This window comes from Sceloporus occidentalis, unplaced genomic scaffold (genome assembly GCF_023333645.1).
Source record: "Sceloporus occidentalis isolate IW3139 unplaced genomic scaffold, rSceOcc1.0.p SCAF_1, whole genome shotgun sequence".
NCBI classification, from domain to species: Eukaryota; Metazoa; Chordata; class Lepidosauria; order Squamata; family Phrynosomatidae; genus Sceloporus; species Sceloporus occidentalis.
Window position 1 is genome coordinate 197,455,747 of NW_028316981.1, and position 72,089 is coordinate 197,527,835.

General features: G+C 45.0%; 1 protein-coding gene across 1 annotated transcript; it reads right to left on the minus strand.

Moving 5' to 3' along the window:
* Positions 1 to 24,670: 24,670 nt before the first annotated feature.
* Positions 24,671 to 52,025, minus strand: LOC149323194 (prostaglandin reductase 1-like). Its single transcript, XM_089510347.1, has 10 exons — positions 51,965 to 52,025; positions 48,473 to 48,588; positions 45,134 to 45,179; positions 43,020 to 43,079; positions 42,360 to 42,527; positions 35,822 to 35,939; positions 33,244 to 33,399; positions 30,267 to 30,372; positions 28,351 to 28,469; positions 24,671 to 25,032 (listed from the first exon to the last, which is right to left on the minus strand). Exons 2-10 carry the CDS (start codon positions 48,576 to 48,578, stop codon positions 24,922 to 24,924), a joined length of 990 nt encoding a protein of 329 aa, XP_089366473.1. The 5' UTR covers positions 48,579 to 48,588; positions 51,965 to 52,025; the 3' UTR covers positions 24,671 to 24,921.
* Positions 52,026 to 72,089: the final 20,064 nt, after the last annotated feature.

Below are 72,089 nucleotides of genomic sequence, written 5' to 3' on the forward strand. Positions count from 1 at the left end.
CTGTTCTAGAGCTGTTCTCATACTTGCCTCCTTCTCACCTGCAGATTGTTGTAGTCATTGCAGTGCATCAATTTAGCTCTCATTTCCAATAGTTTGACTTTTCCAGTCAATAGTTTCTTAATCAATTCCTCTCCTGGATAAACTGGGCTTTAAAGAGGCCTGAAGAGATTCAACAAAAGCAGCATTTATTTTGTATTTTATACGCAGGTTTGTAAACCCTTTCCTGCTTCGGAGTTTATTAAATGGAGAGCAGCCACGTCAGGAGATACTGATAACATCTTTACGGAAGGAAAAGACTATGGATGTTTTTTTAAAAAACAGAGAAAATTACCTTTCAGAGGGAGAGGACACAGAAATTATCCAAATAATGTCAGCAGACAGACAGAAGGAGTGATTATGTATCTCTTTTCCTTAGCAATGGACACATCACAAAGATCTTCTTCTAGCCTTCTGAAGTTCATCTGTGATGCTTTCCATTCTTCACATTTTGGAACAGTATCTTCTGTTAGGTTCCTTGTCTTGCACTGAGCTTTTTTGATATAAATACATTTCTTAATCTCATTTTATTAATTTAGGTCCCTGTTAAATTTTCAATGTCACAAACATTATCTTCAAAATGTTGAACCACTGTAGATATTTTCAGGCCTTGAGATATTGAACAGTTCAGAATTCCACTTCCTTTCTCTCTATAGAACTATTTCTAAGTACTCACTTCCACCTCATATTAACTTATGATATTTCAAACACTCTTGTGGGAAAAAAGTCTTATATATCTTAGATTGCACTGGACTATTTGTTCTGAGATTATCGCTCAAATAAATTGAAGTTGTGAAAAGCCATGGCATTTCCTGTAAAGAAACATTGTCATGCTATCGCCATCTCATTCTTCTATATCAATGACAATTAAAAACATACCTCAATTTGGAAGGTGGTACTGCTCCATCTTATAAAACAGAGGTGTTTGCAGTTCTTTTTAAATCTGAAAATTGCCTTTGAAATCTGAAGAGAGGTCATTTAGAAAACGGTGAAATAAAACGTTCCACTTTCTTTCTTTCTATAGAACCGACTTCTAAGGACTCACCTCCACCTCATATTAACCTAAGATGCTTTTAAACACTCTTCTTGAAAAAATACTTCTCACGTTGCACTGGCTATTTTGTTCTAAGAGTAATGCTTAAACTTGAAGCTGTGAATCTGAAAAGAAACATTGCTATGCTGTCACCATCTCAGTCTTTTATTACCATCACATTTGAAAACATACCTTAAGTTACCTGGAAGGTGTTACCAGTCCTCCTTATAAAACAGATCTATTGCAGTTCTTGTTAAATTCCTTTGAAATTTGAAAATTTCCTTTTAAATCTGCAGAGAGGTCATTTAGAAAATGCTGAAATAAAATGTTAACCATGAAAAATATTTCCTATAATTAGGTTGAAGAAGCTATTTTTAAAAAAGGCGTTAACAAGCACCAATAACCTGCTTTTTTCCCCAGAACCTGCTCTGTAGAGACTTACCAGAAACTTGATATTCACTGGCAATGCTCTTTCCTTCTAGAATATTTTTTTCTTTACTGTGCTTTATATCATATCTTTTAAGACCATGGGAAATCTCATCATTTTTCTAGACAGAGGTTATTTGGAGAGCCAGGTGATCTAAAAGATAGAGTTTGGCAACTCACCTCAGCTGCTGGATCCCTTTGCTCCCATCTCCTTGGGAATCTACAACTGTTCATTCTAGAACTGAACTGCCAGCCTTGCCTTTTGTTCTGCGTATCTGAGAAGGATTATTCCACATTGATTGCATCATTTTGCCTCCATCTCCTGAGTAGTGGAGGCCCATTAAATAACATCACTTTCTAAGCTTAGGCTATTCTTACATCTCAATATCCTTCATTTGAGACAAATAAAAGAAATATATAGAAAGTTCACTTGGCTACATGAAGTTTGGGAGTTTTGATGGGGAAATGGTGGGTTGGTGTGGGTTGTATGTCTCCTCCTCCCATTTTTTTGGTATCTAACACAAATGCACATAATATTTTCTCTTCCCTTATTTTGTGCTGAATCTCCTCCTCCTTTAACAGAAATGTGGCCCCCAAGAAAGGTCAAGTGTCTCCCATGAAAGCTCCCTTCCTCCTTCCCCTTGCTTTCTACTAAGCTTGAAGCATCACTGAAAGCTTTATGAATGCGCCTCAGCAGAAACATCACCAATTTCATCACAATCACAATGGCAAATGGCAAAGTGTGGGAGCAGGGGAGACTAAGGGGAAGTTATTTATTTATTTTATTTTATTTTATATCCCACCTTTTCCTAATATGGGACTCAAATGGTTTGCAATATATTAAACCAAAACAGCTAAAACAATATACAGGTTGAGTCTTCCGTATCTGGAATTCTTAAATATTCCAAAAACCAAAACCTTTTCATGTATGGCTAAGATAGTGGCATTTTTGCTTTCTAGTGGTTCAGTGTAAACAAACTTTGTTTCATACACAAATTTATTTGAAATACGGGATCAGAGGACCTCTAGGCTATGTCTATAGGATGTATATGAAACATAAATCAATTTTATGTGTAGACTTGGATCACATCTCCAAGATATCTCATTATTTACATATATGCAAATACAGGTATTCCAGAATCCAACAATATCTGAAATCCAAAACACCCCTGGTCCAAAGCATTAGGATAAGGGAGACTCAACCTGTAAAGTACAAAAAATTTTAAACTGTTAAACAATAAATCAAATTAAAATATTAAATGATTTTTAAAAAAATCAACATATTTAAAAATATATAGCACACCCATTGAATATGCCTCTGTCCCAACCAGTTAAAAGCTGAAGGCCTGTTTAAATAAAAAGGGTTGCTCTGGCAGCAGAAAGAGAGCAGAGAGGAGCCAAAGGAGGAGCTCTTGAGCATAACTTAGGAGCAGCCATCAAGAAAGCTCTTTGTTGACCAACCATGGAATAATGAGATCAGACACAACATTTGTGGTTAAACAAGGGCCATCTTTATTGATCTAAAACCTTTCAATGTTTGAGACCTGGGGTCTGATAAATGAAGGGAGGAAGAACCTGGCACAGGTTTAGCTGGGGCCACAGCTGTCAACCTGTGAGACCTCCCCAGCCACCCGTGGTTGAAACACCAGACCCCAAGGGCAATCCAAAGAGACCGGTTGCCATCTTGAACAATAATTTTTGGAAGGCCAACCCTCCCAAGCCCCACAACTTTATAAGAGAGAGTAAGGCGCGTTACAGGCCGCCCGGAAGGGGCAGTCTCGTGCTGCTGCTGGTTGCTGTGTCCGGGAACCGCAGCATCCAATGGCGCTTCTTCTTCCACCCTGGATGAGATGCCGCGAGGCGCTACTCGCGCATTAGCGGCGTCACATCTGGTGCGCGACGTGCGGATGCTATGCATCCAGCACGTAAAGATGGCGCCGCCCATGTGTATAGGGCGCCGCCATCTTTACGCCCACATCACGTGCTAGGGGTGAGGCCGGTGTGGACGCTAGCACCACTGAGGCTGAGAGAGAGTGACCTGTCAGTTCCAACTGACCCATGGAATCAACTGGGAATAAAAGGGAAATGCAGCGCAGGCATTCTGACTGTAGCATCCGCATATAACACTAATAATAATAATAATAATAATAATAATAATAATAATAATAATGGCTCTTAAGTTCCAGGAGCAAGAGGAAAGCAAGCACCCAAAAATCATGCGCATAAATTGTCAAAAGAGGCTGCTTCTGCTGCATCCATTTCCCTGCATCCCCCAACTTGGCCCCATAGCCCTATTTGCCTGGGCAATCCTCGTCCTCCTCCTCGTCGTCCTCCTTCTCCTCCTCCTCCTCCTTCCTTCCTACCCTCACCTCCCTCTGCCCTGGCTCCTTCATCCTCCTCCTCTTGCTCCATTATATGATGCCCTCCATGGCTCCCTTCTTCCCACAGCTCCCTCCTCCTCCTCCTCCTCCTCCACTTTCTCCATCTCCCCCCCCCGCCAGCCCTTTGCAGCCCAGTCACCCTGATTTCCCCTTTGCCCTCCTGTCACCCTTTGCATCCAGATTCCCCTTTTTCCTTGGGCTCTTTCCTCCTCTCCCTCCTCTCCGATGAGGGGAGGGACTGCTCTAATCCATGGAATCAATTGGGAATAAAAGGGAAATGCAGCGCAGGCATTCTGACTGTAACATCCTCATATAACACTAATAATAATAATAATAATAATAATAATAATAATAATCCAGGAGCAAGAGGAAATAAAGCACAAGCAAGTACACAGACATGTCACCCAAACAAACATGCGCATAAATTGTCAAATATAAAAGCCTGATTTTACAGCCTGATTTCCCTACATCCCTCCTCCGGCTTGGCCCCAGAGCCTAATTTCCTGTTAGAGAATGCCCTCCATGGCTCCCTTCTTCCCACGGCTCCTTTCTCCTCCTCCTCCTCCTTCAGCACTTTCTTCCCCCCCCCCCGCCCTCCCTCTTACAGCCCTTTGCAGCCCCCGTCAGTCACCCTGATTTCCTCCTTTGCCTCCTCTCAGCCTCCAGTCCTTCAGCTCTTTCCTCCTCCTCCTCCTCCTCTTCCTCCCCTCAGATGAGGGGAGGGAATGCTCTGCCCGCCCTCTGAACCTAATCCCTCCCTGAATTTGCCCCGATCGTGATCGAGGGCAAGTTCATATTTTGCAGAACCCAGGTCCTTTGGGAAAAGACGGATTTTAGCCCGATTCTGGATACCCCGGGGTAAGAGGCATTTCCTTGTGCAAGCCTCGACATGGATTGTGACAGAATCGGGCCCAATATGAACTTCACGTGCAAATTTCAAATCCGGGACCGTGTTAAACGGTAGTCTGAATGGCCCCTTAGAAATGCTAACCAAAACAGTTCAGCAGTCTGACTCTACATAAGGCAATGTTGTGTGTGTTTTGTGCAATTCCCCAGTCAACATATGGTGACCCCATGAAGTTCAGAGGGTTTTCTTTGGAAAGGAATATTCAGACATGGTTTACCCTGTTTAGTTTTCAAGATCAGATGAGATCTAGTGGCTTTAGAGTCTTTAGGCCTCTTATATATCTGTGGAGTAATCCTGTTTGTACACTACTCTAGCATAGCTATGCTAGCATTTAAATGATGACAGCAAAAGGAGAAAGGCTGTAAAGGAAGGAAGAGGCTGGAGAAACAGACCACTCAGAGCTGGCAAATTTTGTCTGTCTTCTCTGTCCAACTCTGTGCAAACATGGAGGAAGTGTGACCACAGTCACAAGGCACCAGGATTCTGCCCTGCATATTTTTAAACGAAATAAACCAGAAGGCCTTCACTGGATAACACACAATTGCCACATTGCAGAAGTAGGCCTCAACAGTGGGAATAATCCACTGCTCTGTGTTATAAGGGGGAAACAGGCAATAGAGTCCACACACAGAGATACACAAATGGGCTGGTGGCTGCTTGCGTAGAGTGCTCTGTTGGTCCAGCAGAATATGATCCCAGGGTCAAATTCTTGAGGGCCTAGATCTACTGGTTAGAGGAACAGGCAATGCTGGTTCTCATGTCAGTGGCTGGGATAAAGCTGCTCTGGCTCTTACTGTGATCTTTAAAGGAACTGTCCAGGTAGTGTTCAGAGGGAACACTACTTCTGAAGATTAAAACCAAGAGGGGAATTCACTACACTGACTTTGGTTCCCATGCATCTGAGGAAGTAGCTCAAGTCTGCAAAAGCTCATGCTACCAGCCTCTCTCTTTTAGTTAGTCTCAAAGGTGCGAAGATACCTTTACATAACGATTTTCCAGACTAACAAGGTTATGTCTTTGAATTCTTGGATTCAACCAGGAACAGGCCATACCAGAATCTACAAGAAACTAGGACAGCATGCCTGTGCCATACATGAGCACACCATATGTGGCTTTCAGCTTACTCTGAAGCCATGAGATGGAAGTAAGAATGGCGTGTGTGCCATGTTTTCAACGGGGATCAAGCATTCACAGTATTTCCATGACACACGAGGTATGTGTGTCCAGAATGGATCCCCGCATAAGGGAAGGGCTGACTGTATAGAAGTGCTTGTAAGAAATGAAAATAATTGCATTCTCCACATTATGTAGTAGACCCAAATTGATTTATGGTCATGGCATACCAATGTGCAAGCAAAACGAGGCACAGCCTGGCAAAAGACCACTTAACTGAGAGGCTGTTGGGCTGCCTTTTAAAACTAAATCCACATGACAAGGGCACCTCCTTCCAGCAGCAGGCATCACTATCCACAGAAGATTTCTCTCATCCCCAGGAACAGAGTCACAGCTCATCATGAGAAACATGTGCTTGCTGTTCTTTTATGATTACTGATAAATTTGGATAACACTGATATAATGAAATATGTTTGGGATGAATAAAAATGACTTTAGCCAGAGTTGTTGCTCTTGGGTTTTTGTGCATTTGGAGGTCACACCTGCTAATTCAGCATTTATTATTGATAGATGCTTTACATGAACCACGTCCCCAAATATAGCACTGATACCACTGCATGTTCCACTGTGTGTACCCATGTGGTTTGTAACACTCCCCATTCCTAAATGTAGTTTTGATACCACTAAGTGGTCTCTGTTCTTAACACTGGTTCATCTCAACACTCTCCCCTCATCTTGTTGCGACAGCAAGTTCACATTTCCATTTGCACACTTCCAGGCATTCTCAGACACTGCTAAGAACACAAAATGGACCCCCTGTGCCAAATGTGTGATATATTTTTCTAGATGTTCTAGATTTGCCAGTGCTTCTTCTCTCACTACCAGCTCTCCGCTTAGAATTTGAAATGTTTGGAGGTGAAGAGGATCCACCCTTTAACCATTTGGACTAAGATAATGCAGCAAAGAATTGTTGTTGTTAACTGCCTTTGAGTTGACCTCGACTCATTGGGATCCCATGAATGAAATACCTCCAGGGCCCCTTGTCCTCCACTGCTCTGCTCAGGCCTGTGGCCTCTCTGATTGAATCTAGCCATCTGGCATGTGGTCTTCCCCTTTTTCTGCTGCCTTCTACCTTTTCTATCATCATTGCCTTTTCTAATGATTTATGCCTTCTCACGATGTGGCCAAACTATGATAGCCTCAGTTTACAACTTAATCAGCACAAGACGTGCTCAGTCAGTACTCATACTTTGTCTTTCTTCTCAATTCTTTACCTCCAACTCATTAAAGACATAGGAAGCTTCAAGATTCATTTCATGGAAAGTTGCTGGAGAAGTCTCTGGAGAAAAGTATATAGTTTAGGTAGGTTCAGCCTAAAGAGCCATTGATGCCACTGATCTGTATTTTGGAACACTGATATTCATGCAAGCACTCCATTATTTTCACAAGAAGTATATCAGTCGCTAGTGCCCAAATACATCACAAAAGAACATATACTGTTCTTGTTGTCTGCCTTCAAGTCATTTCCAACTTCTGGCAGCCATATAGTGTGGTTTTCTTGGCAAAATTTGTTCAGAGGGGGTTTGCCATTGGATTCCTGAGGCTGAGAGAGTGTGACGTCATGAACACTACTTGAAAAAAATGCTTAGGTTGACTATTCATTCCTATAACCTGAATTCCTTTCAGCCTTCTCTATATCTTTCTCCATTCTACATAAGCTGATGCTTATAGTGAGACAGGGAGGGGACAGAGGGAGTGGAGGGGACACTGAACCCACATGGCTGCCAGTATCACAACTGCCTTGGCAATGAGGGCATCTCATTTTGTACCCAGAGACTAGTGTGATTGGAAGATCATTGACAGATATCCCTGTCAATTAAAAGAGATGCCCTCACTGTGTATCAGGAAAACAGCAGCTATGGGTCAGAGGCATCATTGTGTGATAAGTATCATGAAAACCACTTTTTTTTCCTGGCTGTACTCATGATTTCAAAGCCCCATGTAACAACCAAACCAGATGTGTGTGTGTGTGTGTGTGTGTATTGCACTCAGATTACTACATGGGGGAGTATACTACAATTTTCTCCTCTCCCACCTCAACTCATGACTCATCCTGTTTTAAGCTGGTTTCTGTCAAGCAAGCCTGATAGCCAATGTTCACAGCCTTCTCCCAATCAGAACTTCACTTCTAGAACTGGTATAGTATTCCCCTCTGCCACCCACAAGTCACTATCCACTACCACCTTTTGTATCTTACTTGTTGTTGTGTGTGCATGTCTTGCATCAGTGTTGAATTCCTCTAAATTAAAAAACTGAATTGATTTGGAATCATAGAATCATAGTTGGAAGAGACTGCATGGGCCATCCAGTCCAACCCCCTGCCATGCAGGAAATCCAATCAAAGCATCCCCAATAGATGGCCATCCAGCCTCTGCTTAAAGACCTCCAAGGAAGGAGACTTCACTACACTCCGAGGAAGGAGTGTGTTCCACTGTCGAACAGCCCTTACTGTCAGGAAGGTCCTCCTAATGTTGAGGTGGAATCTCTTTTCCTGCAGTTTGCATCCATTGTTCCGGGTCCTGTTCTCTGGAGCAGCAGAAAACAAGCTTGCTCCCTCCTCAATATGACATCCTTTCAAATATTTAAACAGGGCTATCATATCACCTCTTAACCTTCTCTTCTCCAGGCTAAACATCTCCAGCTCCCTGAGTCGTTCCTCATAGGGCAAAGTTTCCAGACCTTTCACCATTTTAGTCGCCCTCCTTTGGACACACTCCAGTTTCTCAATGTCCTTTTTGAATTGTGGTGCCCAGAACTGAACACAATATTCCAGGTGGGACCTGACCAGAGCAGAATACAGTGGCACTATTACTTCTCTTGATCTAGAAACTATACTTTTATTGATGCAGCCTAAAATTGCATTGGCCTTTTTAGCTGCCGCATCGCACTGTTGACTCATGTTCAACTTGTGGTCTACTTGGACTCCCAGATCCCTTCAGCCAGGGGTCCCCCATAATCCTATATCTGTGCATTTTATTTTTCCGCCCTAAGTGAAATACCTTACATTTCTCTGTGTTGAATTTCATTTTGTTAGCTTTGGCCCAGCTTTCTAGTCTATTCAGGTCATTTTGAATCTTGATCCTGTCCTCTGGAGTATTAGCTATTCCTCCTAATTTGGTGTCATCTGCAAATTTGATAAGTATGCTCCCAATTCTGTCATCCAGGTCATTGATAAAGATGTTGAATAACACTGGGCCCAGGACAGAGCCCTGTGGGACCCCACTGGTCACTTCTCTCCAGGCTGAAAAAGAGCCATTGTTGAGCACTCTTTGGCTTCGGCCAGTCAACCAGTTACAAATCCATGTAACAGTTACCTTGTCTAGCCCACATTTCACAAGCTTGTTTTCAAGAATGTCATGGGAAACCTTGTCAAAGGCCTTACTGAAATCAAGATATACTATATCCAGAGCATTCCCTTCATCTACCAAGCTGGTAATTTTATCAAAGAAAGAGATTAGATTTGTCTGGCATGACTTGTTTCTCTGAAACCCATGTTGACTTTTTGTGATTATGGCATTGCCTTCTAGATGTTCACAGACTCTCTGTTTAATGATCTGCTCCAGAATCTTTCCTAGAACTGATGTCAGACTAACTGGACGATAATTGTTGGGATCCTCTTTTTTCCCCTTTTTGAAGATGGGGACAACGTTTGCCCTCCTCCAGTCTGCTGGCACTTCTCCTGTTCTCCAGGAGTTTTCAATGATTATTGCCAATGGCTCCGATATTACATTTGCCAGTTCTTTTAGTACCCTTGGATGTAGTTCATCTGGTCCTGGAGACTTAAATTCATTTAGATTAACAAGGTATTCCTCTACTATCTCTTTACTTATTCTGTGCTGAAATTCCCCTATTATGTCCTCTGCTCCATTATCCTCAGGTTGAGCACCCTTTGCCTTTTCTGAGAAGACTGAGGCAAAGAAGGTGTTGAGTAATTCTGCCTTTTCTCTGTCCCCTGTTAACATTTTGCCATCTTCTCCATGCAGTGGCCCTACCGTTTCCTTCTTCTTCCTTTTGCTGCGGACATATCCAAAAAAGCCCTTTTTATTCTTTTTAACCTCTTTAGCAAGCCTGAGCTCATGCTGCGCTTTAGCTTTTCTGACTTTACCCCTACAAATGCCTGCTATTTCTTTGAATTCCTTTTTTGTGATTTCCCCCCTTTTCCATTTCTTGTACATGTTCTGTTTCAAACTTAGCTCGGTTGAAAGTTCCTTAGTCATCCATCCTGGTTTCTTGAGACACCTCCCATTTTTCTTTCTCACTGGAAATGTTTGAGATTGTGCCTTCAGTATCTCTCTTTAGAGAAACTCCCATCCGGCCTGAACTCCCTTCCCTTTTAGTATTTCTGACCACCACGGGATCACCCTCAATACTTCTCTAAGTTTACTGAAATCCGCTCTCCTAAAGTCTAGGATGCGTGTCTGACTCTGCCTGGCTTCTCCTTTCCACTGTATTACAAACTCCAGGAGAACATGGTCACTTCCACCTAATGATCCCACCACTTGCACCCCATTAACCAAGTCATCCTTGTTGGTTAGGATCAGATCCAAAATAGCTGACCCCCTTGTTGCGTCTTCCACCTTTTGGACCATGAAATAGTCTTCCAGGCAAGTGAGGAATTTGCTAGACCTTGAGGATTTTGCTGAGTTTGACTTCCAGCAAATATCAGGATAGTTGAAGTCACCCATCACTACTACATCTCTCCTTTCTGACTGTGTGGTCATCTGTTCTAGAAAGATATCATCCAATTCCTCAGTCTGACTTGGGGGTCTGTAGTAGACTCCCACCGTAACATCCTTGTTGTTTCCCTCCCCTTTAATTTTTATCCGGATGCTCTCCACCTGGCTTCCATGATTGATGTCCAGGATCTCTTCACTGGTGTAAATATCTCTGACATATAGTGCTATTCCTCCTCCTTTCCTGTTTGGCCTATTTCTCTTTAAAAGGTTATACCCCTCTATTTCCACATTCCAATCATGAGACTCATCCCACTAGGTTTCAGTGAGGCCTATTATATCATATTTGCTTTGTTGTACTAGGAGTTCGAGTTCATCTTGCTTATTTCCCATGCTCTGTGCATTAGTGTAGAGACATCGCAGACCACGGGTCCCATTTACTTGCTGCTTGTGCAAGTTTTTTTGCCTCCCACTGTTGGGTCCTTGCACTTTTTTTCTTGTTTCCTCTATGTCTGTTTGACTATTTTCTCCAGCCCTTTCGCCTTCCTTAATATTGTCTCCCTTCCCCACGGAACTCAGTTTAAAGCCCTCCTGATCAAGTTCTTGAGACTGTTGGCAAAAACATTTCTTCCAACTGGCGTGAGATGCAACCCATCCGTTGCAAGAAGTCCCTCCTCATGGAACCACAGCCCATGATCAAAGAATCCAAATCGTTCTCAGTGGCACCATCTGCGGAGCTAGTTGTTCACATCCACTATTTTCCTCTCCCTTCCTGGACCGTACCCTTCAACTGGCAGAAGAGACGAGATGACAACCTGTACATCCATTCCTTTCAGCTTCCTACCAAGTGCCTCGTAATCCCTTTTGATGTGCTGCAGGCTGTGTCTTGCAGTATCATTGGTTCCCACATGGACCAAAAGGAAGGGGTATTGGTCAGTAGGCTTGACCAGTCTTGTCAGCCTCTCTGTCACATCATGGATCTTTGCCCCTGGAGACAACACACCTCTCAAGACATCTTGTCAGGCCTACAAATCACTGCTTCTGTACCCCTCAGCAAGGAGTCCCCCACTACAACCACACGCCTCCTACAAGGCTTAGCAGCAGCTGTTCCCTTGTGTGGGACTCTTAGGCCTGCCTGCTCTGTCCCTGAAGTCTGTCCATGCTGCTCTTCTTCATCCTCCTTGATAAGGGAAAGAGCTTCAAATTGACTCTCTAGCTGCAAGCTCCCCGAACAATCCCTTCTTGGCCTACTTCTCTGTGTGACATTCCTCCAGCTGTCTGCCTCCTGTGTATGTGAAGTGACCTCTTCGGCTCCAGCATCTTCCTCTGCGTGGCATTCGTCCAGGATTGTTAGTTCTGTTGTGTCCAGGAAATCCTCCTGCTCCCTAATATACTGAAGTGTAGCTACTCTGGACTCCAACTGCTGCACTTTCTCTGCTGTCTAGAGTTCTCTGTTTGGAACCGTTATACTAAACCTTGGCTTAAACATTACCCAGAGGCCTCTCACAGCTTCCTATTGCGCTAAATGTATTCCTCCTTTGAATACAATTGTGGGTGCCCTTCCAGGACTAGAAAGAGCCTAGAAAGACCCTGACATTAAGAGCTGTTCAACAGTGAAATGTGCTGCCTCTGAAAGTGGTAGAGTTTCATTTTTTGGAGGTTTTTTAACAGAGTCAGGATGCCAGTCTATCAGGAATGCTTTGACTGCATCTTCTTCCACTTCAGGGAGTTGGGTTAGATGACCCTTGTGATCTTTTCCAACTCTACAATTCTATGACTTTGTGATCTTGTAGATGTGATCCAAGGCTAAAAACACTTATGTTTCAGATATACATTTATACATATAGCTTGAGAGAAATTTTATACAATATTTTAAAATAATTTTGTGCATGAAAGAAAGTTGTGTACATTGAACCATCAGAAAGCAAAGGAGTCACTATATCAGCCACTCATGAAAAAAAGTTTTGGTTTTTAGAATATTTGGGGTTTTGAAATATTTTCAGAATGAGAGAGACTCAGCCAGTATTTCAATTGTACTGCAACTCACTTGTCCTGAAGAAAACCCTGACTCCTCTGGACATATCTCTGGAGTGAATTCACTGATTTACTGTTCTTGTAAGATAACCCTCAACTTGGATGCTTACTGACTGGAGGATAGGAAAAAGGGAAAGCACTGCTGCTCTCTGGCAGATAATTCTAGCTTTCATAGTACAGATCCCAGGAGGATATAGGATGAAGTCTTCTGGAGTCCAGTTTTGATGTAAACACAATGTGACATAGTGCTAGGTCTGAACCTGTCCCAAAGCAGAGATAATTGGCACTGGCACACTTGCTTAAGCTGGGCAAGGAACCTTGGATATGGTCTGCTATATGGTCCTTCAGAAGCCAAGCAAGGTCTAGCTTGTGATCTTTGGCCAGGTACATACCTCTTCATCAGGGCGGGCTGGAGGCATCTGGTTTCCCCTGCAGGGATACCGCAGCAGCCAAACTGTGTGATGTCCCTCCGCCCCATAAAGAACCCAGAAAAACAGGTTCTTTTTCTGATGCTTTATGGATGTCATGAGTGCGTGACGTAAGCGACGCACAGAAACATCTGTACAGTGTGCATTGCTTACATTATCATGGCAGCACCCGTGTGGACGGGATGCCGCCATGATGCTGCCACCATCACGTACTAGGTTTCCGGAGCACGCGGATGCTTTGCACTCTGGAACCCTAGTATCAGCAGAGGTACACCGCTTTTGACCCGTCCTGGGCCTTTATCTTTAAAGAAAATGCCCACCTTGTCCCATCTTGGGCAGACAGAAATGCTTTATCTAGAAAAGTTACAGATGACAGCCAAGACCACCTGTATATTCAATTTGTTTGGTTAATCTTGATATTTAAACTCCAGTTTTTGTAAAGCTACTGCAGCTGCAGCTAATACAACAGCTAATGCTATTTTTGAATATGCAGCACATTCTGGTGGTAGGTTTGTGTTGCCATGCCTTGAGCTCTACAAGAGTAAGCTATTGCCCCAGTTGTTGTATGGGGCTGAAGTGTGGGTCCACCTCAGATATGTCAGTTTTTGACTCAATACATCATCCCTTTCTAAGAAGAGCACTGAGAGGCCCAAATCTCCCCCCAAGGCTGTCATATATATGGAATCTCCATGCTGTTCAGTTAAAATGTTGGCTCAGAAAACAGCCCTTTATTATTGGCTCAACATGATTTTTCAGGGGTGATTCTCACTGGCTGATATGCCGGGATTCCAATTGAATCCAAGGTGAGGCGTTCCTATTGGAAACCAAATTAACTCTAGAACAGTTCTAGAGTAACCCGCAATCGTTCCCACTTAAAATCGAATCGTAAAGCGGTTTATAATTTGAATCACATTATCGTCATTTAACGCGGGTTAAAAAAATAGAAGGGTCGAACCTACATTTTTTCCTTGATTCAGGATAGGATTCGGATCATTTAAATAGGAACGATCAGCCTTTGAAATCGGGTTAGCTGGATGGGAGGAGCGGAGCGCGATGGGCTGGCTTGGGGGAGTCGCCCTTTCTGTCCCCATCCGTCGTGGCCATTGCCATCTTTGCTTCCTTCACCTGCTTCCCTTCCCTGCTGTGGTCTTTCGATAAGAGATAAGGATTTTTTATTTTTTATTTTAATGGTTTACAGGCGCTTAATCTCTTCAGCACTTAAGCGCCTGAAGTCCCGGCCACTCAAGCGCTTGCATCTGCCAAAGGACTCTTAAAGGCCTCCCCCGGTGGATTGCAACCTCCCCTCTGTGTGGGGAGAGCCCATTTGTAATGGAGGAGAGAGAGGATGCACAGCAATCTCTGGAGAAATAGAGACTTTCCATCTCTCCCAATCTGGGGAGACACAGGAAACCCTGGATGTGCGTGTGTGTATCATTGAACACCATTTGTAACGGAGGAGAGGGAGAATGCACAGCGATCTCGGGGGAAATAAAGCCTTTCCTCTCTTTCCCAAACGGAATCTGTCTTTTCCTCCTCCTTGATCCCATTTTCCAAGAGAATCTTTGGGGAAGAGTGCTCCCTCCCTGGGCTGTCTGTAGATCAGGGGTAGGCAACCTGCGGCCCGCGGGCCGGATGCGGCCCGGCGAGGCCTTGGGACCAGCCCCAGCCCGGTCCTGCCGCCAATTGCCGCCGGGGCCTTTGGCCTCTCGCGCGCAGGGGCAAAGGGGGCAATTGTCTATAGACACCTCAGAAGCATGCATTTATATTAACATTTTTTTAAAAATCAACACTTTTTTTGCATGCCCTCCACTTTTTTAAAAAAAGTGTCCACCATTTGAAAATGTTATCCTACATTTGTCCCGGTTTATTGATTTATTTAAATTTTTAAAAATTATTTAATTATTTATTTTTTGGCTTCGGCCCTCCAGTTGTCTGAGGGACAGCAACCCGGCCCCCAGCTCAAAAAGATTGCCTACCCCAGCTTAGAGAATGCTGAGTTCACTATAAAGTGGTACAGAAATGTAAATGGTATTACTATGTCCATTGCTATAAATCATAATTCTCATATATCACTGCATGGAATGGCAATTGTTGTGGTATGAGCAACTAACAAAATTAAAATGATTCCTTAAAATGGCAATATCGTACACACAGCCTAAATGTATTTAGAGTCAGCCCTATGCTTTCGCAGGGATCCATTCCAGACACCACCACCACCACCACCACCACCCCCCCCCGTGTGCAAAAATGGAAACTCGCAGATATTCAAGCCCCATAGGCTTAAATGCAGGTGCATGGCTGCAAGCGGTTGTGGACGCGTGCCTTAGGTGCACCCCCAATTTTAACCCCCTCCATATGCTCCTTGGGAGTAGGTGAGGGTTGCAGATCTGAAGTTTGCAAAAACGGAGGGGCAACAGTACATGTAAAAACCTCCATGTGGTTAAAGTCGACATTTAATAGGAAGAGATGTTTTTAAAGGTATGCTTTAATTGACAGTTCCTGCATGGCAGGGGGTTGGACTGGATGGATCTTGTGGTCTCTTCCAACTCTATGATTCTATAACTCACCCCTGAATAAGTCACATGACGAGGAAGAGGCAGTTTTCCAGGAATCTGCTGCTCCTAACAATGAGGTCCCAGGATCCAGAAGTAGTCGGGGTTCCTGCTCCCCAGCAGAAGGTGGCAGAGGCTGAAGGTGCTGAAGGACACCACTGTCCTTTGCCGGGTGATGAACAGATAAACATTTGTCTCAGCAGCTGTTAAGTGGGAGGCACCTGGTGATGAGGAAGGAGTTGGCCATACTTCTCCTAGCAGTCCCCAGTGTCTTTGTTGTTGACAACCATCTTTTCTGGGTGATTGACTTGCACTGGCATTTATCTTTCCTTAACCTTGGACTGGCTTTGCTTTGATGGTTTTGTTTACTCTTTGATGGCTTCTGATTGCTGATTTGTTATAACTACTCCTGGACTGGCTGACAACCACCCTTTTGTTTTACCCTTGATCATGTTGGCATTGGAATACCTGCCTAATTTGGGCAAGGCACTTTGGCTTTGGTGTACTATATGGACATTCAGGAGCGAAGCAAGGTCTAGCTTGTTGCCTTTATTTTCAAAGAGAGTACTCACATTGTCCCAAGCTGAATTGGTTGAAATACTATATCTGGAGAAGTTACATGCACTACCAGGGACACTTGTGGATTCAGTTTGTTTCATTAATCTTTTTATTTAAGCTTCAATTTGTAAGACCTCATCCATTTTATTATTGTTTAAGCCAGGGGTTGGCAAACTACAGCCCGCGAGCCGCATCCAACTCGCCAAGGCCTTGGGACCAGCCCCTGCCTGGTCCTGCCGCCGCAGCTGAGTTGACCGTGCTGCACGGCCTGAGGCGGAGGGGGCAGAAAGGGAGGCCGCGCACCGCCCTCTCTGCCTTCCCCCACCCTCTCAGTGCGGCCCCGCGCTGCCTCCTCCTCCTCCCCCTCACGGAGGAGGAAGAGGAGGCAACGCTTGGGCCGCTCTGAGGGCAGAGGGGGCGGAAAGGGAGGCCGCTCGCCGCCCTCTCCACCCTCCCCCACCCTCTCAGTGCGGCCCCGCGCTGCCTCCTCCTCCTCCCCCTCATGGAGGAGGAAGAAAAGGCGGCGCTTGGGCCGCTCTGAGGGCAGAGGGGGCAGAAAGGGAGGCCGCACGCCGCCCTCTCAGCACAGACCCGCGCTGCCTCCTCCTCCTCGCGGAGGAGGAAGAGCAGGGCGCTGTGGCCTGGGGCAGAGAGGGGAAAGGGCAGCCCACGCACGGCCTCCCCTTTCCCCTTCCCGCCCTCAGAGCGCAGTCCCGCCTCCTCTGCCTCCTCCGCCCCGCCCCCAGGGGGGAGAAGAAGAAGGAAGGGAGGGGGAGGAGGAGGAGGAGGGAAAAGGAAGAAGAGGAGGAGGAGGTGGTGAGTGGCCAGAGAGGCCTCAAGGGTTTTTTTTTGGGGGGGGGGGGTGCTTTTAATGCTAACAAGTCTCCCTTGTTTTGACAATGATGCTGATGATGATATGAGTCAGCTTGAGAGGCATGCAGGAACTGTTTCAGAAGCCGAGAGAGTGTGACTTTCCAAAGTGCCTTTTCTGTGTGTTTTTGGTTCTGAGGCATGGCCAGTGTAAATTGCTGTGATTTTTACAAACTCATGCACAGTGAAGAAAAACCAAAGCCCCGTGACCAAGTACACACTTCTGAGAAGTATAGTTGGTGCAAGAAACCTGAAACAGCAAATCCACTTCTTGTGAAACCACCTGGACATGTTCAATATATGCATAGCCATGTTAAACCATGTTCAGTGTGAAACCTAAAGAGTTTGGTTCTGCAATAAGCCTCTGATTAAATATGCAAGAGATTGCCATGTTAAGTAAAGCCATGTGAAATGCCCAAATGTTCTTAGTGTGTGTTTTGCAATTGTGTGTGTGTGTATGGGGGGGGGGGGGGTGTTTGGCCAGAAAAGGAAGTCCATTTTTGCCATCTGTGCCCTCATGCCTTCAAGATACAAGGGCTGGGAGGTGTGGTTGTTGTTGTGTGCCTTCAAGTCGTTTTCCTGACTTATTATGAAATGATCCTTTGCAAAGTTTTTTCAGAGGTGGTGTGGTTTGCCATTGCCTTCCCTTGAGGCTGAGAGTGTGTGACTTGCCCCCCTGCCCCCGGGCAAAGTTTGGGTTTGTTGCTGTGTGTGCCTTCCAAGTTGTTATGGCTTCTGTGGGGTTTTTCTGGGCAGTTTTCTTCAGAGGGGGTGGGGAGTGAGTGTGACATGCCCAAGGCAAAAAAAAAAAAAAGGAAAGAAGGAAAGAAGTAGTAGTTAATTTTTCAAACCCTTTCCTTCCTAATAAAGTCTTGTGTGCAGAAAAGGCAGGAGGGGGGTTGCTTTTGCAGAACTGCAAAGCTGCAGAAAAGAGAAAAGAAAAAAGAGAGAGGTTGCAGAACGACTGGTTTGGTTTTTACTCCAAAATATGATGTGTGCAGTGTATGTAGGAATTATTTTTTATATTTTATTTATTTAAAAATTATTTAATTATTTATTTTTTGGCTTCGGCCCCCCAGTTGTCTGAGGAACAGCAACCCGGCCCCCAGCTCAAAAAGGTTGCCTACCCCTGATTAAGCTATCGGCATGTTCTCTGCAATCTGATAGATTGACAAAGTTGTGTTCCACCTGAACAATGATGTTCAGTGTTCCTCTGATTTCCTTGTTCAGATGTTTTGTGTGATATTAAGAGCATAGGAGACAAAAATGGAATGTAGTGGGACACCACAGGTCAAAGGGCCAAGGTCTGAAAAGCTCCATATTTTGAAACTGACTTTGCAGGAATGACTAGAACCATCCCTAAACAGTGCCTTTGCAGAATCTTGACAGGCAAACCAAAATGTGAATCACAGCAAACTCCACTGAGAGATCCACAGGACCAACAGGGATGTAATCTTGCATCTGCCTTAGATCTGTTAGGGAGAAGGGTACCTAATTTCTTAAATATTTTCTTCTCCCTTTTAAACTCCTTTTTGCATGGTTGATGATGCAGATCATGCCTTGTTATTCTGATCAAAAGCATTACCATTAATTTAGGTAAGGATACATCTTTTTCTGGGGCAGAGCAGGAACAGAGGATCATTCAGATTTACAAAAGCATTTGGGCCAAGATCCTTCATTGCACTGGCATACTGTGTCATGGCCAGCCAAGAGCAGGACTCAGAGGACGAGGCGGAGGATGTGGCTCCTCTAGTGCAGGGGGAAATGGAGGCTCCACCAGGTCCTAATCCTGCCCTGTCAGATCCCAGCCCTGAACTCCCAGACCCAGAGGAGGAAGCTCAGCCAGGTCCTAGCACTGGGGGGGGGGGGGGGGGTTCCTCCTGAGGCTCAACAGCCTAGTGGTGACTCTGGGGAGGAACCAAGCCTGGATGTGCCTTCCTTTAGGCAACAGAGGATTGAGAGTGCTTGTGTGCATAGTCCAGGAGAGTTACTGAGAGACAATTGGCAAACAAGCCTCAGCTGGCACCAGGGAGAGCATCTCCTATTTAACCACCTGGGAGACGCTAACTCGGTGCCAGAGTTTATTGCAGTTTTCTTCTGAGTGATTACTGTCAGCACTGGCTCCTTGCTTCCCTGAACCCGTTTGCCTCGGACCCTCGACTTTGGACTTTGGCCGTAGTCCAGGACATACTGTAAAATTCCAGCAGGCATAGCTACATGTTAAGTCGAAGGCTTTCATGGCCAGCATCCATAGTTTTCTGTGGGTTTTTTGGGCTATGTGGCCATGTTCTAAAAGAGTTTATTCCTGACGTTTCGTCAGCAGCTATGGCTGGCATCTTCAGAGAATGCTGACCTATATAGCTACATGTTCTTTTTCTTTAGTCACCCCTGAACTGTGGAATTACCTGCTGGAAGAGATCAAACAGCTGAATACACTGTCTGAATTTAAAGCAGCATTAAAGACCAGTATCTTTCTGCAGGCTTATCCTGATGGTTTTTACATTGTGAATTTTAAATGAGGAATTTTAGATGTGGATTGTTTTCATATGTGTACGCCTTATTTGTCCTTTTAAATTGATGTGTGTTTTAAATGGTGTGTTGTAACAGATGTTGCTAATTGTTGTTGTCCCCTGCCCTGATCCATGGGGAGAGGCTGGTAAGAAATAATAATAATAATAATAATAATAATAATAATGCCTTCCAGCCTTCCCAAACACTTGGCCTACCTGTTTTCTAGCCAAATGGCTCCCCAATAGCCATTCAGTTGCCAAGAGAGGAGGGAAACGGGGACAGACAAGGGACCAGAAATTTCAGTTCAGGATATTTTTTTTAAAAATTGTTTTAATAGACCGAAAAGTTTGATATGTGTCACCATTTAAAAATGTTTTTACATTCAGGGCATAGTAACAGAAAGTTATCAGGGCTTCTGAAATGGAGGCATGTTTAGCAGTTTATACTTTTTTATGTGTAGCTATCCCTCTGTATTTGTAGAGGTTAAGGTTACTGGCCGCATGTGCTCTCCTTTGCTTATTTGCTCATTCACTTACTCAGATGAAGGGAGGGAGAGGAAGGAGTAGCCTATTCTATCATTACCTCCATTAGCTCTGATACACCATGGGTAATAAAGCTGCCCATCCCCTTCCCTGCAATTGTTGGCAATGGTATGCTTTACCCTGTTTGTTGCCATCCCCTCCCCAACTGAGCCCAGCCATGATGATCAATACTGAAGGGGCAGGTTGGGCTACTCTGGCTGACTTTGGAGCAACCTTGCTAGCGGGGCTCTCCTGGGGAGGGAGTGACAGCAACCAGGGTGAATGAAGGGTATGGACAGCTTCTGCACACGTGTGTGTGTGTGTGTGTGTGTGTGTAGGGTTGCCATAAATCAGGACCTCCAAACCAGGACAAATGTAGGACAAGTGTAGGACAACATTTTCAAATGTAGGACATTTCTAAAAATGGAGGACACGCGAAAAAATTTTTGTGATTTTTAAAAAATGTTAATCTAAATGCATGTTTCTTAGGCATGATCAAAATGGATGGCATTTTGGCATTATTCCTAGACAGATGGCAGAAATGTACTACCCTTTCTGGCCATCCCCCCTCCCTCCAATCCAAACAGCACATTTGGGCATTGAACATGGCTTTACTTAACATGGCAATCTCTTGCATATTTCAGAGGCTTATTCCATAACCAAACCCCTTGTTGGGTTTAACGCTTAGCATGGTTTAACATGGCTATGCATATTGAACATGTTAAGGTGGTTTCACAAAAAGTGGATTTGCCATTTCAGGTTTCTTGCCTCAAGTGTACATCTCAGAAGTGTGTACTCGGTCAAGGGACTGTGGTTTTTCTTCACTGCGCATGAGATTGTAAAAATCACAGCAATTTACATTGGCCTTGCCTCAGAGGCTTTCTGATATCAGTATCACCATTAAAGAACCAAAAACACACAGAAAAGGCACTTTGGAAGGTGACACTCTCTCGGCTTCTGAAACAGTGCGTCCATGCCTCTGAAGCTGACTCATATCATCATCATCATCACCACCACACTATCATTGTCAAAGCAAGGGAGACTTGTTAGCATTAAAAGCACCCAAAACACACTTTGGAAGGTGACACTTTCTCAGCTTCAGAAACAGTAGTTGCCTGCCTCTCAAGCTTACTCATCATCATCACCATCACCACACTATCATTGTCAAAGCAAGGGAGACTTGTTAACATTAAAAGCACGCAAAATAAAATTAAAAAAAACTTGAGGCCTCTGGCCACTTACCACCACCACCACCACCTCCTCCTCCTCCTCCTCCTGGCTATGGAATCCTGGGAACTGTAGCTCTGTGGACCATTCAGCCTCCTTTTGTCAAGAGAGCTCTGGTGCCACAAGAAACTACAATTCCCAGAATCCCATAGCACTGAGCCATGGATGTTAAAGGGGGGGGGGGGGTCAAACTATTTCTGCAGCCTTTTGCTACCCCAAAGCCCTTCCTATTTACAAGCAAGGCAAAATCTCTTCCTTCCAAACCATTGAAAACCAACCCAAGTGGAGGGCTGATTGCTTCTCTCCCATTGGTCAGCTTCGGGAGAAATTTGCATATTACAAGTAAAGGTGTTTAGGGCCTCAAAAACGATCCTGTGATAAAGAATTACAAGAATACTGACGCAGTATACATTTAAAATATGAGGCGATTAGACTCCCAGTGAAACAGGAACGATTTATGGCCTTTTTTTTTCTCACTGTAACCTGGAAAGTAATGCCTCTTGCAGGGCATATATACCAACGTGGGCGGGCAAAAGCTCTGAGGTGTCCTGAAGACCTGCTCTCTAGGCTACGCCAACAATCCAAAGTCCAATGGCAGCATCATTGGACTTTGAACGGGATCTGGTGTAAATCTCTTGGGACCAGAAAGCCCTGGGAGACTTCACACATGATTGCTCAGGCATACATATGCTCTGTTTTGTGGACATTAATACTAGCAGTCTTGTTACTGAAGTTGACATGCCTTTACTTTGTTGGATAATAAAATGGTAGCAAGATCAATACCTGTCTATTTCTGTAACCACTGGACCCATCCTTTCTTTGAAGCCTCAAAATAATCAAAGTGAGGGTACAAAAATGAAATTTTGTGGGCATTCTAGAGCATTGAGACTCTGAAATGGGAGATTATTACACTAGGGCCAGTTCCAATACAATTCCGCTATTATACCATTACTGGCAATGAGCAAGACTGTTGCGCTATTAAAATGTATTTTTCCACACAGTTGTGCAATTATGCTAAAATCACACTCAACAATAAAATGGTGCTTTCACCTTCTGGATCTTTCATGATAGCTTCCCATGATTGTGAGGTTTCGTGCATGCACAGGAAAAATGTCCCGTCCTTGTGGAACTTTATCGTTCCATTTCACCACCATCTAGTGGTTTGCTCAAACCTAAAGAAAAGTTTGTTTATGGGCGTTTCCCTAGGTGTTTCCCTCTGCAAAAATCATGTCTCACAGAGGCACTTTGTGGAGCAGGGAGGAGGTGAATGCCCTACTTACAGTTGTGAGTGGGATTGGTGCCTTTGAAGTCCTAATAAAGTCAACTTTCCTTCCTAATAGACACATATATAGAAGAATCGCCAGCCTATTGGGAAGGGAAGACTTCAGAAGGGTTTTCGATCAAGTCAATTTTAAATTCAATGTTCTTTGGATTCTTACAAGGTTCTTACAATGCCATGGATCTTTGGTTGTGCGCAGGGCTGATATTCAAGCATTTGCCCTTGCAACAACACCACAATTTTAAATATCTCCAGAATTCAAAGCATCACAACACTGGCTGGATGGCTTCCTTCAGCGATATGAACTGTCTCTCAGAAAATCAACAATACTGTTTAAGTTGGAAGATGATGAAGTTATTAAGTGAGCGCTTGCATTCCAGTCCTTTGTTAATGGCATCAACTTTTCTAAATACCAACTTTGCAACATGATTGCTATGAATGAAACTGCAATGTTTATGAGTCAAGGAGGGGTGCCTCCTCAATTTACATTCCCTCCACTGATTACGAAAAGCTCACGTGTTACCTGTATTTTGGCATTTTGTTTGGATGGAAAGAAAGCCACACCTCCTATCATCAATAAGGGCAAGAAAGATAATATTGAACGCGTTTCTGGTATATATATGTTCTTGAAACCAAAAAAGCCTGGTGCACAGAAGCAGTTATAAAAAAGTGGCTTGATTTAATGCTGCCATTTGTTTTGTGAGGTGGCCAAAGAGGTCTGCTAGTCTGAGATTCAGCCAGCACTCACCTTGCCAAAGACATGAAGAACTTCCTTGTAGAGAGAAGAATAGATCAAATAATGATTCCTGTAGGAATGACTGCATATCTGCGGACTCTTGATACTGCAATAAACAAGCCATTCAAAGGCTATTTGCATGTGGAAATCAACAACTACATTGAAAATAGAATGACAAGAAATCAGCGTGGAAACTTTGTGAAACTTAGCCAGCAAGATGTCGTGATTTGGATGAAGAATTCATGGGATAAAATCACTGACAGTGTTGTTGCCAATGCACTCCAAGCAGGTTACATGGAAAAGAGCTGTTCATTTACTGAGAGCTCTATTGCTCGACATGAAAGATTAGGGCCAATGGTTCTAAAGGAAATAGTCGCAAGAAATTCAGGATGGAATTTCAGGTTTGGAGAGTTATAACGATGTTCCAGAAGAAGACAACTTAATTATATTTGAATAAATGTAGATTGTTTTACCATACACTTACCGTATTTTCCGGCGTATAAGACAACTGGGCATATAAGATGACCCCCAACATTTCCAGTTAAAATATAGTTTGGGATGTACTCACCGTATAAGACTACCCCTCTTCCAACGCACATTAAATAAAAATTAAAAAAACATCAGATTTGATTTCAATATGGTAATTTAAATTCAAATGCTTATGACATGCAGGTACCTAGCAGGAAACCTTGTTGTATACAAAGCCTGCTTGGATTGGTCAGTTCTCCCTGCTTGCCCAGTGCTCCCTGTTTCCAAGACTATCAGAGCGGTAGCTGCTTTCATACGATTGCCGCATATGGCGGGGATGCAGCCACAGCCGTTTTTGAGCTCCCCCCACCATCTGCAGCGACCGCAGATTCTGCAGTCCAGCTCAGAAGTTTCAGCACCTGCCCTATAATATGACACCCCGCGTATAAGACGACCACCGACTTTTGAGAAGATTTTCCTGGGTGAAAAAGGAGTCTTATACGCCATAAAATACAATAATAAAAATAAGATATCCCTTGAAAATAAGCGATAGTGTGTCTTCTTGAGGAAAAATAAATATAAGACAGTGTCTGATTTTCGGGGAAACACGGTAGTTATATAAATATATGTTTAGATATATATAGGGATGGTTGATACAGTTTTATATATTGTGTTATTAAATTTGTTAGACAGAGCTTTGTTGGTTAGCACAATATCAACCACAGGCGCAATTCTTATTTTTAAAATATTATTTATTGATTTTCTTAAAAGAATATAAAATTAAACATTTGTCATTCATCCTCTATTTATATACATGATATTTTCTTAATCATTATAATTAACAAATGCATGGCATTTGTAACATCTTATGTAGGTTACTTCCTTTTTATATCTCTCTAGCTTATTGTTTAGTCTTATATCTCAGCTACCCGTAAAAACCTGTTTTCATCAGGTTTTTACCATCATCAAATTATACTCTGATGTTTTAACTAACAGGTGACTTGTGTATTCATGAATGTATTTCTGGCAAGAAGGCTGTCTGCAATTAAAGAAGATGCGGTCAGGCATGTATCATGCTGACTTTTTTGGAGGAAGGAGTACGAGACAGTTAAACTTTTACTATTGCTTTCCCAGTGTTTTCTCCTTTCAGCATTCCCATGAATGCTGCTGGCATGTTGTCAAATCCTTCAGTGATGTGTTCAGGACACTTTAGTTTTCCCTGTTAAAAAAAGAGAGAAAAGAATGAAAAAATGGCTTTTGTGAATTGAGATTTTTCTTTTTAAAATCTAAGAACAAAAGTCAGGTTTAAAAGATCAGCAAATGTAACCCATGCTAACCTATTACAAATAAATAAATAAATAAATAAATAAATAAATAGCCTCATGGCACGATTAAAGGCTAACAAATTCTATTTGGCATAAGCTTATGTCAGTGTCTACAAAAGTGTGTGTCAAATAAAACATGTTACTCTTTAAAGTACCATGGGACTCTTTCTTTTGCTTTAAATGACTATTTCAACGATATAGTCGTTTTTCCCTGGACACGGCTGCGATCTCCAGCTGTAGCTCCCTCAAAGTCTCTGGTGGATTCTTGGATCTTGGCATTGCCTGCTGCTGTCTCCGGAGCCCTGCCTTGAATCGGCATCACTGGCTCTCTTCCAGGACATGCACTGACACCAACTCCACAGTCATCTGATATCTTCAGACACCCCCTGGAAACCATGTAGGATGTGCTCATAGTCCTCAGTAAGGCTGCCCAACAAAATGTACGATTTTTGGTCTGGTGGCAAGTTGATGCCTCGCATCTCTACTTGGGCAAATAGATTGTGCATTATTTCCAAATGCTTTTCTGGATCCTGTCCCTGCTGCATCTTGTAAGCGTACAGCCTCCAACACCAGATCATCTTGGACAATACTCTGATGAACTTGCTTGAAAGCATCCCACACAGCCTTTGCAGTCCTTTTATTCCGAACATGATTAATCCGGCTCAGCTCAAGGGTCAACAAAATAGTGGCTCTTGCTTTCCTATCATTCTCAATAGTGTCCTCCGAATCTCCATGCTGTACAACACGCCAAAACTCCTCCCTGACAAGAAGAGCCTTGCAGTACTCAGTCCAGGAACTATAATTTGAGTTACTGAGTTTGGGAAATTTCACTGCCTCCATAATTAGAACAGCAAAGTGCTGGCAGTTTTCCCAACTCCCACAGTTCTATCTCTGTTTGCCTTCCGGCACCAGACAGATGAACAGCAAAACAGTGCACTCACAACCAGTTGAATTCTTCAGCTCACAGACTGGGCCCATAACCCTTGTTGATGCAAACATGAGCACGCACAGTAAATTCGGAAGCATGAATGAAGATAAACAACTGGTAAGCTGCTGGAGCATGCCAGGAAAACAGCTGCTAGATGAAAGCACACTGAAGCCTGGCTTATCTCCAAAGAGGTACTTTGCTTATTTGTTGCAAAGACACACGAGAGAACTATTACCAACATCATACACCGACTACAAACCCCACAAACTGTACAAATAGACATTTAGGCTTATATACACAATTGCCATGCGGCCACCTTGCCCAGCCTCTTCCTGTACAAGTTCCTGTGCATCTTGGAATACTTTCCCCCATCCAAAGATGACACAGTATATTTACAAATTGCTACGTGCTCTCTGGCACACTCTGTGACCTTGGACATCACCTTCTGGTTTGAGTTCCAGCTGCAGCCAATTCCAGACTTCTGCAAAGTAAATGACCATTTCCAAGTTTGTTACATCTGAACATTTTCATACCATTCTATACATTAATATGTATGCCAGTACTAACTGTGGGAGGACTCCAAGTTTGGTGAAAAAAGGTTTTCATTCAGAAATACACAAAAATGCAACTGAATACACAATAGCAATTCAAGCAGAAACACCATATAAGGCTAACCAAAATAAAGGTATGGAAATTGATAGTGGAGGCTTAGGGTGTCAGGGATGATGGGAGTTGTAGCTCTTCACCTCTGGCTCTAACTCACCACCTTGTTATGCACCGGCGCTGACCAGTTTTGGCCAGTGGTTAATGCTTTTCTCCAAAGCAGCAGAGTTTCAGAGAATAGGCTGAAGACCCTGACAAACTCTCCAAGCCTTCTCACTCTTCTTCCACAGAAGTCTTCACACTTCTCCAGGATCCTGCTGGCTCTTGTGTCTTCACTCAAGACACCAGACAACTCAGTAGTCTTATATAAAAGATCTACTTTATTCTACTATATACAAATACTAATGCCCTCACAAATCACAATCTCTACAATCTCCAAACTACTGACAAAACTCCACAACTACCCACAAAATACACTGGCAAACATAGCAATTATTATAGCCATTGTCAAACACCACCCACTTAGTCAGTTTCCACCCAGTGGGCGTGTACATCCATTTTGATTAGTTCTCATAGTTCAACCCATACTTGAGGATTTCATCATTTCACCTTGTACACTTAATGATTCTCAGGTGTTTTCAATTATACACTCTACATTTCTGTCCTTGGCATTTAGGACTGCTAAATTACATTAGCTTTTACACCTGTGTGGCTTCTTAATTGCTTTTGCTTAGTCATAGTGACTCTCACATACATGTTTTATATCTTCAACTGTATATCCCATGTTGCATTTTCCTTAACATAGGGGTGTAGAAGGGTTGGTATTTACCAGTTCTTAAGGGAAATCCATGGGTGTGCCTCAGATGGCATCTGAGGCAAAACATTGAGTGGAAGAGGGACTCTGCACATATGAGATGGAGCTGATAAATCTGGGGCTGATATTTATTTCTGGTACCCTAGCCTTGAGGAGCACTTAACGTTCTCACTTGAAGTACAAAGATTTCTCATAGAACTGGCAATTTGGGTACATGGACTTAACTGCAGGTTAACAAAACAGTGTTTGGATGTAGGACCCCAAGATATAGGGATAGGGAAATTGGCTGGGAACATGCAGAAAGCCGGTGGAGGCAGGACAGAGTGATTCGCAAACCCATTTAACCTTTATCTTGGTATTTCCTGGGTTCTTTATTCAGGTTTTCAGGTCAAAATGCCCTTCCCATGAGAAAGCTTCCTAGTATTTCAAAGGTCATTGTGACCCTTAAAGCAGGCCTGGCTTCAGATATGAAACTACAAATCCCATATACAGCACGGGGGTGGTGTGTGTGTGTGTCAGGTTTCCTAACAGCAGAGTGTAAATATTACAAACAAAATCCTAACCAGCATCTACTATAGACTGACTTTGATCATGGGTGGTCCTTCAGATGTTCTGAGCTTCAGCTTCCACAATTCATTGCTCTTGGCCATACTGACTGGAGTTTCTGGATAATGAAATCCAAAATACCTGGAGGACCAAAGGTTTCTTAACCCTGGCTTTGAGAAGCAAGAAAAGACCAAAAATAACTTCACTGGACTTCCTGAACCCTGTTTATTGCCTTCTGATCCTCTCCCATTTTGCATGTGTGATCGACATCTGAGTGATCAGTGTAAACCTCATTCAACTGACAAGAGCCAAACCACTTACCTCTACCACCAGTTTCAACAAAGCATTCAGACCTTCCTCCTTCCTGTTTTCCCAGCGGGAGACCAGGAACCCTTCCATGCACAGTTCTTTCATGAGCAACTGCCACTGGATGTAAGGTCCTGTAAGGGAAGAGTAGACAGCATCAGTGAAATTCAACCTCCAATGACCTTGTATGGGAGCTTCTTGCTGTTGCTGTGTCACGTTCTGGCAAAGCAAGCTTGTTCAAGCTTCATTTGTTTCTGTATGCAAAACTAACTCTTTTAAAAACTTGTACCCATTATTTGACTCAGTCAGGACTCAACGAGACTGTTTTTAAAAAGACCAGAGAGTCCCAGTGCTTTGTTCCTGCTTTTGTGCTTTTTTTTTTGGGGGGGGGGGGGGGGAGGGGGAGACCCATACATATTTTGTTTATCCCATAATATTTTCTGTCAGCTCCAGGTATGATCAGAGACCTTTTATACCAGTTCCCTAAGTCAATTTATTTTAACCCAACGATTTGGCCCAGCTTCCCCACAGCCATGCATTGTCTAGCTTAGATGACGCAGACCTAAATATCTGGGGCAGATTCAGGCCTAATCCTGCTTGTTTAGACATGGATCTGGAGGATCCAGCCCGATCTCATGGTAAATATCCTTTACCCCAGGATTAAAAAATGACATGATTTTGCAGAGTTTTCTTGAAATTCCACTGCAAAACCAGGCTGTTTATACCTCCACTGGTGTTCCTTACCTTAACAGCTGGCAATCCATCCGAGAAGATGTTTTTGAGTCTGTGTCTGAGGTGGAAACGGGTCGGCTGGCCACATCGGTACAGCTAGGCACCCAGTTTTCGGATTAGATGTGGCAACTGGGGGGCTTCTCACATGAATCATTGGCCGTTATGGTAAAGAGAAGCGCACAGGTCCCAGATAAGTGCAGGGACAAGTGTATGAATAGCTACCCCATGCTGATCCAGGAACAAAGCTGTGTGAACACCAGGGCCAGGAAAGCATGGGCTCGACCTGTGCTTTCCTGGCCAATCTGCTCCAGCCCCCAGTATAAAATAAAAAAGAACAGGAACAAAATCTGGGACTTTTCAGTCAGTTTGGATGTGCCCTGAAGTTGGGTTAACTGCAACCTTGTATTGTGGATCTTCCAACCCAATGGCCTGCCTCTTTCTTGTTGGTCACACATGGATCCTTCCTACTTTCAACCATCCTCTAATTTTTTGTTACTGACAGAGGCAACAATAACACTTTCTCTTGCATAAGTAATTTAGGCTCTAATTAACTGTGATCAGGTAATAATTCCACCCTTTTCCTATAAAATCCAGAAATGCTTCCATACTGTGTTCATACTTAGTTCACTTATTGCCTTCTGATCCTCTCCCATTTTGCATGTGTGATCGACATCTGAGTGATCAGCATAAACGGGAATAGGAATTGATACGAGGTAATTTATATATAAGTGAGTAAGCAGTGGCAGGTGCCTCTCTGCAGACATCAAAACCTGCCAAGAGAAGGAAGAGAATCAATGAAGCTACTGATACCCATTAGCCAGTTCTTTTCTTTTGCCCTGGCATACATCCATTGAAGCCAGTATTGAGACTACCTTAAAAGAGTTTCAATAGCAATATTAGCCCATCATGAAACACTGTTCTAGGGCATTTCTAGGAGGGTTTTTAAAAGGCAGCTGACATGAAAAGTGCTAATTGACTATGCAATCTCCCACCAAATTTCACTCAATGTCACTCCTACCAAATTCCAGAACTGGTCTCCATCCCACGCTCCTCAACTTTTACTAGTTACAGTCAAGCCTGGTCAGGATGATCCAACAGTTCTATCAGTTTTCTCTCTTTTCAAGAGCTTTGATGGAGAAAACAAAAAGGGAACTGATTTTTTTTTTAAGGGGGGGGGGGTGTTTGGTTTTTTCCTCTACCTTGCTGGGGTTCCTTGTCATTGTACAATGAGATAATGCCACACACAGCTATTCTCCCAAATTTTCTCATCTGGTCCAGAACAACGGTGGAAAATGCTCCTCCCACCTGTGTAGACAAAGACAACCGCTAGATTTCAGTCAAACAGAAATAGGTACTAAATGCATTATAGTCAATGGGGCAGTAAATATCATAGCTTCTAACTTGTTATCAATAAGTACATTAAAAGCTTTGTTGTGATTGTTGTGTGCCTTCAAGTCATTTCTGATTTATGGTGACCCTAATATGTGTTTTCTTGGCAAGATTTGTTCAAGGAAGTTTGCCACTTACATTTAAATATAAATTTAACAATAATCATGTTTGAATCTACATATAAACATATAAACCTTATAGACATACCCGAAAGCTAATTTTACACACAATATTTTTAATAATTTTGTGTATGAAACAAAGTTTGTGTACACTAAACCATCAGAAAAACAAAGGTGTCACTATCTCAACCACCCATGTGGACAATTTCGGATTTGAGTATTTCAGCTTTCGGAAATCTGGATAAGGAATACTCATCTATATTGAGACTTATGGTCAAAAATGATTAAAATAAACAAGTAACCTATTATATGTTGTCTATTTTTCATCGTAAGAGCTCAGTCATACCAGTGGTTTCAATCAGCCACTTTGCCTCCGTTAAATTATTAATAGACATGGAGATTGGAAAGGTTAAAAGGGGAGACAGGAGTAAAGAAGAGTAAAAGGAAGAGACCAGAGTGTATGAGAAAGATGGAGAGGTGAGAGGGTCAGAGGAGAGGAATGGATGTCTGGACCCTTGGGGACAGCTAGTAATACGGATTATCCAGCACAGCTGCTATGAGGCTGGAGGAAACACCAGTCAGATGTGGAGCTGGGATCCCAGCAGGGAAGCAGCAAATGGCTCCAGGTGAAATGAGACTGGTGGGGCACATATACATACGTAGGTTAAAAAAAAAGACAGAATCCGTTGTTCATTATTTTGACTGACACCACTAGACCACACCACCTGGACATGTTTTATTTGAACAGCTGTAGAAAACAGTGAGAAGACAAACTCCACATGAACATCCGGCCAACTGGAAAGTACCCCCTATCCCACAGAAGTTGTCATCTCCTATTATATACAGTACTCTGCAGTGTTAGCCATACTTTGATTAAATTGCAAACCAGACTGCTTGTATTACCAAATGAGATATATAGCACACACACATGTACACACACAAATATTTGCAAAGTATTCTCAAAAAAGTACTAGACAACAACATTTCACAGAATTTTTCTCTTTACATCCATTGTCATCATCTATAGGGAAATATTGTGAAAAATTTTACATCCCATGGCTGCATATGTAGCCACAATACAGAAATAAAGCAAATTGACACTACTTTCACTGTCATGACTATTCTGTAGAATCCTGGGTTTATGTAGTTTGGGTCTATCAGAGCACTCTGGTGCCTCTGTATGAGAAGGATGAATGCTGTTCAATATGTGTAGTTCCACCACCACACCTGAGGCACCTGTGCCATTCTAGTGCAGAAATGTTTGCCTTCATTTTCAATCAAAGGAGGGGAAGGAATAAAGCCTGGTCCCTATGCAAAACAGCCTTTAAAGCAGATCACTGCAAAGCAGGCAAACAGCAAAGTGGTCATGTAAGGAGATATCAGATCAGGAATTATGCCAGTGTAATGTTCCACAGGACTCTAGTATGCAGGACCATATTCCTTGGATCGCTCCATATTCTCAATTTACTCCACTTAACCCCTCCCAAAGTCTGAACTCCCATTTCAAGGAAATATGCAATATGGAAGCTTTTATGGAAGCTAGGAGGAGGGTTTCAAGATCAAACCTTGTGGCAGGGGGAGACAGCCTCCCAGTGGTCTCATGATTGCAAGCCTAAGTGAATCCAGACTTCTCCAGAGAGAACAAAAGTATCAGGAAGTTGCAGTATTTGCTGTTGTACTTCTCTTTTTAAGAATATTGGCCAGAATCCACATGGGCAGTTATGAATGTGCATCTGTGACTGTTTTGTATCCACGATCCCTTTGTGAAAGTCCCTCCAAACCTCAATGCAATTGAGGGGCAGGGTCTGTTCCCCTGTGGAAGCAGCTGATTGACATTTCCTCCCACAACCATGTGAGTGATCTCTGGTGCAAGGAAGAACTGCAATAGGAACCCTGCCTATCATAGCTCTTTGGAAGAGGTGGGAAGGTCAGTCAGCTGCTTCCCAAGTGACAGAGGAAGACAGCCCCATTGGTCACAGTCCTTGCTGTCCAGTAAGAGGGTATGGGGAGGGGTTTCTCTTGCCATTCCCAGCACCAACCACACTGCATAAATAACAAAATCATAGAATCATAGAATCGTAGAGTTGGAAGAGACCACAAGGGCCATCCAGTCCAACCCCCTGCCATGCAGGAAATCACAATCAAAGCATTCCCGACAGATGGCCATCCAGCCTCTGCTTGAAGACCTCCAAGGAAGGAGACTCCACTACACTTCGAGGAAGTGTATTCAGAATCTCCAACTATTCATGTACTTTAGTTCCGCAACCACTTACAGATATTTGTCAACAAGATCTCTCTAAATGGGCTGGTATCATTATGGCTAGATTAGATATTACAAGCAAAACTTGCCACTGTCTAGTCAGTTAATCCTCAACATGAAACACAAGTAATTTTGTTGTTTCCAGTGTTAAATAACAGAGTAAAAAATCTTTCCTGACCTACTGTAGAAATCTTTTCTGTCCACATCAAAGCTTCTGTTGCATTATGCTGGGATACCCTCAGGTTCCTCCACTACCAAGGACTGTAGCAGCTTCCCTTTGTCAGAGCCAAGTCTGTGCATACACAGAACTTTGCCCTGCCAAAGTCTACCCAATGGCTCTCAACAAGGTGAGTCTGTTTTATGATCCATCTCAAGGACAGCACAGAGCACTGCTCAGTCTGAACTTACATTATCAAAGTAGCAGTCATAGCCCTCTGGGGATGCTTTCTTCAGGGCCTCTGCCAGGGACCCCACTGTCTTATAGTTGAAGACTTCATCAAAGCCAAGTTTTTTTAGGAAGGCCACTTTCTCATCGGAACCCGCACAGCCAACCACTTTGCAACCCTGCCAGATCAGAATAAATGGAAAATATAACATATTTGTGTCACTCATCAGGCTCCTGGCACTTTAATAGGAAGCAATCTTACAAAACCATGCCATTTACCTTACATGCCCCTAAGAAACAAGCTTGGCAACTCTTCTTACTCTCATTCATTATCAGAGTACTTAGGTTCTTGGATCTCCTGACTGAGCAAGTTCACACTCAAGGTTACATGTGGTGTCAGAGGTCGTTCCCACTCGCTTATACACTGGTTTACAAATCGAATCCAAGGTGTATCGTTCCCACTCAATCCCGAATTAACTCTAGAACAGTTCTAGATTAACCCGCAATTGTTCCCACTGCAATTCGAATCTGTTTCGAATCGTAACATTTAACCCGGATTGAGAAGCCTATAAACCAGCGTAAAAAAATACTAGGGTCTACCCTAGTATTATCCCTTGATCCAAGATAGGAATCACTGTATTTAAATGAGAACGTTTCGGCGTCTGATTCGGATTCCACGGGATGGGAGGAGCAGCGCTCAAGGGGCTGGCCTGGGGGTGTCACCCTCTTTGGTTTCTTTCTGCATTGCCGGCGCCATTTTCTTCCATTCGCATAATAGCCTTTCCTCCGGTGGATTGCAACCTCCCCTCTGCTCCTCATTCATAAACCGATGTGTGAGGAGAGCCATTGAAAACCATTTTTAACTATTCATTTTTCTTTTTCACCTCTGCCTGAGCACCAGATGGGCTTTGGAGGACAGCCCAGAGATCAATGGGTCGGGCAAAGCATTTGGGGAACCGAGGCTCTTTCCAGAGGAACTATGGGATGGGTTTTGCAGGACACCCCTGCTTCATGGCTCCCAAGACAGTCCAGGGAGCAATTTTCCCCAAAGATTCTCTCCCCATGGGGCGGCCAAAGCGAATTTGGGGAACTGAGGCTCTTTCCAGAGGAACTATGGGATGGTTGTGTTTGTGAGACATTTATCCTCCTCTGCCAGAGAGTGCTGGTGCCATAATAAACTACCATTCTCAGGATTCCCTAGCACTGAGTTATGGCAGTTAATATGGGGAGACACAGAAGAGGACGAATAAGCGCCTCCTGATTGGCTCTTTTAAAAAAAAAAACTGTGAAATTTATAACCAATTAAAAACGGCCAGGTAGTGGGAACGCAGGTACAGGCTACATCGGTGTATGTTACTCCGAATTAATGTGATGTCATGATGACGTCGCTTTGATTGACAGCCGAAACAAGTGAATGTGAACGAAAAAGTAACCAAACCGGTTTAAATATACACCGATTCATCCTTGAATGAGAACGAAACAGGGTTAATTACAGCGAATTAAAATAAAATGTTACGTAAATGGGAACAATACAAATAAAGCGATTTGAAAAGCGGGATAACACTTGCTTTATTTTGAATCGCTTTAAAATGAACCGCTGTATTTAAATTAGTTTTAAATCGCAAGTGAGAAGGCCCCCTAAATCTAGTGTTGAGCGCTGTATTGTGTTAGGATGGGATGACATGAAAAGAACCTTCCCTTCTAATTCTCTGAGCCATCATATGGGCCAACATTTCAGGTGGAAAGATACACCACAGGATAAAGGAGCATATGAGGGCAGAAGACTATCTGCCAAGCTCCTTGAAACAGCCCCCATTGACTGAGTTGTGACTGAGAGCATATACAGCGCGCCTGCGCCATACGCAGGCGCACCATACGCGGCGCACCATACGCAGGCGCACCATACGCGGCCTTGTTTCCAATGGGGCTCGAGCATAGGCGGAATTCACCTTACGCGGCAGGATCCGGAACAGATCCCCCGTGTAAGGCAAGGACGGACTGTACCTCCCCAGTTACAACAGCTTCACTGACCACCAGTCTGTCTCTGGGCCCAGTTCAAAGTGCTAATTACGACCTCAAAAGCCCTACAAGTGTTGGTCCATGCTATCTGGAAGATTGTTTTTCCCCATGTGAATTTGCCTAGGTTTCTGAGATCTCTCGGGGAAGGCTTTCTGTCAGTTTTACCAACATGACAGGCAAGAGCCTTCTCAGTGGTTACTCCCAGACTGTGGAATTCTCTTCCACAGGATGCCAGTCCAATCTCTGGTCACCTTCCATCAGCAGGCAAAGATCTATTTTAGACACACTTTTGCCCATTAACTTGGTGGCAAGGAACGGTCTTTTAATGGGGATTGCTGTATATGCATCTCATTGCTATGCTTTCAATGCTTTTCAATTGTTTTAAAATCAATGTTATCTCCATTTGATAGCTTTTAATTATTAGACCAAGTACACAAAATGGTAATCCCTGAATTTTTTTGACTATAACTCTGATCAGATCAAATCAACATAGTCAATTATAAACAATTATGGGATCTATAGCCAAAAACATCCAGAAATGTTCCTCAATCCTGGTCCATGTGTTCTTTTGCAACCACTTACCTTTAATTTAGCAAGCTGCCCTGCTACAGTGCCCACAGCACCAGCTGCTGCATTTATCATGATGATCTCTCCTGGTTTCAGGCGGCAAATCTCAGACAAGGCAAAGTAGGCAGTAAGTCTGTGAAAAATAAAAAGGCAACCATTTGCTCATTAAAAAAATTTCTGACAGGTTAAAGTTGCTGCCACACTGCATAAATAATACAGTCTGACATTGTTTTAACTGCCTCAGCATCCTATGGAATCCTGGGATCTGTAGTTTGCTGGTGGCACCAGAGCCCTCTGACAGAAATCCATTAGCTTTGAGCCATGGTAGTTAAAGCAGTGTCAAACTGCATTAATTCTGCAGCGTAGTTGCCACTAAAGATGTGTTTCATATACATGTCCAAATGACATTATTTGGAAGGAGAGTAAACCACTACTGATCAGATCAAAATCAACAATGGCTCTTTTTCATCCTGGAGAGAAGTGACCAGTGGGGTCCCACAGGGCTCTCTCCTGGCCCCAGTGCAATTCAACATCTTTATCAATGACTTGGATGACAGAATTGGGAGCATACTTATCAAATTTGCAGATGACACCAAATTAGGAGGAGTAGCTAACACATCAGAGGACAGGATTAAAATTCAAAATGACCTGAATATACTAGAAAGCTGGGCCATAGCTAACAAAATGTACTTCAACAGGGAGAAATGTAAGGTACTGCACTTAGGGCGGAAAAATGAAATGCACAGATATAGGATGGGGGACACCTGGCTGAATGAGATTACATGTGAAATGGATCTAGTAGTCCAAGTAGACCACAAGTGGAACATGAATCAACAGTGTGATGCAGCAGCTAAAAAGGTCAATCCAATTTTAGGCTGCATCAATAAAAGTATAGTGTCTAGATCAGGGGTAGGCAACCTGCGGCCCTCGGGCCGGATGCTGCCCGGTGAGGCCTTGGGACTGGCCCCAGCCCGGTCCTGCTGCTGATTGCTGCCAGGGCCTTTGGCCTCTTGCGCACAGGGGCAAGGGGAGCAATTGTCTATAAATGCCTCAGAAACATGCATTTATATTAACATTTTTTTAAATCAGCCATTTTTTTTGCGTGTCCTCCACTTTTTTAAAAAAAAGTGTCCACCATTTGAAAATGTTGTCCTACATTTGTCCCAGTTTATTTATTTATTTAATTTTTTTTTAAAAAATGTTTAATTATTTATTTTTTGGCTTCGGCCCCCCAGTTGTCTGAGGGACAGCAACCCGGCCCCCGGCTCAAAAAGATAGCCTACCCCTGGTCTAGATCAAGAGAAGTAATAGTGTCACTATATTCTGCTTTGGTCAGGCCCCACCTGGAATACTGTGTCCAGTTCTGGGCGCCACAATTCAAAAAGGACATTGAGAAACTGGAGCGTATCAAAAGGAGGGCGACTAAAATGGTGAAGGGTCTGGAAACCATGCTCTATGAGGAAAGACTCAGGGAGCTGGGGATGTTTAGTCTGGAGAAGAGAATGCTAAGAGGTGATATGATAGCCCTGTTTAAATATTTGAAGGGATGTCATATTGAGGAGAGAGGTAGCTTGTTTTCTGCTGCTCCAGAGAACAGGACCCGGAGCAATGGATGCAAGCTACAGGAAAAGAGATTCCACCTCAACATTAGGAGGAACTTCCTGACAGTAAGGGCTGTTCAACAGTGGAACAAACTCCCTCGGGGTGTAGTGGAGTCTCCCTCCTTGGAGGTCTTTAAGCAGAGGCTGGATGGCCATCTGTCGAGGATGATTTGATTGAGATTTCCTGCATGGCAGAAAGGGGTTGGACTGGATGGCTCTTGTGGTCTCTTCCAACTCTATGATTCTATGCCCTATTCCCACTGGCACATTGCACTGGAAGGAACTGGGAAGATTTGGTTTCTGCCCTCCCTGAATGCCTCCGGAAGCAAGTGCCCACTATAAATACCTCAGTTGGAGTATTTAGGCCCGGAAGCCATGGCAGCTCTTTAAACCGGTTTAAAAGGAAGAGTCCTGTGCTGTCAACCAAATTAGTTCTGCTTTCGTAAAAGGTGACGTTTCTTGCAGCCATTGGCTAAGAGGATGGGGGCTTCCCCCCTGCTTTTAAAAAAAATTCTGGTAGGCAAGGTGTGCAGATGCTGTCAAATTTTAAAAACCTCCGGTGTGTGTCTTTTGTGTAGCAAAAGCATTCAATTAGTATCAATTTGCCAAATTGAAAGGAAAACATTTGTAACACTGGCATCGTAGCATTCACATTTTAAATAATTCCAAGAGCAAGAGGAAATGAAAGGGAAATGTCAGGCACTGTAGCCTCCTGTCACCCCAATTCCCCTTTTTGGCAGCTTGTCACCCTTTTGCCTCCTGTGTGTGTGCATGTATTGTGTGTCTTCAGGTTGTGAGCTTCCCTCCCCGCTTTAACTCTTTGTCTGGCTCTTTGCTATGGAATTCTGGGAGTTGTTTGATTGCTTTTGTGTGGTGCTCCAAATGGAGGTTCCTTCCTGGAGAGAAGGAGGAGGGGGTCCTGGGCTTCCTTGGCATCCCTGCCTCCTGCGCGCTGATGGCACAGGAGCCCCATTGGACATGACACCAGAAGCCCCCGGCAGAAGCAACCAGACCCTCTCCCTCTTGCTCTCTGCCCTGGTCCCCACCTTCCCTCCCTTTTTCCTTCCTTCACTCCCTCCTTCTTCCCCCCCTTCTCACACACACACACTCCTCCCCTCACTGCAGACGCTTGCCTGCCTGCCTGCCTGCCTTGGGGGCCAAGGGTCCTTGGCTCCTGGGTCTCTCCCAGCCCACCTCACCTCCTGTGCATTCCTCCTCCTCCTCCTCCTCTACTCTGCTCTTCCTCGGCTGCAGGTGTGGAGGAAGCAGGGAGAGGAGGAAGAAGAGGAACAGGAAAGGGAAGAGAAGGAAGAAGAGCAGGAGGAAGAGGCGGTCAGGAGAAGGAGAAAGAGCCTGTGGGGGTTGGCATTGGCAGAGGAGGAGGAGGGAGAAGGAGAATAAGGAAAAGCGGAGAAGAGGAGGAAAAAAGGAGGGCAGCAGCAACAGTAGGGGGAGAGGAGGAATAAGAGGAGGCGGGAAGGCAGGGAAGAAGAAGGAAGAGCCGCAGGATGCGCATAATCTTTCATACACAACAACCAAAAAAAGGGGGGAAGTGGCTTGCAAAAAGCTGGCAGGAGAGGGGATATGCCCTGCCCTTTGCCCACCCTCTGACCTAAATCCCTCCCTCAATTTGCCCCGGTCATGATCGGGGGCAAGTTCACATTCTGCAGAACCCAGGGTTTCTCAAAAGAAACGCTATTTGCACCGATTTCTTTTAACCCGTTCTAAAGGGCATTTGCCACGGAACGGGTGTGCAAGCCTCTGATTCGCTTGTGGGGGATTCGGGTTGAATATGAACTTCACGTGCAAGATTCGATTTCAGAACCGGGGTAAATGGTAATGTGAATGGCCCCTATGAAAATGGGCAAAGCCACAGCTGAGCTCCTCTGCTTCTACACAGGAGAGGGGATTTTGATATGCAGCTTTTGCACCCACCTGAAGAGCCTTTTCTGCACAGCTTATCTTTTCTCCCCTTTTTGCCACTGGCACTCTACCATTTCATGTATTTCTTAATCTCAGGGGGTTTTTTGTTTCATTTTAAAATTTTATTTACAATTATAAACAGTAACACGAAATCAATAAGAGAAAATATGAAAACAAAACCAGCAACATTGTTAATCAAGCAAAAGAAACATTAGCTGGCATTCTGTTAGTGACTTATAACAGTGCAAGTCCAACTTATGCTATCATAGCCCACTTCTGTGGTCACTGCCGAGGTTGGAATTCTTCACCAAGACCACACAAGCACCAAACCCCTCCAAACTCACTCAATATGGCCATTTCTGCATCACTGGAGAGTCAGCAGAAAAACATTAAGCTATTCTTCTGTAGCTGCAAGTGCTACAAGGACATAATTTACAGGGGTCTCCCAAGCTGCCTTTTGTAGCATGTCCAGCTACAAGAAAACAGCTAGATATGTCTCTATTAATCTCTGAGCTCTTCAATGACATGGAAATGGCCATGTTTGGGAGGGGATGCATTGCTTCAAAGGCTGGCATTGCAGGGAGAACTGGGGAGATGTAGTACATGCCAAACATACATCTCCCAATGCAAGAGGAAAGCCACTGTTAAGTTTAGCCCTATGCAGTAATGATTAAACCATATTCCTTTAAATACATATGAGAGAGACAAGCCCAAATGTTTGTTGATGTGATGGTGGAATACAGGACGACTCTTAATCAGTTATGGATGAAATAAAAGGTACCAAATTGTACAAATATGTGGGTTTTTTAATTCCTTGAGTATGAGCCAAGAATTATAAAGTGTGTCTTCCCATAAAAATTGTCCTCATTTCCCAAAGAGAAAGCCAATTTATCACCAAATTTGACTAAACTCCCTGAAATGCTAATTCAAGAATTTTTCAGGCCTGTCTTACTTTATTCTCCCCTGAGCCTAAGTTAAAGGTTTTTTTGTTGGAAGATCCCCCATAAACCTGGAGTACTGCTGGAAACGGTGGGTTGCCTGCAACTGCCTCCACCCAAATATCCAGGTTAAGGGCCATATGGCAGAGCCCAAAGAGGAAGAAGCTACCAGAGCATGGAAGTAACTAGCCACAGACAACATGTTACTGGTAATTTATTCATTTTTGTCATAACTAAAACATAAACAGAAATGACTCATGATCTGAGCAGGCGCATGGGTGCCTCCCCCCAAACACATAACTAAGCCTTCTGTCGCTCCACAGAATTAATGCAGTTTGCAACTGCTGTAACTGTCATGGCTCCATGTGCTGGAATGTATAGTTTGTTGTGGCACCAGAGCTCTCTGACAGAGAAGGCTAAATATCTTACAAAACTACAGACCCAGAATTCCATAGCACTGAGCTGTGGCGGTTAAAGTGGTTTCAAACTGCATTAATTTTGCAATGTAGATGGAGCCTAAGAGCCTTATCGCATGAGAAAAGAAAGCCAAAATGGAGCAGGAGACTAACTTTCTCTGTGCCTCTCCACATGCTCTACTTCCGTTCTCTTCCAGAAAGAAACGGTCATAAAAGTGTGCCTTTTGTCATACTGGAAAATCTGTTTGACAAAAGGCATACTTTTATGACCGTCTCCCTTGGGAAGAGAAGTGTTATGATGGCATGTAGAGAGACATGGAGAAAGCCACCACTTTCCCGCTCCGTTTCGGCTTTCTTTTCTCATGTAATAAGGCTCTAAGTTATATTACAACTATAATATAAAAAGGGATAAGGATGGTAAATTATAAGCTATTTTATCCTCACAATAACTACAGTAGATTTCTCCCCATTGGGGAACAAAACAAATATTCCTCCATAGTATTCTTCTCATAGTGGTTTATCACACTAGCGGGAAACAGGATTTAAATGAGAGTTAAACTATATAAAACTAGAACATGCCTGAAGTTTCACACGACATTTCCTGGTTTTCTCTAGTTTAACTCTCGTTTAAATCCCATTTGCCCGTTTGCAGACACATTTTTTCAGGAGACTATTATCTGTACCTCCACGTGTACCTCCACATGTACATCATCTGACTCTCTATGGGGAAACTGGGATTGAATGCTCTCGAAACTGAAGCCTGGTTGATGACTCAAAAGGAGTGTCTTGAATCTATTAGGGTCTGCCTTGCAGAGAGAGAACATCAAGTGACATTTCCAACTCCTCCCAGAGTGTGTTCTCCAGTGACGTTTGATATCCACCCCTTGCAGGGTAGGATTCCAGATTATTTTCAAACCCTTTCACTGCTGGTGTCGAGGAAGGCCTTTTTGTTTGCAAGATTGAATGTACACCCCTCAAATATGACAGGGGCAGATATTTGCAGACCTCATTTTTGAAACGTGTATGTCACTGTGATCAAGCTCCAGATGTTCTCCATCACATTGTACTGCTTTGTCAATTGTATATAATTCCGAGGGGAAAATTGTTAAGAAGGTTATTGGAAATGAATATCTGTTTGGATGGGTTATCAGTGGAATATTTATTGGAAGATCGGAACCTGCATATTACCAGGCTAATGGCCAATTTTCTGGTGGAGGCAACAAGATTATGGCTTAAATTTTAATAAGGATCCTGAAGTTTTATTGTAAATGTATGTTGTTGTTGTATGCCTAATAAAGGTCGACTGACTGACTGACTGACAATATAGATGTTATAGTTACATCTATGGTTACAGGACTGTGCTCTCACTTCTTAGGAGTGTTTTGCACTGCAGGGCAGTTACTAAAACTAATTGGTATTGCTATTTTTAAACAGCACAACAAAGAGCTACTTTGAGAGTAGGAAATAATTACTATAATAAGTTGCCAGGTTTTGCTCTGTAAAGGTAACTACTTACTTCTAAAAATCAATTCTACAAGTTCTGAAAGCCATGTATATTAAGTACATCCAATGCATGGATAAGTTATTTTCTAAAACTACAAATCCCAGTCGCTATACTAACTAGGAGACTCTGGAAACTGTACATTTTTATCATAACACAATGAAGCACACTCACCCTGGCATGCCAACTGTTCCAAGAGCCAGAGATCTGGAAAGATTTTTTGGCCAGTTGGGAGGCATTAATGATAGGTCTTTGCCATCAGAAATGAAATGTGTCGTCCAGCCTGACTGAGCAACAACGTAAGACCCCACTGGAAATGAGGGATTCTTGCTTTCCAGAACCCTGTAAACCCAGAAAAGAAAAAAAGCAGGCACACATAAGCCAACAAAGATACTATTGCAAAATAAAAGCAGCAGGCTTGATAAATGCAGGAGCACCATAATGCATAGCAGGATCTGGACTGGATGGCCTTTGTGGTCTCTTCCAATTTTATGATTCTATAAGCCATTACTCTTCTTTAAATTACTGCAGAGGTTCCTGTACTTGAGTTACCAACATGCCACATATCTGCTCTTGGTAGTAGGAAAGAAAATTCCCATTATACTTCTAGAGTCTCTGTGCAGCTGGCTCAGTGGTAAAGTCCATGCTTTGCACCCAGAAAGTGCCAAGTTCACTCCCTGGTGTGTTCACATACAGCTGGGAAATGTAATCTTTGTTTTAGCCATACAATTAACCTCTAAGGATAATTTTCCCAGTCAAATGTCAAATCCCAATTCCCCACATACAAAATGAAGGTAGAGCGCTTAAGAAGACAGGAATCAAAGAAAATCTTACTTTGCAACTTGAGAGCCAATAACTTTGTCCCCTTCCTTCATTCTAATCTTACTGAAAGCTCTGAAAGTAAAAACAAAGAAAATCAAGAAAATGCCTGTACAACAGTGGGGACACAGTTAAACTGAAGCCTCATTGATTCCAATTGAGTACAACAATGGCTAATTTGTCCAATTGTTTCCCATGGAATTTTAGGTCAACTAACTTAGAATTACTTTGCATTAATAACTTTGTATTAAATCCAAGGCTATTTTATAGTGGAATACATCTTAAAATCAACCTTTCACCAGGATTTTTATTTTATGTTTGCACATCATGCTAACAATAAACACTTGGTTTGATAGAACATGTTTTCATATATTTTACTTTCTGATTTCATGTTATGCTGCATGCCTTAGAACTGCTAGCTGACCAGAATAATGGCCTTTTTCTGTACAATTAACCACAGCTCAAGAATACAAAAATCACTCAGATGAACTTTAATGGCCTGAGAGATAATTAAAATCTGTAAAGAGTATGCAGATGAGGACTTGGCAATCGCATGTATGGTTACAAATAAGTAGCCTGCAAGTTGGCAGTAGGAACCAGGACTACCAGTACACAAAAATGGAAGTGAATACCAATAGCAGCTTAACCCTTGGAGGCTTAAAAGTACATGCATCCTGGGCAGCAGAATAGAATGGAACCATGTGCAGTTACAATGTCTGTATCTTCTTCTTATTATTATTTTTCTATAAGGCACTGCTCTCATAGCATTTGAATTCTTCATAAGGACCAAACTACACATTAAGGATACAATTACGCTGTAGAAATAATGTAGTTTGACACCACTTTAACTGCCGTGGCTCCATCCTACAGAATCCTGGGATTTGTAGTTTTGTGAGCATTCTTTGGCAGAGAACACTAAAACCCTTGTAAAACTACAGGTCCCCAGATTCCACTGGATGCAGCTACATCACTTACAGTAGTATCAAAATGCATTATTTCTAGTGTAGATACACCCTAATGTAACTGTGTAATTCTGACCTTCAGTACAGAGTATTTTCCCCTTAGAAACTGCCAATCTAGCCTGGAAATCTAAATTGCCCCAAAACTCCACTGCTGCCCCAGCCCAGATCAGTCTCTCTTGACTGCAGTTTCCAAATTATAGCTATGGTTGGTACTGTTCAGTAGCTGCCTTGGATCCTGTTTTGGGGGGGGGGGAAGCTGGATAGTACAATCACTAACTAAGTAAATAAAATAAAGCTGAAACAGAGTTGGGCAACACCTTAGGACTGGGATTTTCACTGACCTCTTAGGGAACCTTGCAGGACCATGCCTACTCCTGCTATGACCCCAGATTTCTTTTTTTTTGACTAGTGAGCCCCTGTTTAATCTTTCTAAAAATAGGTCTTTCTTTCCACAGATCCTGTGATAATTTCACTATTCTATGTTCAGCTTCCTTGGGCTGCTTCAGGCGCAAGAGAGGCCTTCTTTCAATAACGAAATAAACAGGAAGTCAGCTTCTCATTCACATCTTGACTGAAAAAAGTTATTCCTTGGGCTTAAAACAGCCTGGATCTGTGGGTGTGGGAAACATGGTCCAACTCTCATGCACCTAGTGGCCATGGGGGACATTTTTGGTTTTAAAAAAGGCTGCTTGGGATCCCATGTAAACCTCAAGAATAGCTTTAAGGGCCACACACACAGCCTGTTGGCCAGACGTTCTTTCCACCTGAGTTGAAGTTTATCCCTCATTTGCTTGTTCACCTTCTTAAAAAATATGCCACAGTATGCAAAAGAGGCACAGCTATGGATTTGTTCCAACTTGTAGATGGCATTCTGCTTCACCACATAATATATATTTATAGAATAATTACTCACATGAGAATTACAGAGATTTCTAACAGAAGGAATATCTCTATGGAAAATTACACACACCAATTTTATGTTGCAGACACTGTGAGATCACCAGCCCCTGTGGAATTGCCTACCAATTTTCTGTAACTATGTTACGGAAGACATTGTTAATGAGAAGACAAATATTAAGCCATTACAAGAAGACGGACCTTGTCATGCAGAGCTCTCCATTTAGAATGTGTTATTTCAAAGGATATTTGATTTTAAAAGGTTAATACCTCATGTAGGGATCAACACTGAGGAATACAGCTTCAAGCAGCACCTCTGAAACAAAGAAGACAAAACAAAGCTCAAACTCCTGTACCTTGGAGATCTATTGCATGATCTGTCTTTTACTTTTCTTTTAAAAATAGCCATGTGGGCAAGAGAGTGCATTGGTTTGGTGTACATGTGCACACACTCATGAGAAAAGGGATTTCAACCCCCCTACTGGCCATGATCATTTCCAAACCATGCCAAAAATGGAAGTGCCTTCCTGCACTCTTTCCATCAGTTAAGGTCTTCTTGTTTAGGCAAGGCCTTTGATTTGTTTGTTTTTTTAATCTTATAGTGAAATAGTGTTTGTAGTGGCCTGGTATGTTTTTATCTTGTATGTTTTAATTATATTTTAAATTTATGTTAAACTGTTTGAACTATCTGCTTTTAATAGTATGGTTTAATAGTTGTCTTTAAAAAACTTTTGTAACGTAACATTCCAACCAATTTCTGTTTTAAAATTTTGTAAGGCGCCTTGGATCCCTTGGTGGAAGAAAGGCAGGGTATAAACTGAATACATACATAAATAAAATGTTTCCTCCCATCATTGTGCACTTCAGAGACTGTTTCAAGTAACTTTGATAGGATTGCATTCCAAGTTTGACAAAGAATTGGAATTCAAACTCTAGTCAGGCTGTAAAATTCAAGCCATTTAGTAACACACCAGTTGCTAGTGTGAGGACCAATGAAAACCAAATGCAAATGAAGATGCCAGCCACAGATGCAGGTGAAATGTCAGGAATCATTTCTTCCAGAACATGGCAACATAGCCCGAAAGCCCACAAAAAACAACAAATGCACTGTTTTACATGTAAATTAGATAGTTTATTCATTTTCATTTAAGTACTTATTGTAAGCATTTGTTCTTGTGTAAGGGTACTGTTTATTTTCTCTTAGGGTATTTAGTTACCAGTGAAAGGGCACTATGCACTTTTTCTATCTTTTCCTCCATGATCAGATTTTTGTATGTGTTGTTGAAAAAGAAAAAAGTTCGTGGAAGACAAAAACAGCAGGATCACAAGTAGAAGGTGATAGTTATCTGACCTGCCTCTACCTCCATATAATTCCAAGAATGCAGCATGGACTGTATGATCATCATCATCCTCGTTAAACGTTTATTGTGCTAGCCAAAGGCCATGACAAAAAGTTTATCAAAATACATAAAACATTTAAAAACAAATGGCACAAACATACAAAGGGCAAAGACATCCCATCAATTTAACAGTACAATTATTAAAAAAATTGGTAAACACCCTTAGTAGTTCTATGAACAATTTATTTGAGTGCTGTGGTGGTAGTGGAGAATTAGTATATTCTGTTATGGTGAGAGATTTGAAAAGGGACAAATTAACAAATCCACAGAATTTCTTTCAGCAAGTCTAGAAAGAGGTCACCTCTTTTTCTTTCTTTCTTTTTTGTTTCTTCTGCTTTGCTAACTTCTCACATCTAAAGTTCAGATATTGAAAAGCAAAGCTTTAGAAAGATACTGCTTTGGGGCTACTTCTCCAAGAATGGCCATGTTAGGTGGATGATTTAGGGAGATGTAGTGTCCAAAAGTTCTTTTCCAGGTTCAATCAAAACTTGAAAGAGCACATCCAACATTCAAAGATTCTATGTCTACAACTGTTCTGAAATGTAGCCAGTCAATTAAATTTATTGCCCAGCCCTCAGAGACCTGATGGGGTGGAACGAAAGGGAGCAGGATGGGAACAGAATGGGGCAAGGGGTGCATTTTACTGCATGCCGGAATGCCGCCGGACACGTTTCTGAACAGTTCCTGAATATCGGCTCCTCTAGGACAGATCTGGAACGGAATGAGAATATTTGGCGGCATCGGCAGCATTCCGGTGTGCTGTAAAATACGTCCCTTGTCCCATTCTGTACTCATACTGCTCCCTCTTGTTCGAGGGCTGTGCAATAAACTTAAATATCTGAATGCACTGAAGTAAGGACCTCCTAAAAGACTGAAGTTTTGAGGAAAACAAAGAAAAGCCAAGCCAGTTAGCCTTCAGTGATTGTTGTTGATGTATGCCTTCAAGATTTTTTTTTTTACTTATGGTGGCACAAGGTGAACCTATTATGGCATTTTCTTTGAAAGATTTATTCAAGAGGGGGTTTTACCTTTGCTTTTCTCTGAGGCTGACAGTGTATGACTTGCCTATGCCATGCTCAGCCAGGCTGAGGATGAGGAGGATGAGTTTGAGCCCCAGCTAGAGTTGGAACCTGAAGCAGAGCTGGGTCCTAGCTCTGCTCTGCCAACTCAAGCAGAGCCTGTTCTTTGTCAGGAAACTCAGCAGCCCAGCCTCCCACCAGCAGAGATTCCAAGCACAGAAAATATGGACGGACAGGACGCTGAGTACCTTTAGCCAGTGAAGGTCTGAAAGGGCGTGCCTCTGCCAGTCCAGGAGGCTTTATCAGAAACATGCAGTAATTGGGAAGCACCTGTGATTAGGAACTGGGTAATATAAACAGGGACAGGAGTCTGAGCGAAAGCACGTTTTTCTGACTCCCTTGGACTTTGTGGCTCTTGGACTACCAACTAACCTGGACTCTCTGGAACCTTTGACCTCTGCACTGCCTTGATAAACCTGCCTTTCCAGAACCCTGGACCCCCAGATTGCCTGACCCTTCTATATTGGACGCTGAATTGGTACTTTGACACTGTATTTTGGTTCTAGTATTTGGAAAGACCGTTTGTTTTGGTTATAAAGGGTTGTGCTAGGCTGTGTGAGATGTTATCAGCAGTCTTGGCAGCTTTCTCGGACAGCCCAAAGTTTTCATGGCTCAGCAGCAAGTTGGTTTCCAGAGTCACAGTCCAATGCTCAAACCACTACACCACCCTGCCTCTCAGTGATAGCCATCTTTTATTATCAAGTGTGTCACAAGTCAAGTACCCAGGGCATGTTTATTCACTGGGTTTCTGATCCAATTCAGGCATGTCACTAACTGTTGCTGCCTGTTCCATACGTGACACTTCAGACACACCCAATTCTATGGGTCCTTTTCAACCCTCCATCGTACTGGCTATTGTTTGTCAAATCTTTGTTCAAACGTTTTTCAAAGGATTAAACAACAACTCTGGACCTGTTTACTGAATAGGAAATCACACTGAGTTCCTCAGGAAGAAACAGGTTCAAATGCTATCAACTGACATTTTTTTTCCTAGACAATGAAATTTCTCAAAGATATCACCACAGAGGAGCTGTCTAAATTCATGGGGCAAAAACTAGCCACTGGACTCACCTGTTTGGCTCATTCTCACAAACATTTGGAGTACAAAACCCAAGACACATTCTTCTTACCTCCATCTTTCAGCGGTGGTAATTCAGTCTCTTTTAGTTCAAAATCGCTATGCTTAGGAAACCCCTCAAACTGTTTCTTCAGGATCCAAGTCTTCGCACGCACCATCTTCCACTGCCTAAATGATTAAACAGCATCACCCAATATTAAAAACTGTTTAGCAAGTTTGCACCATATATACTCAACTATAAATTGACTTCATGTACAAATTATGGACATGTTTTGGGGGCCAAATTATGGATGTGGATATGATTCATGGCTAAATTGAAGGTCAAACCTAGGGGCATGTGACAAAGGATCTGAAAGATGAAGCACAGAAGAACAATGCCAAAGAACTTACAAAATTCCAGTAGAAATGTTTGTGCTCACCCTAAAGGCTGGATGGATGAGAGAATGGAAGAGGATCAGTGCTTCCATGCCAGATTACACTCTTGCCTTTCACCTGGCAATAGTTCCTTTTTTCTTTTCTTTTTTAAAGTAAGTGTTAAAGTATAGTACATTGACTCATGGATAAGTCAACATAGGGGTTTTTTTAATCAGTTTTTTTTACTAAAATTTCTAGCCTTTTGCATGAATATGCAGTAATTCCTCCAGCAGAATGGAGGAATTCTGGGGCAAAGGTTTTGTTTTCAGGATTAGAATGGGAAACACATGGCATCCACAGAAAGACTCATGTTAATTTTCTTAATCAGCTTCCTCAACAATGGACAGACATCTCCCCTGCAGTTGTTTGTGTGTATATATATGGTGACCCCACATATCACTTATGGTGACCCCACAAATTTCATAATGTTTTCTCAGGCAAGGAATACTCACAAGGTGGTTCTTCCAGTCCCTTTCTCTGAAATATAGCCAGTTAGCAGAGTTTATATTCCTTTTTGACTGCTAGCCTTATCATTTGACATTCAGGCTTCATGACTGGAAGAGCAGGCTTCCAGAGATTCCAGCAAATCCGAGGCTGCATCTCCACTTCAGAATTAATACAGATTGATTCTGCTTTAACTATCTTGGATCAATGCTATGGAATTCTTGGATCTGTAGTTTTGTGCAATCTTTAGCTTTTGCTGTCAGAGAGCTCTGATGCCATAGCAAACTACAAATCCCAGGATTCCACAAAGTGGAGCCATGTCAATCAAAGTGGTGTCAAAACTCAGTGGATCCTTCTAGTACCAGCCAAACAATTATTCAAAGCAGGCGGGAATCACGTGGCTCTCCAGATACTGATGGACTGTAAATCCCAGCATTCCTCTTTGTTGGCTATGCTAGCTATGGCTGCTGGTACTTGCAGTCAAACAACAGCTGGAGGACTACATGTCACTTACTCGCCCCCATGCAATTTAGAGTGAGGTGGCTGCCTGAAGCAATGGATTTGGGATATCATGGAAGGGCAGCAAATGGTTCGCCATTTACTTTGTCAATACTGTCTGTCATTACATTTTTACTTCTGCTGTTGCTTGTCAGCTGTAATTAACATCACATTTTTAGGCTTTAGAGAACTAAAACTGTCAGGCGACCCATATCAATCTCTGCACTGCTTACATATATAGTAAAGGTGTATCCACATTGCAAAATTAAAGCAGTTTGCTAGCACTGTAACTGCACTGGCTCAATGTTATGGAATTCTGGGATTTATAGTTCTGTCAGAGCACTCTGGTGTCACAACAAACTATAAATCCCAAGATTCCACAGCAGCAAGCTATTGCAGTTAAAGTGGTGTCAAACTACATTATTTCTGTAGTGCAAATTCATAATAATGCATATATTCAGTTACTTCCTTTAAAAAAATATGTTTTAAGGTTTTTAAATAGCTGACAGTGGGCAATCTTTATGGATGTTCAGGAATAACTGTCTTCAGGTCTGTATCTGAAAACAGAAGCCAGTGTGCTTTCCACTTGCCCAAGAGGTTTCTGGGGGGGAGGTTTACCCAGAGAGGGCTTGCCTTTGCCATCCTTGAGACTGAGAGTGTGTGACTTGCATATTTGTTCAGAGGGGATTTGCCTTCACCTTCCCTGAAGGCTGAGAGAGTGTGACAAGCCCAGTGGATTTTTTATGCCCAAAGAAGGGATCAAACCTTAGTTCTCTACCGCTGCCTCCTGCTGCACTTCCTCAGATGCATTTAGTCTCAGAGGGGCTCCAAATTCTCTATGTCTTTGAATTCTATTTTTATTATTAACTGAAAGAAAGAAGTTACAGCATGAGATTTCCTAAAGTCTTCTTTCTCAGATACATTTACTCTCAGAGGTGCAACAAGATCCCTATAATATAAGGATTTATATCAATGGTTTTTTAAAAAATATTATTGTTTTTGGCTTTTAGTTGGTTGTGTCCTCCATTTTTCCTGAATATCCTACATCTTAGGCTAAATTTTGTCCTATATTTGTCCTACATTTTGTCCTGCTTTGGTGGTAGAGAATTATGGCAACCCTAAACACAAGACTGTAACCTTCCTGGAAACACTAACCTTCTATTCTCTCATCCATCTATCCTTCAGTGTGAACACAAACAGGTATGGCTCCTGCAATTTTGTAAGTTCTTTGGCATTGCTTTCCCTTGCTTCATCCTTTAGACCCATTTTACATGACCCTAAATCTTACTTTCGACTTATCCACGGTTAATATCAAAATCTATCATTTTGGCCCCTAAACCTGCCCTCGACGTATACTGGTAATCGATCGACTTATAGTTGAGTATGTACGGTACTTCTGAATAAATGCATGTAGTACTCAGCTACAATAGAGGGAGGATAGAGATTGGTAAGCAAGAGAGGATCCCCAATAATAATAATTCTTTCTAAGCATGTAAAGTTGTTTTGCCAGGATACCTACCATTTTAACCATGGTTAACTATCAAAAATCCACCACTGTCACTTCTGCACCTTTTGAAACTGAACAAGACAAGTGTCCAGTTGTTTTGTTCAACTGGATCAAAATTCAGGATAGTATAAAATCATTCTGAGCTGCATCTAAAGAGTTCCTTTGTTTTGTTCTAGTCCAATGCTCTCAAAAACAAGCTAGCAATCCTTCCTTGTGTACTTTGCCTGAACTGATCACTGAGTCAGACCAGGAGTGGGGAGAGATCAGCTGCAAGTAAGGCGAAGGTTAAAACAATCCAGGCACGCCAAAGTCAATTAACTCAGGAGTTAGAAAGAGTTAAAGACACAGACCACACATTACAACACAGTTGTTTCCTTCCAGGGACAGAAATAACAGTTTTAAAAGAAGATGTTATAGATCTTCTCTGGAAGCAAGAAGGTACACAGATTGCAAATACTGCAACAAGAAAAGTTATCTTCAAAGAATCTGTCAGGCATTTGCTGTGCAAGAAAGTTTTTCATGCCAGAATCCTTTCCTCCTTAACAAAGGAACTCTGGGCCTTTCCCATAACAAAAAGACATAAAACCCTACAAGACTAAAATAGGCTCCAGGAAAGAAACCATGAGAGACCTCCCAGTTCAAGTTGCAAAGATCTCCTGATCCCCATGGCCCTCTACTCACCTGTGTGTGCAACCTAAAAGTAACAGTCTGTCTTGCAACCAGCTGCTTCTTTCCTCTTGGATATTCTCCTCTGAGTCTGGAAGGAAGTTGCTTCTTTGAAGCCATTTATATATTCTTGGATGCCACCTGCTGTTCTTTTGGGGATGTACTAAAACAAAGGACAGTACTTGCCCATAGAGATTCATTGGAGATTGCTTGCCCATAGGAAATAATGGAGATTGCTTGCCCACAGAGATTCATTGGAGATTGCTTGCCCTTTGGGAAACATAGTATTTACCTGCCCATAGGGAAACATAAGAAATGGCTTGCCCATAAGGAATAATGGAGATTGCTTACTGATACGGATGCATGGGGATTGTTTACCCCTATAGAATTATGGTGATTACATGCCCATAGAAAGACATGTTGATTGCTTGCATATAGGGAATCGTGTATTACGTGCGCATAGAGATTCATATTCTAGGAGATCTAGGAGTCATGGCAGTTCACAGTTTGAACAGTCAGCAGTGTAATGCTGCAGCAATAAAGGCCTATGTGAATTTAGTCTACATCAGTTGATGTATATTTTCTAGTTCAACAGAAGTACCGTATATACTAGACTATAAGTCGAGAAATTTATGCCCCAAAATTGCCTCTAAAATGTTGGAGTAGACTTATAGAGGGGTCAACTGATCAGCAGTGCTTAGAAGGGTCCCCAAGCAAGCAAGCCTGCCACCCTAATCTCCCTTGAAGACCAATTCCTTCCCTGCTCCAGTCCGTTTCCCATGCCTTAGCTTCCTAGTGCAAAAACTCCCCATTTCAAAGCACTCGTGTCTCTCTGCTCCGTTTTGCTAGCCTTGGCTTTCTAGCAGAAACACTCCCCATTTAAAAAAAACTTACTTCTCTTTTGCTCTATTTTGAAAGCCTTGGCTTCCCAAGGAAAAACTTCTCCATTTAAATCCAGTTTGCTCCGTTTTTGAAAGCCTTGGCTTGCCAAAGAAAAACATCTCCATTTAAATCCAGTTTGCTCTGTTTTGAAAGCCTTGCCAAAGAAAAAACCTCTTCATTTAAATGCAATTGCTTCTCTTTTGTTACTTTTTGCAAGACCTGGCTTCCCAAAGAAACACCTCTCCATTTAAATCCAGTTGCTTCGATTTATTTTTGCAAAACCTGGTTTCCCAAAAACCTCTCCATTTAAGTCCAACTGTTTCTCTTTTGCTACTTTTTGCAAGACCTGACTTCCCAAAGAAACACCTCTCAATTTAAATCCAGTTGCTTCTATTTATTTTTTGCAAAACCTGGTTTCCCAAGGAAAAACCTCTCCATTTAAGTCCAATTGCTTGTCTTTTGCTCTCTTTACAAGACCTGACTTCCCAAAGAAAAACCTCTCCATTTAAATCCACTTGCTTCTCTTTTTGCTCCCTTTTGCAAAACCTGGCCTCAGTGAAAACCTCTCTATTTAAATCCAGTTGCTTCCTTTCTCAATCCATTGTTAAAAGTAAACCTCTCCTCCAGCACCTGAGAGTCGACTGGGAGAGGTCCAAAGAAGGAGGGATGTAAGTGGTATTTCCCCCTTTCCATCCTTCTTTATAGAAATCTTACCCTCGACTTATCCACGGTTAGGGTTGCCATAGCTGAGGACCTCCAAACCGGGACAAATGTAGGACAAGGTTCAAAAATGTAGGACTTTTTTTTTTTTAAATTTCCTGGCCAGGAAATTAAAAAAAAAAAAGGTCCCACATTTTTGAACCTTGTCCTCCTTCTCCTTCCCGGCTTGGGAGGAAGCCTGGGGCTGCTCCCAGGCTGGGAAGGAGCGTGGGGGCCGCTTGTCATCACGGCCATCGCCGCGGTGGCAAGCGGCCTCCTCCTCGGCCTCGCAGAGGCCTTGGAGGACCCCACAGCCGGAGCTCCGATCGCGGAGCCGCTTCCAAGGCCTCCAAAGGGGCCTGGGGAGAGCTTCTCCCAGGCCCCAGAGGCCATGGAGGAGCGCTCCGCGATCGCGGAGCCACTTCCAGGGCCTCCAAAGGGGCCTGGGGAGAGCTTCTCCCAGGCCCCAGAGGCCTTGGAGGAGCGCTCCGCGATCGTGGAGCCGCTTCCAGGGCCTCCAAAGGGACCTGGGGAGAGCTTCTCGCAGGCCCCAGAGGCCTTGGAGGAGCGCTCCGCGATCGCGGAGCCGCTTCCAGGGCCTCCAAAGGGGCCTGGGGAGAGCTTCTCCCAGGCCCCAGAGGCCTTGGAAGAGCGCTCCGCGATGGCGGAGCCGCTTCCAAAGCCTCCAGGCCCTCGCTGGGAGGGGGGTGTCCCGGGGGCGGGGCCAAACTGGGGCGGGACTGTGTGGACCCGCCCCAAACAGGGAAAGTCCCACCCCCAGGCAGGATATGGCAAGCCTATCCACGGTTCATATAAAAATCCAGGATTTTGACCCAGAAACCTTCCCTCGACTTATACATGAGGTCGACTTATACATGAGTATATACGGTAATTGTGCCTCTGTATTCTGCTTTGGGTCGGCCTCACTTGCAATACTGTCTCTGCTTTTGGATAGCAAAATTCAAAAAGGAAGTTGGCAAGCTGGAGCATGTCCAACAGAGTGACCAAAGTTATAAAGGGTCTTGAAAACATAAAGCCCTATGAGGAATGACGTAGGGAGCTGGGGCTGTTTAGCCTGAAGAAGAGAAGGTTGAGGAGGGAGCAAGCCTGTTCTCTTCTGCTCCAGAGGATAGGATTGGAACAATGGATCCAAGCTACAAAAAAAGAGATTCCACCTCAACATTAGGAGGAACTTCTTGACAGTAAGAACTGTTAAACAATGGAACACCTTCCTTGGATTGTAGTGGAGTATCCTTCTTTGGAGGTCGTTATAGAGACTGGATACCTATTTGTCAGAGATGCTTTGATTGTGAGTTCTTGCAAGGCAGGGACTGCATGGTTGTGAGTTTCTGCATGGCAGGATTTGATTGAGAATTACTGCATGACGGGTTGGACTATATGGCCCTTGTAGCCTCTTCCAACTCTATGATTCTACAATTCTAAATAAGTAAAATAATACACCCAAAAGGATGGAGAGGGAAGAGTAACTAGCAGATAAAAACATCTTCTACTTCAACCCATGAAGGCAGTTTCAGTTTCCATTGAAGGGCAAATGTAACTGTCTGAGGGCCCATTCAGACTACCAAAAAAAAAAAAACCGGTTCCCAAACCGATTCTTACACGTGAAGTTCATACTCACCCCGAATCTCACACAAGCGAATCTGAGGCTTGCACACCCGTTCCGTGGTAAATGGCCCCTAGCGCGGTGTTTTTGAAATCGGGTTATAAACCGTTTCTTTTGAAAAAAAACAGTTCCTGGGAATATAAACTTCGCCCCGGTTGTGATCGGGGCAATTGCAGGGGGAGGGCCAGGTTGCTGTGTGTGGGCAGTAGAGTGCAATGGCCCGCCCCTCATGACCCCCTCACTCTCGAGCACTATGTTGCGCAGCAGCAGACGACTCCTTTCCACCCCCGTTCACGTTCAAATGGCTGGAGAAGGGACAGGTCAGGCGGTGGGCATTTCTGGCCAAAAAGACCCTCCCCTCTATGCCCCGTCGCTTTCTGTACCAGGCTCCCCCAGGGAATTTTTTTTTAACTACTGTTGCGTTGACAGATTAAGCGCACAGAAGCGCCTCTCCGAGGATTAATCGTGCCATAGAGGTTTGCCGGTGAAACTACACCCTTCTTCCTCTCCCCGGCCGGTAACTGTGCACCCACGGTCGCCCCTCACTCTCCTTCACATTGTCTGTGTCGATGTACCCGGCTTCCGCTATGAACTATTTTTTTTTTTTTGTTAAACAGCCGCTTTGACAGAATATGCGCACTGATGTACCTCTTTGGGGCCGCTGAAACATGGCGGTCTGGCCGGCAGTCCCCCACCCTTTCTCCTCTCTCTACCCGTTACTGTGCACCCTTTGCCCCACCTCTCTCTCCCTCATGATTAGCATTCCCGTCTCCTAAGGACCTTTTTTTGACAGCATATACGCACAGAAGTGATTTATATTGTTGGTGCTTCATTCCAGGGTTGTATCACACCCTTCCCCCTCTCTCTTTTGAGGATCATGTACTTCAGTACCACTACCACCCCGGGACATGTAATGGCCCCCTGAAACCCGCCCCCAAAGTGCAATGTGTTGTTCTACATGTTGGCCGCCACTCCTGCGAGCGCCATACCTTGGACAAATGCCATGCCAGGTTGTGGGCGGATGCCCAGGAACTCCCATTAACCATTAACCTTTCGCCCCTTATCCCTCGTCCTCCGTGGCACCTCCCCCGAGCAGAAGGCGGATGTGACCTAACCCCAGTTGTGGGTCACCTGGTGGGCACCTATTGGCTGCCCAGCCAATGGCGAGGCTTGTAACCTGCCAGGTGGGTGATGCCAGCCCATGACCTCCCTCATTGTAAAATTTGCCCACTCCCCCTTTTTTGGGCTTGGCGCCATTGCTGTTTTGAAACTTGACCTGGAAAGATCACCACGACCCTTACCAATGGCGGGATCACAAACACATGGTGTTTCCCAGACGGTTGCCAGGAAATCATCCGGGAGAGGGATTGCATGGAAACATTCAGAAACGGTGGACCTAACAGCGCTGTGGGGGGAGGAAAAAGTGCAGCAGCAGCTAAGGGAGAAACACCGGAATATAGATGTTTTTGAAAACTTCGCCGCTGAAATGCGGAAGAGAGGGCATGACCGTACTGCCGAGGAGTGTCACACCAAATCGAAGGCGCTGAAACGGAAATTCAAGGATGAGTATCAGAAATCGCAGATGAGCGGGAGCGCTTGACCCTTGACCCTGGCCCTGACCCTTGACCCCTGGCCCCTGGCCCTGGCCCTGGCCCTGACCCTGCCACCTGCGTTTTGCAAGTCGTTTAGACCGGATTTGGGCAGAAAAATGTTGGATTCCGGAAAGTACCAAAGTAATTCTGACTCCATGGTCTGATCATGGGATGCTTAGGATAGGATTCCGGATGGGAACCAAAGTAGAGAAGGGGAGGCCTCTTTGGAGGATCTCACCCCGAATGATGGAGGACGAAAGACGTGTCCTAGAGCTGGAAAAGAAAATCGCTCTTCTGCAATTGTTAAAAGGAAAAGGAGACTTTGTCCCAGTTTCGTGGTGGGAAGAGCTCAAGAGAGCTATGAAAGAACGGTGTGTGCAGTTACTGAAGGGCTATTATAAACAAGAGCTAAAAGATTACCAAGAAGCACTTTATCTCTTTTTGAAGATCCATTATAGGATTAGAAAGGGGTTTCCTTATGATCAGCAAAAGCTGGATCAAGCCAAGATGAAGATTAGAGACTATCACAAACAACAGAGGAAGATCAGGGTAGAAAGGCAGAGGAATAGGACAAAAGGACCGGTTTTGGAGAAAGGAGAATGGGAAAAAGACAGGATAGGAAAGATTAGAAATGAGGAAATGACTAGCCTCCAGAATAAGAAAGGCGGTCAGACCGTAAGCAATACTAGGGAGATGCTTTCGCTGATGGGACAGCTGTATGGAGAATTGTACGAGGGACAAAACATTGAGGCTGAGACGATAGATAACTTCTTGAAAAGGGTGAACAGGGATAGCCATCAGGGCCTCTTGACGGAAGAGGAGAAGGAAGAGTTTTGTAGACCCATCACACCGGAGGAGGTCAAGAGAGTGATTGCGGAAGGGAGGGTCAAGTCGGCCCCTGGCCCCGACGGTCTCAATTATAGCTTCTACAAAAGGTTTAAAGAGACCATGAGTACCATTTTGGCAGGAGTTTTTAACACCGCTCTGGAGACAGAGAACTTGGGAGACGGTTTTTATACTGGTCTCCTTATTTTCCTGCCCAAGGCGAGAGATGCCACGCTTCCAGAAAACTGGCGTCCCATCACCCTCACTAATGTGGACTACAGGATTTTGGCCAAAGTCCTGAATAATAGACTGGTAAAGGTCATATCGAAACTGGTGGTAGGTACTCAGACGAGTGCGGTGCCTGGGAGGAAAATGACAGCATCCTTAGCTTTGTTGCGAGAATTCTTCCAAGGGACGGGGAGCATTAAGGACACGAACGGGATCCTGCAAGTAGATCAATCTAACCCTAACCCTAACCCTAACCCTAATCCTAACCCTAACCCTTGACTCTTGGCCCTTGGCCCTTGACCCCAGACCCCGACCCTGACCCTTGATCTCTGACCCCTGACCTCTGACCCTTGACCTTTGACCCTGATCCTGACCTCTGACTTCTGACCCTGACCTTGGCCCTTGACCCCTGGCCCTGACCTTTGACCTTGGCCCTTGACCTTTGACCCTGGCCCTTGACCTTTGACCCCTGTCCCTGACCTTTGACCTTGGCCCTTGACCTTTGACCCTGGCCCTTGACCTTTGACCCCTGGCCCTGACCTTTGACCCTGGCCCTTGACCTTTGACCCCTGGCCCTGACCCTTGACTTTTGACCTTGGCCCTTGACCTTTGACCCTGGCCTTTGACCCCTGACCCCTGACCTTTGACCCCTGACCCTGACCTTTGACCTTGGCCCTTGACCTTTGACCCTGGCCCTTGACCTTTGACCTTGGCCCTTGCCCTTTGACCCTGACCCTTGACCTTTGACCCTGGCCCTTGACCTTTGACCCCTGACCCTTGACCTTTGACCCTGGCCCTTGACCTTTGACCCCTGACCCTGACCCTTGGCACCTGACCCCTGACCCTGACCCCTGGCCCTTGACCCCTGACCCCTGGCCCTGGCCCTGACCCTGCCACCTGCGTTTTGCAAGTCGTTTAGACCGGATTTGGGCAGAAAAATGTTGGATTCCGGAAAGTACCAAAGTAATTCTGACTCCATGGTCTGATCATGGGATGCTTAGGATAGGATTCCGGATGGGAACCAAAGTAGAGAAGGGGAGGCCTCTTTGGAGGATCTCACCCCGATGATGGAGGACGAAAGACGTGTCCTAGAGCTGGAAAAGAAAACCGCTCTTCTGCAATTGTTAAAAGGAAAAGGAGACTTTGTCCCAGTTTCGTGGTGGGAAGAGCTCAAGAGAGCCATGAAAGAACGGTGTGTGCAGTTACTGAAGGGCTATTATAAACAAGAGCTAAAAGGTTACCAAGAAGCACTTTATCTCTTTTTGAAGATCCATTATAGGATTAGTAAGGGGTTTCCTTATGATCAGCAAAAGCTGGATCAAGCCAAGATGAAGATTAGAGACTATCACAAACAACAGAGGAAGATCAGGGTAGAAAGGCAGAGGAATAGGACAAAAGGACCGGTTTTGGAGAAAGGAGAATGGGAAAAAGACAGGATAGGAAAGATTAGAAGTGAGGAAATGACTAGCCTCCAGAATAAGAAAGGCGGTCAGACCGTAAGCAATACTAGGGAGATGCTTTCGCTGATGGGACAGCTGTATGGAGAATTGTACGAGGGACAAAACATTGAGGCTGAGACGATAGATAACTTCTTGAAAAGGGTGAACAGGGATAGCCATCAGGGCCTCTTGACGGAAGAGGAGAAGGAAGAGTTTTGTAGACCCATCACACCGGAGGAGGTCAAGAGAGTGATTGCGGAAGGGAGGGTCAAGTCGGCCCCTGGCCCCGACGGTCTCAATTATAGCTTCTACAAAAGGTTTAAAGAGACCATGAGTACCATTTTGGCAGGAGTTTTTAACACCGCTCTGGAGACAGAGAACTTGGGAGACGGTTTTTATACTGGTCTCCTTATTTTCCTGCCCAAGGCGAGAGATGCCACGCTTCCAGAAAACTGGCGTCCCATCACCCTCACTAATGTGGACTACAGGATTTTGGCCAAAGTCCTGAATAATAGACTGGTAAAGGTCATATCGAAACTGGTGGTAGGTACTCAGACGAGTGCGGTGCCTGGGAGGAAAATGACAGCATCCTTAGCTTTGTTGCGAGAATTCTTCCAAGGGACGGGGAGCATTAAGGACACGAACGGGATCCTGCAAGTAGATCAATCTAACCCTAACCCTAACCCTAACCCTAATCCTAACCCTAACCCTTGACTCTTGGCCCTTGGCCCTTGACCCCAGACCCCGACCCTGACCCTTGACCCTGATCCTGACCTCTGACCCCTGACCCTGGCCTTTGACCTTGGCCCTTGACCCTTGACCCCTGGCCCTGACCTTTGACCTTGGCCCTTGACCTTTGACCCTGGCCCTTGACCTTTGACCCCTGGCCCTGACCTTTGACCTTGGCCCTTGACCTTTGACCCTGACCCTTGACCTTTGACCCCTGGCCCTGACCTTTGACCCTGGCCCTTGACCCTTGACCCCTGGCCCTGACCTTTGACCTTGGCCCTTGACCTTTGACCCTGACCCTTGACCTTTGACCCTGGCCCTTGACCTTTGACCCCTTACCCTTGACCTTTGACCCCTGACCCTGACCTTTGACCTTGGCCCTCGACCTTTGACCCTGGCCCTTGACCTTTGACCTTGGCCCTTGACCTTTGACCCCTGACCCTTGACCCTGGCCCTTGACCTTTGACCCCTGACCCTTGACCCTTGGCACCTGACCCCTGACCCCTGGCCCTGACCCCTGGCCCTTGACCCCTGACCCCTGGCCCTGGCCCTGGCCCTGCCACCTGCGTTTTGCAAGTCGTTTAGACCGGATTTGGGCAGAAAAATGTTGGATTCCGGAAAGTACCAAAGTAATTCTGACTCCATGGTCTGATCATGGGATGCTTAGGATAGGATTCCGGATGGGAACCAAAGTAGAGAAGGGGAGGCCTCTTTGGAGGATCTCACCCCGAATGATGGAGGACGAAAGACGTGTCCTAGAGCTGGAAAAGAAAATCGCTCTTCTGCAATTGTTAAAAGGAAAAGGAGACTTTGTCCCAGTTTCGTGGTGGGAAGAGCTCAAGAGAGCCATGAAAGAACGGTGTGTGCAGTTACTGAAGGGCTATTATAAACAAGAGCTAAAAGATTACCAAGAAGCACTTTATCTCTTTTTGAAGATCCATTATAGGATTAGAAAGGGGTTTCCTTATGATCAGCAAAAGCTGGATCAAGCCAAGATGAAGATTAGAGACTATCACAAACAACAGAGGAAGATCAGGGTAGAAAGGCAGAGGAATAGGACAAAAGGACCGGTTTTGGAGAAAGGAGAATGGGAAAAAGACAGGATAGGAAAGATTAGAAGTGAGGAAATGACTAGCCTCCAGAATAAGAAAGGCGGTCAGACCGTAAGCAATACTAGGGAGATGCTTTCGCTGATGGGACAGCTGTATGGAGAATTGTACGAGGGACAAAACATTGAGGCTGAGACGATAGATAACTTCTTGAAAAGGGTGAACAGGGATAGCCATCAGGGCCTCTTGACGGAAGAGGAGAAGGAAGAGTTTTGTAGACCCATCACACCGGAGGAGGTCAAGAGAGTGATTGCGGAAGGGAGGGTCAAGTCGGCCCCTGGCCCCGACGGTCTCAATTATAGCTTCTACAAAAGGTTTAAAGAGACCATGAGTACCATTTTGGCAGGAGTTTTTAACACCGCTCTGGAGACAGAGAACTTGGGAGACGGTTTTTATACTGGTCTCCTTATTTTCCTGCCCAAGGCGAGAGATGCCACGCTTCCAGAAAACTGGCGTCCCATCACCCTCACTAATGTGGACTACAGGATTTTGGCCAAAGTCCTGAATAATAGACTGGTAAAGGTCATATCGAAACTGGTGGTAGGTACTCAGACGAGTGCGGTGCCTGGGAGGAAAATGACAGCATCCTTAGCTTTGTTGCGAGAATTCTTCCAAGGGACGGGGAGCATTAAGGACACGAACGGGATCCTGCAAGTAGATCAATCTAACCCTAACCCTAACCCTAACCCTAATCCTAACCCTAACCCTTGACTCTTGGCCCTTGGCCCTTGACCCCAGACCCCGACCCTGACCCTTGACCCTGATCCTGACCTCTGACCCCTGACCCTGGCCTTTGACCTTGGCCCTTGACCCTTGACCCCTGGCCCTGACCTTTGACCTTGGCCCTTGACCTTTGACCCTGGCCCTTGACCTTTGACCCCTGGCCCTGACCTTTGACCTTGGCCCTTGACCTTTGACCCTTGACCTTTGACCCCTGACCTTTGACCCTGGCCCTGACCTTTGACCTTTGACCCCCTAGCCCTGACCTTTGACCTTTGACCCCTGGCCCTGACCTTTGACCTTGGCCCTTGACCTTTGACCTTGGCCCTTGACCTTTGACCCTGGCCCTTGACCTTTGACCTTTGACCCTGACCTTTGACCCTGGCCCTTGACCTTTGACCCCTGACCCTTGACCTTTGACCCTGTCCCCTGACCTTTGACCCCTGACCCTGACCCTTGACCCTTGGCACCTGACCCCTGACCCCTGGCCCTGACCCCTGGCCCTTGACCCCTGACCCCTGGCCCTGGCCCTGGCCCTGACCCTGCCACCTGCGTTTTGCAAGTCGTTTAGACCGGATTTGGGCAGAAAAATGTTGGATTCCGGAAAGTACCAAAGTAATTCTGACTCCATGGTCTGATCATGGGATGCTTAGGATAGGATTCCGGATGGGAACCAAAGTAGAGAAGGGGAGGCCTCTTTGGAGGATCTCACCCCGAATGATGGAGGACGAAAGACGTGTCCTAGAGCTGGAAAAGAAAATCGCTCTTCTGCAATTGTTAAAAGGAAAAGGAGACTTTGTCCCAGTTTCGTGGTGGGAAGAGCTCAAGAGAGCCATGAAAGAACGGTGTGTGCAGTTACTGAAGGGCTATTATAAACAAGAGCTAAAAGATTACCAAGAAGCACTTTATCTCTTTTTGAAGATCCATTATAGGATTAGAAAGGGGTTTCCTTATGATCAGCAAAAGCTGGATCAAGCCAAGATGAAGATTAGAGACTATCACAAACAACAGAGGAAGATCAGGGTAGAAAGGCAGAGGAATAGGACAAAAGGACCGGTTTTGGAGAAAGGAGAATGGGAAAAAGACAGGATAGGAAAGATTAGAAGTGAGGAAATGACTAGCCTCCAGAATAAGAAAGGCGGTCAGACCGTAAGCAATACTAGGGAGATGCTTTCGCTGATGGGACAGCTGTATGGAGAATTGTACGAGGGACAAAACATTGAGGCTGAGACGATAGATAACTTCTTGAAAAGGGTGAACAGGGATAGCCATCAGGGCCTCTTGACGGAAGAGGAGAAGGAAGAGTTTTGTAGACCCATCACACCGGAGGAGGTCAAGAGAGTGATTGCGGAAGGGAGGGTCAAGTCGGCCCCTGGCCCCGACGGTCTCAATTATAGCTTCTACAAAAGGTTTAAAGAGACCATGAGTACCATTTTGGCAGGAGTTTTTAACACCGCTCTGGAGACAGAGAACTTGGGAGACGGTTTTTATACTGGTCTCCTTATTTTCCTGCCCAAGGCGAGAGATGCCACGCTTCCAGAAAACTGGCGTCCCATCACCCTCACTAATGTGGACTACAGGATTTTGGCCAAAGTCCTGAATAATAGACTGGTAAAGGTCATATCGAAACTGGTGGTAGGTACTCAGACGAGTGCGGTGCCTGGGAGGAAAATGACAGCATCCTTAGCTTTGTTGCGAGAATTCTTCCAAGGGACGGGGAGCATTAAGGACACGAACGGGATCCTGCAAGTAGATCAATCTAACCCTAACCCTAACCCTAACCCTAATCCTAACCCTAACCCTTGACTCTTGGCCCTTGGCCCTTGACCCCAGACCCCGACCCTGACCCTTGACCCTGATCCTGACCTCTGACCCCTGACCCTGGCCTTTGACCTTGGCCCTTGACCCTTGACCCCTGGCCCTGACCTTTGACCTTGGCCCTTGACCTTTGACCCTGGCCCTTGACCTTTGACCCCTGGCCCTGACCTTTGACCTTGGCCCTTGACCTTTGACCCTGACCCTTGACCTTTGACCCCTGGCCCTGACCTTTGACCCTGGCCCTTGACCCTTGACCCCTGGCCCTGACCTTTGACCTTGGCCCTTGACCTTTGACCCTGACCCTTGACCTTTGACCCTGGCCCTTGACCTTTGACCCCTTACCCTTGACCTTTGACCCCTGACCCTGACCTTTGACCTTGGCCCTCGACCTTTGACCCTGGCCCTTGACCTTTGACCTTGGCCCTTGACCTTTGACCCCTGACCCTTGACCCTGGCCCTTGACCTTTGACCCCTGACCCTTGACCCTTGGCACCTGACCCCTGACCCCTGGCCCTGACCCCTGGCCCTTGACCCCTGACCCCTGGCCCTGGCCCTGGCCCTGCCACCTGCGTTTTGCAAGTCGTTTAGACCGGATTTGGGCAGAAAAATGTTGGATTCCGGAAAGTACCAAAGTAATTCTGACTCCATGGTCTGATCATGGGATGCTTAGGATAGGATTCCGGATGGGAACCAAAGTTGAGAAGGGGAGGCCTCTTTGGAGGATCTCACCCCGAATGATGGAGGACGAAAGACGTGTCCTAGAGCTGGAAAAGAAAATCGCTCTTCTGCAATTGTTAAAAGGAAAAGGAGACTTTGTCCCAGTTTCGTGGTGGGAAGAGCTCAAGAGAGCCATGAAAGAACGGTGTGTGCAGTTACTGAAGGGCTATTATAAACAAGAGCTAAAAGATTACCAAGAAGCACTTTATCTCTTTTTGAAGATCCATTATAGGATTAGAAAGGGGTTTCCTTATGATCAGCAAAAGCTGGATCAAGCCAAGATGAAGATTAGAGACTATCACAAACAACAGAGGAAGATCAGGGTAGAAAGGCAGAGGAATAGGACAAAAGGACCGGTTTTGGAGAAAGGAGAATGGGAAAAAGACAGGATAGGAAAGATTAGAAGTGAGGAAATGACTAGCCTCCAGAATAAGAAAGGCGGTCAGACCGTAAGCAATACTAGGGAGATGCTTTCGCTGATGGGACAGCTGTATGGAGAATTGTACGAGGGACAAAACATTGAGGCTGAGACGATAGATAACTTCTTGAAAAGGGTGAACAGGGATAGCCATCAGGGCCTCTTGACGGAAGAGGAGAAGGAAGAGTTTTGTAGACCCATCACACCGGAGGAGGTCAAGAGAGTGATTGCGGAAGGGAGGGTCAAGTCGGCCCCTGGCCCCGACGGTCTCAATTATAGCTTCTACAAAAGGTTTAAAGAGACCATGAGTACCATTTTGGCAGGAGTTTTTAACACCGCTCTGGAGACAGAGAACTTGGGAGACGGTTTTTATACTGGTCTCCTTATTTTCCTGCCCAAGGCGAGAGATGCCACGCTTCCAGAAAACTGGCGTCCCATCACCCTCACTAATGTGGACTACAGGATTTTGGCCAAAGTCCTGAATAATAGACTGGTAAAGGTCATATCGAAACTGGTGGTAGGTACTCAGACGAGTGCGGTGCCTGGGAGGAAAATGACAGCATCCTTAGCTTTGTTGCGAGAATTCTTCCAAGGGACGGGGAGCATTAAGGACACGAACGGGATCCTGCAAGTAGATCAATCTAACCCTAACCCTAACCCTAACCCTAATCCTAACCCTAACCCTTGACTCTTGGCCCTTGGCCCTTGACCCCAGACCCCGACCCTGACCCTTGACCCTGATCCTGACCTCTGACCCCTGACCCTGGCCTTTGACCTTGGCCCTTGACCTCTGACCCCTGGCCCTGACCTTTGACCTTGGCCCTTGACCTTTGACCCTGGCCCTTGACCTTTGACCCCTGGCCCTGACCTTTGACCTTGGCCCTTGACCTTTGACCCCTGACCTTTGACCCCTGGCCCTGACCTTTGACCTTTGACCCCTAGCCCTGACCTTTGACCTTTGACCCCTGGCCCTGACCTTTGACCTTGGCCCTTGACCTTTGACCTTGGCCCTTGACCTTTGACCCTGGCCCTTGACCTTTGACCCCTGACCCTTGACCTTTGACCCTGGCCCCTGACCTTTGACCCCTGACCCTGACCCTTGACCCTTGGCACCTGACCCCTGACCCCTGGCCCTGACCCCTGGCCCTTGACCCCTGACCCCTGGCCCTGGCCCTGGCCCTGACCCTGCCACCTGCGTTTTGCAAGTCGTTTAGACCGGATTTGGGCAGAAAAATGTTGGATTCCGGAAAGTACCAAAGTAATTCTGACTCCATGGTCTGATCATGGGATGCTTAGGATAGGATTCCGGATGGGAACCAAAGTTGAGAAGGGGAGGCCTCTTTGGAGGATCTCACCCCGAATGATGGAGGACGAAAGACGTGTCCTAGAGCTGGAAAAGAAAATCGCTCTTCTGCAATTGTTAAAAGGAAAAGGAGACTTTGTCCCAGTTTCGTGGTGGGAAGAGCTCAAGAGAGCCATGAAAGAACGGTGTGTGCAGTTACTGAAGGGCTATTATAAACAAGAGCTAAAAGATTACCAAGAAGCACTTTATCTCTTTTTGAAGATCCATTATAGGATTAGAAAGGGGTTTCCTTATGATCAGCAAAAGCTGGATCAAGCCAAGATGAAGATTAGAGACTATCACAAACAACAGAGGAAGATCAGGGTAGAAAGGCAGAGGAATAGGACAAAAGGACCGGTTTTGGAGAAAGGAGAATGGGAAAAAGACAGGATAGGAAAGATTAGAAGTGAGGAAATGACTAGCCTCCAGAATAAGAAAGGCGGTCAGACCGTAAGCAATACTAGGGAGATGCTTTCGCTGATGGGACAGCTGTATGGAGAATTGTACGAGGGACAAAACATTGAGGCTGAGACGATAGATAACTTCTTGAAAAGGGTGAACAGGGATAGCCATCAGGGCCTCTTGACGGAAGAGGAGAAGGAAGAGTTTTGTAGACCCATCACACCGGAGGAGGTCAAGAGAGTGATTGCGGAAGGGAGGGTCAAGTCGGCCCCTGGCCCCGACGGTCTCAATTATAGCTTCTACAAAAGGTTTAAAGAGACCATGAGTACCATTTTGGCAGGAGTTTTTAACACCGCTCTGGAGACAGAGAACTTGGGAGACGGTTTTTATACTGGTCTCCTTATTTTCCTGCCCAAGGCGAGAGATGCCACGCTTCCAGAAAACTGGCGTCCCATCACCCTCACTAATGTGGACTACAGGATTTTGGCCAAAGTCCTGAATAATAGACTGGTAAAGGTCATATCGAAACTGGTGGTAGGTACTCAGACGAGTGCGGTGCCTGGGAGGAAAATGACAGCATCCTTAGCTTTGTTGCGAGAATTCTTCCAAGGGACGGGGAGCATTAAGGACACGAACGGGATCCTGCAAGTAGATCAATCTAACCCTAACCCTAACCCTAACCCTAATCCTAACCCTAACCCTTGACTCTTGGCCCTTGGCCCTTGACCCCAGACCCCGACCCTGACCCTTGACCCTGATCCTGACCTCTGACCCCTGACCCTGGCCTTTGACCTTGGCCCTTGACCCTTGACCCCTGGCCCTGACCTTTGACCTTGGCCCTTGACCTTTGACCCTGGCCCTTGACCTTTGACCCCTGGCCCTGACCTTTGACCTTGGCCCTTGACCTTTGACCCTTGACCTTTGACCCCTGGCCCTGACCTTTGACCCCTGGCCCTGACCTTTGACCTTTGACCCCCCCTGGCCCTGACCTTTGACCCCTGGCCCTGACCTTTGACCTTTGACCCCTGGCCCTGACCTTTGACCCCTGGCCCTGACCTTTGACCTTGGCCCTTGACCTTTGACCCTGGCCCTTGACCTTTGACCCTGGCCCCTGACCTTTGACCCTGACCTTTGACCCTGGCCCTTGACCTTTGACCCCTGACCCTTGACCTTTGACCCTGTCCCCTGACCTTTGACCCCTGACCCTGACCCTTGACCCTTGGCACCTGACCCCTGGCCCTGACCCCTGGCCCTTGACCCCTGACCCCTGGCCCTGGCCCTGGCCCTGACCCTGCCACCTGCGTTTTGCAAGTCGTTTAGACCGGATTTGGGCAGAAAAATGTTGGATTCCGGAAAGTACCAAAGTAATTCTGACTCCATGGTCTGATCATGGGATGCTTAGGATAGGATTCCGGATGGGAACCAAAGTTGAGAAGGGGAGGCCTCTTTGGAGGATCTCACCCCGAATGATGGAGGACGAAAGACGTGTCCTAGAGCTGGAAAAGAAAATCGCTCTTCTGCAATTGTTAAAAGGAAAAGGAGACTTTGTCCCAGTTTCGTGGTGGGAAGAGCTCAAGAGAGCCATGAAAGAACGGTGTGTGCAGTTACTGAAGGGCTATTATAAACAAGAGCTAAAAGATTACCAAGAAGCACTTTATCTCTTTTTGAAGATCCATTATAGGATTAGAAAGGGGTTTCCTTATGATCAGCAAAAGCTGGATCAAGCCAAGATGAAGATTAGAGACTATCACAAACAACAGAGGAAGATCAGGGTAGAAAGGCAGAGGAATAGGACAAAAGGACCGGTTTTGGAGAAAGGAGAATGGGAAAAAGACAGGATAGGAAAGATTAGAAGTGAGGAAATGACTAGCCTCCAGAATAAGAAAGGCGGTCAGACCGTAAGCAATACTAGGGAGATGCTTTCGCTGATGGGACAGCTGTATGGAGAATTGTACGAGGGACAAAACATTGAGGCTGAGACGATAGATAACTTCTTGAAAAGGGTGAACAGGGATAGCCATCAGGGCCTCTTGACGGAAGAGGAGAAGGAAGAGTTTTGTAGACCCATCACACCGGAGGAGGTCAAGAGAGTGATTGCGGAAGGGAGGGTCAAGTCGGCCCCTGGCCCCGACGGTCTCAATTATAGCTTCTACAAAAGGTTTAAAGAGACCATGAGTACCATTTTGGCAGGAGTTTTTAACACCGCTCTGGAGACAGAGAACTTGGGAGACGGTTTTTATACTGGTCTCCTTATTTTCCTGCCCAAGGCGAGAGATGCCACGCTTCCAGAAAACTGGCGTCCCATCACCCTCACTAATGTGGACTACAGGATTTTGGCCAAAGTCCTGAATAATAGACTGGTAAAGGTCATATCGAAACTGGTGGTAGGTACTCAGACGAGTGCGGTGCCTGGGAGGAAAATGACAGCATCCTTAGCTTTGTTGCGAGAATTCTTCCAAGGGACGGGGAGCATTAAGGACACGAACGGGATCCTGCAAGTAGATCAATCTAACCCTAACCCTAACCCTAACCCTAATCCTAACCCTAACCCTTGACTCTTGGCCCTTGGCCCTTGACCCCAGACCCCGACCCTGACCCTTGACCCTGATCCTGACCTCTGACCCCTGACCCTGGCCTTTGACCTTGGCCCTTGACCCTTGACCCCTGGCCCTGACCTTTGACCTTGGCCCTTGACCTTTGACCCTGGCCCTTGACCTTTGACCCCTGGCCCTGACCTTTGACCTTGGCCCTTGACCTTTGACCCTTGACCTTTGACCCCTGGCCCTGACCTTTGACCCCTGGCCCTGACCTTTGACCTTTGACCCCTGGCCCTGACCTTTGACCCCTGGCCCTGACCTTTGACCTTGGCCCTTGACCTTTGACCCTGGCCCTTGACCTTTGACCTTGGCCCCTGACCTTTGACCCTGGCCCTTGACCTTTGACCCCTGACCCTTGACCTTTGACCCTGTCCCCTGACCTTTGACCCCTGACCCTGACCCTTGACCCTTGGCACCTGACCCCTGACCCCTGGCCCTGACCCCTGGCCCTTGACCCCTGACCCCTGGCCCTGGCCCTGGCCCTGACCCTGCCACCTGCGTTTTGCAAGTCGTTTAGACCGGATTTGGGCAGAAAAATGTTGGATTCCGGAAAGTACCAAAGTAATTCTGACTCCATGGTCTGATCATGGGATGCTTAGGATAGGATTCCGGATGGGAACCAAAGTTGAGAAGGGGAGGCCTCTTTGGAGGATCTCACCCCGAATGATGGAGGACGAAAGACGTGTCCTAGAGCTGGAAAAGAAAATCGCTCTTCTGCAATTGTTAAAAGGAAAAGGAGACTTTGTCCCAGTTTCGTGGTGGGAAGAGCTCAAGAGAGCCATGAAAGAACGGTGTGTGCAGTTACTGAAGGGCTATTATAAACAAGAGCTAAAAGATTACCAAGAAGCACTTTATCTCTTTTTGAAGATCCATTATAGGATTAGAAAGGGGTTTCCTTATGATCAGCAAAAGCTGGATCAAGCCAAGATGAAGATTAGAGACTATCACAAACAACAGAGGAAGATCAGGGTAGAAAGGCAGAGGAATAGGACAAAAGGACCGGTTTTGGAGAAAGGAGAATGGGAAAAAGACAGGATAGGAAAGATTAGAAGTGAGGAAATGACTAGCCTCCAGAATAAGAAAGGCGGTCAGACCGTAAGCAATACTAGGGAGATGCTTTCGCTGATGGGACAGCTGTATGGAGAATTGTACGAGGGACAAAACATTGAGGCTGAGACGATAGATAACTTCTTGAAAAGGGTGAACAGGGATAGCCATCAGGGCCTCTTGACGGAAGAGGAGAAGGAAGAGTTTTGTAGACCCATCACACCGGAGGAGGTCAAGAGAGTGATTGCGGAAGGGAGGGTCAAGTCGGCCCCTGGCCCCGACGGTCTCAATTATAGCTTCTACAAAAGGTTTAAAGAGACCATGAGTACCATTTTGGCAGGAGTTTTTAACACCGCTCTGGAGACAGAGAACTTGGGAGACGGTTTTTATACTGGTCTCCTTATTTTCCTGCCCAAGGCGAGAGATGCCACGCTTCCAGAAAACTGGCGTCCCATCACCCTCACTAATGTGGACTACAGGATTTTGGCCAAAGTCCTGAATAATAGACTGGTAAAGGTCATATCGAAACTGGTGGTAGGTACTCAGACGAGTGCGGTGCCTGGGAGGAAAATGACAGCATCCTTAGCTTTGTTGCGAGAATTCTTCCAAGGGACGGGGAGCATTAAGGACACGAACGGGATCCTGCAAGTAGATCAATCTAACCCTAACCCTAACCCTAACCCTAATCCTAACCCTAACCCTTGACTCTTGGCCCTTGGCCCTTGACCCCAGACCCCGACCCTAACCCTTGACCCTGATCCTGACCTCTGACCCCTGACCCTGGCCTTTGACCTTGGCCCTTGACCCTTGACCCCTGGCCCTGACCTTTGACCTTGGCCCTTGACCTTTGACCCTGGCCCTTAACCTTTGACCCCTGGCCCTGACCTTTGACCTTGGCCCTTGACCTTTGACCCTTGACCTTTGACCCCTGGCCCTGACCTTTGACCTTTGACCCCTGGCCCTTGACCTTTGACCTTGGCCCCTGACCTTTGACCCTGACCTTTGACCCTGGCCCTTGACCTTTGACCCCTGACCCTTGACCTTTGACCCTGTCCCCTGACCTTTGACCCCTGACCCTGACCCTTGACCCTTGGCACCTGACCCCTGACCCCTGGCCCTGACCCCTGGCCCTTGACCCCTGACCCCTGGCCCTGGCCCTGGCCCTGACCCTGCCACCTGCGTTTTGCAAGTCGTTTAGACCGGATTTGGGCAGAAAAATGTTGGATTCCGGAAAGTACCAAAGTAATTCTGACTCCATGGTCTGATCATGGGATGCTTAGGATAGGATTCCGGATGGGAACCAAAGTTGAGAAGGGGAGGCCTCTTTGGAGGATCTCACCCCGAATGATGGAGGACGAAAGACGTGTCCTAGAGCTGGAAAAGAAAATCGCTCTTCTGCAATTGTTAAAAGGAAAAGGAGACTTTGTCCCAGTTTCGTGGTGGGAAGAGCTCAAGAGAGCCATGAAAGAACGGTGTGTGCAGTTACTGAAGGGCTATTATAAACAAGAGCTAAAAGATTACCAAGAAGCACTTTATCTCTTTTTGAAGATCCATTATAGGATTAGAAAGGGGTTTCCTTATGATCAGCAAAAGCTGGATCAAGCCAAGATGAAGATTAGAGACTATCACAAACAACAGAGGAAGATCAGGGTAGAAAGGCAGAGGAATAGGACAAAAGGACCGGTTTTGGAGAAAGGAGAATGGGAAAAAGACAGGATAGGAAAGATTAGAAGTGAGGAAATGACTAGCCTCCAGAATAAGAAAGGCGGTCAGACCGTAAGCAATACTAGGGAGATGCTTTCGCTGATGGGACAGCTGTATGGAGAATTGTACGAGGGACAAAACATTGAGGCTGAGACGATAGATAACTTCTTGAAAAGGGTGAACAGGGATAGCCATCAGGGCCTCTTGACGGAAGAGGAGAAGGAAGAGTTTTGTAGACCCATCACACC

What these genes read in the sequence shown, in the direction of transcription:
- LOC149323194 (XM_089510347.1), bottom strand. Translation starts at nt 48,578, where the DNA reads ATGGTGCGTGCGAAGACTTGGATCCTGAAGAAACAGTTTGAGGGGTTT. An exon ending in ACCACCGCTGAAAGATGGAG is followed by an intron (nt 45,180 to 48,472) that starts GTAAGAAGAATG and finishes TCTTTGTTTCAG; the next exon opens with AGGTGCTGCTTGAAGCTGTA. An exon ending in ATTGGCTCTCAAGTTGCAAA is followed by an intron (nt 42,528 to 43,019) that starts GTAAGATTTTCT and finishes CTGGGTTTACAG; the next exon opens with GGTTCTGGAAAGCAAGAATC.